The 60,948-nt window shown below is 43.3% G+C and overlaps 1 protein-coding gene across 1 annotated transcript; it reads right to left on the bottom strand.

The window, feature by feature from the left end:
• Positions 1-8,288: 8,288 nt before the first annotated feature.
• On the bottom strand, positions 8,289-54,809 carry LOC116979068 (E3 ubiquitin-protein ligase Siah2-like). The gene is made up of 2 exons (XM_033030512.1): positions 54,047-54,809; positions 8,289-10,285 (listed from the first exon to the last, which is right to left on the bottom strand). Exons 1-2 carry the CDS (start codon positions 54,467-54,469, stop codon positions 9,734-9,736), a joined length of 975 nt encoding a protein of 324 aa, XP_032886403.1. The 5' UTR covers positions 54,470-54,809; the 3' UTR covers positions 8,289-9,733.
• Positions 54,810-60,948: the final 6,139 nt, after the last annotated feature.

Genomic DNA, 60,948 nt, shown 5'->3' with positions numbered 1-60,948 from the left:
GTTCAGGTAGGTTATTGCGGACTGAGCGGAGGTGTTCGGCGAAACGATCGCCCAACCTACGCTTAGTCTCCCCGATGTAACTCAGCTGACATCTAGAGCAGCGGATGCAGTAGATGAGGTTGGAGGAGATACAGGTGAACCTTTGTCGCACCTGGAACGACTGCTTGGGTCCTTGAATGGAGTCGAGGGGGGGAGGGTGAGGGACAGGTGTTGCATTTCTTGCGGTTGCAACGGAAGTGCCCGGGGAGGGGGTGGTGCGGGAGGGAAGGGAAGAATTGACGAGGGAGTTGCGGAGGGAGCGGTCTTTGCGGAAGGCAGACATGGGGTGAGATGGGAAGATGTGGCGAGTGCTGGGGTCACGTTGGAGGTGGCGGAGGATTATGTGTTGTATTTGCCGGCTGGTGGGGTGAAAGGTGAGGACCAGAGGGACTCTGCCCTTGTTGCGAGTGCGGGGATGGGGAGAGAGAGCAGTGTTACGGGGTATGGATGAGACCCTGGTGTGTGTCTCATCTATGGTGGCGGAGGGGAATCCCCGTTCCCTGAAGAACGAGGACATTTCCGATGCCCTGGTATGGAAATGTCTCATCCTGGGAACAGATGCGGTGTAGGCGGAGGAATTGGGAGTAGGGGATGGAGTCTTTACAGGGGGAAGGGTGGGAAGACGTGTAGTCCAGATAGCCATGTGAGTCAGTGGGTTTGTAATGTATGTCGGTCAGGAGTCTGTCCCCTGCGATGGAGATGGTGAGGTCAAGGAATGGTAGGGAAGTGTCGGAAATCGTCCAGGTGTATTGGAGTGCCGGATGGAAGTTGGTGGTGAAGTGGATGAAGTCAGTCAGTTGTGTGTAGGTGCAGGAGGTGGCCCCAAAGCAGTCGTCAATGTAACGGAGGTAGAGGTCAGGGATGGGGCCCTGGTACGTCTCGAACAAGGATTGTTCAACGTACCCGACAAAGAGGCAGGCGTAGCTGGGGCCCATGCGTGTGCCCATAGCTACGCCTTGTGTTTGGAGGAAATGGGAGGAGTCAAATGTAAAGTTGTTGAGGGTGAGGACCAACTCCGCTAAGCGGAGGAGAGTGTCAGTGGCTGGGTATAGGTTGCTCCTCTGGTCGAGGAAGAACCGGAGGGCTCCGAGGCCATCCTGGTGGGGGATGGAGGTGTAGAGTGACCGGACATCCATGGTGAAGATGAGGGGGTGAGGGCCCAGAGAGTGGAATGCATGGAGGTGGCGGAGAGTGTCTGAGGTGTCTAGAACATAGGTGGGAAGGGATTTGACCAAGGGGGATAGGACGGAGTCAAGGTATGTGGAGATGAGTTCGGTGGGGCACGAACACGCAGAGACAATGGGTCTGCTGGGAGAGCCGGGTTTGTGGATTTGGGGAGAAGGTAAAAACGGGCCGTGCGGGGCAGGGGAACGATGAGGTTGGAAGCTTGGTCGGGCAGGGCGTGGGAATTGATGAAGTCGGTGATGGTGCTAGAAATGGTGGCCTGGTGATCGTCAGTGGGGTCATGGTCCAATGGTAAGGTGAAGGGAGGTGATTGGCAGATGGGCAGAGATAGTGACTAAGACCAGAGATGAAAAGGGTGTCAGATAATGAAGAGGAGTGTAAAGCTGAAAAGGTGGGAGATATAGGTGGATGGGGTTGGAGGAACTCTGAGATGCGAGGTGAGGAATTATTACGTCTTTTTTAGTCTATGTGCAGTAGGGAACGGCTATTAGGATAGTGGTATGCTCCTCCTGCACGAAATCAAAGAAACCTCCAGTGCCTTTGAGGACGACACTGTAGGAAGTGCACCCAACTGCACCCCATAAGGGAAATGGACGCAGCTGAATAACCTCCAGATCATCTGGGAGCATGGGGCCACTGTAAATTATCCCTCATGCAGGTGAGCAGTGGAATCTGACAGAAATCGATAGTAATACATAAACAGCAAAAAATGCGATCAAAATAGCATTAGTTAAATGGGTCTCGACCCGAAACGTCGCCTATTCCTTCGCTCCATAGATGCTATCTCACCTGCTGTGTTTCTCCAACATTTTTGTCTGCCTTTTAGTTAAATGTTTGGTTCATTGTGGACTCAGTAGGCTGAAGAGCCCAATTCCATGCTTCAACTTTCTATGACTATTGAAAAGCATGTCCACAATTGACACTTGGGATTCAAGGTTAATTCTAAGAGCAGCCAAAGTCCTTATGCATTCAAGGGCTGCCAAGATTTAACAGAAAATGAGTATCAGCCATTGACTTGGGAGATTTCTCAAGCATAATAGTCAAATACTTTTGGTCGCACGAAAACTTGTTATTATTTATTTATTTATTTGTTTATTAATCCTGGAGGTCTTATCTTATATTTTAATATTAAAAACCCTGCTTCCCTTAGATGTGGGATAACCTAGAACTATGTGTGTGGATGATCGAAGGTCAGCATACACTTGGTGGGCCAAAAAGCCAGTTTCCATATTGCATTGCTAAAACTAAATAGAAGCTAAATAGCAGTTTTCTTTTGCTTTGTGTGGTGTTGCAATAGTTACTGTTGCCTCACAGCACGACCTAGATTTATCCTAACCGCGAGTACTGAGTCATTAAAATGTTTGCATTTTGCTTCAGTGACGAGATAGGTTGTTCTTGCATGCCAAATATATGCTGGTGGGGAGGTTTCATTAAATGCATTATAGCAAGGAAAATTAAGTTTTACAGGATGCAGGAAGAGTTGGCATGGATGGATACTTCAAGGTTGGCATGGGTATTTTGGTCCTAAAGACCTTGATCGACGCTGAGTCACAAATAGACTAACAAGTAATTCAGGAAGCATTCATTTATACAGATAGATCTTAAAACATGGAAGTTTCAATCAATATGAAAACATGAGAAATTTCAATAACCGAGATATGTGCAAGAGAGAAATAGGTTTTGCAGAGTAGGGACAACAAAGCTGGTAGCAGGGGGCTTATTTGGAGCTTGCCTTTTGCCATGTTTGCCACTGTGTTGTAAATTCTATGTGCCATTATCATCTTCTGTAGTAGAAATGTGCCACAAACATTTGATTGCCAATTCACAGTAGAATATAGAAATATTACAAAGAATGCACCAGGAACATAAACAATGAAATAATTAAATAGTGTACTCTGCCCTGAAATTACAAGGTCCAATAAAAAGCTTTCAGAAAGAAATGACAAATAAAAAGGTATTTACATTCATATTTTCAACACCCAATATTGAGGACAAAGTGCAGCTGGATGTTTTGAGATCCCATGCAACAGTAATAGCTCATCAAAATCTATTTGCGATAATGTCCATTGACTGGAACATTGCGTATTAAGTGGCATACACATGTATCTTCAAACAAGCCGGTAAGTTCTCTCCTGTGTACTCAAATGCACGAGACCCAAAACCTGGAGCTCTGAATTTGCCATTTGAATGCACGTGTCCAGATAGTGGGTGCTCCCAGATTAAATGCCAAACATCAGCTTTGACTCAACAAATTGTTTTTGAATGAATCACATGGTTGTGTTCAACCCCACTCAAGAACCGAGATAAATCAAATGAATATTTGAAGGAGTCCTGCTGTTAAAGCTTCTTCCTTGTTTTTATAAAAACATTTACCTACTTGTGAATGCAAACAAAACCAAAAAAATCCTGGTTACATCAAAAAGTTATATATTTTCTCCAGTGCTGTTTGGGCATACTTAGACATTTGATCACAGGGTATTTAAACGGCGAGCAAATAAGTGAAAAACCAAACCTTTGTGTCACAAGATTTTTTTAGCAGTAACAGAACAGAATCACAAAACTCAGTTGCTCAGGAATAAAACAATATTCTGCTCTTATGCACTCCCCAAATGGAGATAGAGTAAATTTTGCCCAACCCAGAGTATCCCTATTAGGGATAACTAATTAATATAAAACAATTTATAATCTTGTTCACATTAGATATGCTCGTGGAGAATGGAAAGAGATGTGTTTGGACGGTTATACTGGAGATTATAATGACCAATAGATTTTTAGATGTACTTGATTCCAATATTTGAAAATATAAAGGAATAGGAATTTTATTACATCTTGTCTTTCCATGCTGCCTGCTGCACCTTTGCTGAAACTGGTGACAAATGTTTCAGACTGTTATTAGTAAGTGGCTGGAACTCAAAACGGTAAGAACAACTTCAAACGGTAGGTTTGAGGTACAAAGGGCCAGGAAACAATGGTTTCAACGTGCCAATAGCTCCTGTGCAAGACCGGATTGTAGAGCTCACCCTTCTCCCCGACTTTCAACATGAACCTTCAATTTTGTGAGACTGTTTACAGGTTGGCAATCCTAAACTGCATCTGTTAAAAGCATAACACAAACACAATATATTTCCTAAACAGATGCTACCGAACCTGCTGAATATCTTGACCAAAAAAGGAGAGAAAAATTGCTTGGGTCCTTACAGATTCATACATAAATTGTGAAAACGTGCATGCCCTTTCCTCTGAACAAACTGATAAAAACGTAAGCAATTCTGATTTTAGAATAACCAGGTTCTGCGGTATTTATCCTATCTTTTAAATTAGTTAGCCCCAGTTATTGAATTCCCTTTGCCAGAAATTCTGTGGTGGATCCACCTGTTCCAGCAAAAAAAGTGATTGCTGAGTAAGTTGCTGTTCAGAGAATTTATGTATGAATATTTAAAGAAAGTTGGGTACTTCACTATCACTAGATTCCTGACCTTGCTCTCTATTAATAAATGCAATAAACAAGTACAAACAAACCAAATAATTGTTTTTCCTTTATTCAGGAACCTTGAAATCCTCAATGCTCCCCCCCAATGAGCATCTCTGCAGAGACAAAGATGGCGGATTCAACCTGGAATAATTCTGGCTTTGTGGCTCAGCTATTCCTTGAAGAAACCTGGGCTCAATTCTACAAAACATTATCACCACAACATACAAATAGGATGAGTGAATATCTTTAGTGAGCACTGGTCACGGTGACAAAAATGTTATTAGTGTGAACAAAAACTATTCATGGATAACATACATTTAAATTGTTTTAATTACTTCATTGCAATTTGGATACAGAGCAAATAAAGAAATAGGTTATTTTATACTAGTACAGAACAGTATTCCTGACTAAAGAGTGGTCACTTCAAAACTAAAAGTTTTACTGTGTTTTAACAGTTTGATAAAGATTAAACAATTTTCTTTTAAACAGAACTAATTGTTCCTTTAGTACAACAAAAATATACATAGAAAGGAAAAGTAGCAATAGAAACAAATATAAAACAAAACAAAACTTTGTATAATACAAATGTTAACACCTGCTCAACAGGAAATCCACAGTATCCAAATTTGAATTCAAAAATGCACATTAGCATAATTACCAAAAGTAATTCTTTTAAAAAACATACAGTATAAACTACCATGTTTGACAAAATTCAAAGCAAAAGTCATCCTGCTGAGTTTTTATTTTGACTTGATGTACTACTGTTGAATAAACCATGACTGGACTCATTTCTATAATTTCACTCTGTTTAGGTTCACCTTTAATTTTTTTAAATTGCAGATTGTCCAGAAGTCTCAAAATGAAATCACCACATCAAGATTGAGCACTGAGTTACAAACTGTTTTCATAGACCAACCAATAGATAGCATTTACATTTGGGTAGATGTTAAGGGCCTGTTCCACTTAAGCTATTTTTTCGGCGACTTGCTGGCACCCGTCATAGTCGCAGCAGGTCGCCGAAAACGCCTGTCTGGTCGTGAGTAGTCGCCCAAAGAGTCGTACCTTTTTCTGGTTGCTGCTGGATTTTCAACATTTTGAAGATTTTTGGTGAACTGCTGCGACTATCACGGATACCGGCAAGTCGCCGAAAAAAATCGAGTAAGTGGGACAGGCCCTTTACGGTCTGCTTTAATGAGGAAAATCAGGTATAATTAATTCACTCATATCTCAGCTGTATTCTTCATGATCAGTGCCCAGATGGTTAGGTTAGATTTATTTAAGTTTAGAGGACACCATTCTTTAAATGGTGCTTTTCAAGTATTGACTCAAGCTAAACCATACAACCGGTAGTGGCCAGGATGAGTGGGGCAAATAAAATGCAGGGGAGAAAAAGAGTGTCCTGTATGAAAGACTTTATTGCCTGAAAATACACTTTTCTCGTCTTAGGATGCCTACTGAATCATAGTGCCCTCCATAATGTTTGGGACAAAAACCCATCAGTTATTTGCCTCTGTAATCCACAATTTGAGATTTGCAATAGCAAAAATCACATGTGGTTAAAGTGCACATTGTCAGATTTGATTAAAGGCCATTTTATACATTTGGGTTTCACCATGTAGAACTTACAGCTGATACAACTGCTGATGGTAGTAGCATAATGAATTCTGAAGTGTAGACACATGCTATCTGCTCAAGTTCAAACAAATGCCTCAAAACACATTGGCCGGCGGTTTATTTTACAGCAGGACAATGATCCCAAACATACTGCTACAGCAACAAAGGGGTTTTTCTAAGCTAAAAAATGGTCAATTCTTGAGTGGCCAAGTCAATCACCCGATCTGAACCCAATTGAGCATGCCTTTTATATGCTGAAGAGAAAACTGAAGGGGACTAGCCCCCAAAACAAGCATAAGCTAAAGATGGCTGCAATACAGGCCTGGCAGAGCATCACCAGAGAAGACACCCAGCAACTGGTGATGCCCATGAAACAAACTCCAAACAGTTGCATGCAATATGCAACAAAATACTAAACATGACTACTTTCATTTACATGACATTGCTGTGTCCAAAACATTATGGTGCCCTGAAATGGGGAGGGGGGGGGGGGGGGGGGGCTATGTATAAGCACTGCTGTAATTTCTACATGGTGAAACCAAAATGTATAAAGATGGCCTTTAAAATCTGACAATGCGCACATCAACCACATGTTATTTTTTTCTATTACAAATCTCAAATTGTAGAGTACAAAGGCTAATAAATAAATGATGGGTCTTTGTCCCAAACATTATGGAGGGTACTGTAAGTGGCTATTAAAACTGACACCTTGTTCGTTGAAACTAGAGACATACTGAAGTGTAAAAGGATATGGTAAAGATCTGTCTGGTTGGATTGCAAAGCAATGTGCAGACCAGCAAGAAACTGCATTAAATTTTTTTAACTGAATTTGAAATAGCATTAAAAAAAGCATTTAAAAATGTGAATAAAAGCAGTTCATTGAAACCTCTGAAAAATAGCCATTAAAAACATAACTATCCCTCTTCTGGATTAACATCCTGCAAAACTGCACAGAGAAATCTATCCTGAAAGTAAAACATTTGATGGGATGAGACTAGGAGAAGTGGTGAAGGGGAAATTCTCACAATATACAGCGAGTGTAAGAAATAGACAAGCATTCCATCTTAAAATCACATTATGTGCAACATATTTCCATGATGCAGGGTGTGGTTTAGCAGATGTAATTAGGGCAAACTATTGCTGGTTGCAGCCCTGGATATTTCTTAGAGATTCAACTATCTTAAACTAAGCCTAGCTGCAAATACGATATAGACTGGTCTTTGTCAGATCACACTAATTAAAAGTTCTTGCACCCATTAAAAACTCAGACCTGTGTTATAAAGTGACTTCACGTTCTTTAACACAGGATTATCTCAATATATCCAACCTGGCCTTAACAATGCACTTGCATATAAACTCTTGCCTTCACACATAAAAACTGCCAAAACATTGTTCAAATATTGAACTAAACAAATCAAAAAATGTTACAAAGCTGCACAGCTTTAGATTTTCTTAGTGTGCGTTTAACTTGAATAACCATCAAGGTTATATGTTTATGTGCATGAGAAATGACCCAACAGCTATGGGGAGAAAAGGTACTTATGATATTGCTTAGACGTTTATGGTCTCAAACGATACATCAATATTTCAAGCTTGCACATAAGATGGCAAATTGTCAGTTCATTTTGCATCGATGAAGTTGCAGGAGTTTCATACCACATGTTCAGACCAATGTGCCTTATTTTTCATATTTTAAATACATTTTATTTTTCGTTATATACTTCATGTTAAAGAATTCAAAAGATCCAATTGTTCAAAACTAACTGACTGGCAATGTCGTAACCTGCTACTAAAAAGTTCTCTACCCGATAGTAGACAAGGAATAATCTAAATTTCCTTTCATGGGAGTTAACAAGTTCATCATTCGTTTAAATAGTTCTTTACAAAGCTCGAAATTTTGAACGCAATCCTCAAGCCCAATACTATCACATTAACAAGTAAAACAACTTAAGGACTTACACTTAAATCAGAATTTAAAAAAATCAGTGATAAGAGGTGATTCATATGGAGAGAGAAGTAACTGAACCAACAATGAAAGCTGGCTAGGTACATATTCTTTTAATAAACCAGAAGTGTTAAAGACAATGTTTGTGAGGAAAGAGAGGGATCAAAAGTAAAAGAACAAAGTTCTAAGAGCTGGTAGAACAGTGTGAGGTAATTGTGTACCAGATTTAACGTCTCAAAGGGATGTGTGTTGTTTTTTCCTCTCCCCTCCAAGGAGGTTGGTGGAGGAGGTGTGGGAATGAAAGGAGGCAAGAGGAAGAGGACAGAACATTTCATACACCATCACCATTTTAACATTTACAAAATTAATTGACTAATTAAATAAATCAAGCACGATTCCAAGAAATTCTTGGAATTTTTAGTGTTCTACTAGCACGTTGGTTAAACTCAATTTTTAATTTCAACTCAAACAATATTTAGCTCAATATTATTTAAAAGTCAGAAAACATAGCTAACATCTCTAATTCATTAATAAATACTGGCTGGCTCTATGCAATTTTTCCAGCATTTCAATCTTTTAAAAATTAAAATATGATTAAATTGGTGATGCAAAGTGGCTGTGCAATTCAGCCACGAAGCTGGGCAATATGCTCATTACATGTTGTAGGGTCATTACACCAACAGTTTAGGCTACAAATAATAAGCATTATTCAAAATGTGAAACTGCAGTCACCGTTTACATATTTGACAATTTCATAAAAAATGATTTGAATCGAATCCAATCTGACACAAGTGATACAACAGGAATTAAAGATTAAAAAAAATAAAACAACAGTGGACAATGCTGAAGCTTAATTTATCATTGACTGCTTTACTTAAAGGGAATCCTCATTGCTGCTCTTTACAACTTTGTTCCTGCCTTTTTGCCCAAAAGAAAATTGCAACAAAATCCAGTTTCCATGGCAAAGAACAGAGAATAAATTCATTCCATGACTTTTCATTTCAACATTATTGATTTTCATAAATAACTATTACGATACTGTTGTCCTGAAGCATATTTAAGATAGGCACAAGCATCTACTGGCTTTGCATTTAAGTACTGATGTGGCATATAATGTAGTTCTATACACTGGACCCGTAATATAAATACATCTTGAATAACTTGCCTCAAGTAAATTTAAAGAAACACAAAGCAGGGAAAGATGTCTTTTTTTTAAAACAACCATTTATAAAACGGCTTCATCAACTTGGATTGGTTTTGCTGTTTTGTTTCCATCTTCTCTTAGTCAGATCTGGAACCACGTGCTGAGCATTACATTCCACAACATGCACTCATGAAGCAGTCAAATGGGCGAGCACCAATTACACAAGCACGGTGCTTAGAAGTATATAGAACTGCATTCTTTTGCCTACTGCATCCTCCGAATCAAACAAACATTCTATTGGTTACATGTAAACAGCTGTATTATAACAATGCAATTAGCACATTGAGATAGTAACATTAATACCCAGGTTCCCATGATCTGCAAAAAGATGAGCAATTGAAGTATCAAAAACTAAACAATCACTGTTCATGATTGCTGCTGCAACTCCATCGTGGATCGACCTTGGAGTGGCCTCCCATGTGAGGCGTCTACGGTTACCATTTAATTCCAGTCTGTAGGCAAAGTTTTCTGCTTGCTTTCGCGTGCCTATCAGAAGAACAATAGCAAAAAATTGTTGGTGGCCTTCATACTTCTCTTGTTTCTCTAACACCAGCATGAAGTGGTGACCAAAGCAGGATTGCATCATAACCCAATCCACAGCACCAGGAAGGTTGATGTCAGTTGCCAGAAATACTATGTCCTCCCCTTGAAGCGTTGTAATGCTTTTATGCGCATGCATGAGATGAGGCATGACTGCCTCCAATGATCCTTGCCACTTGCAGGAGGCTCCTGGGCACGGGCACATGTATGGGCGAAATTCACACACCTCTTCATGCTCTGGCTTTTCCGTGTGGTGCAACGACAAGAGACAACCAGCCGAGGCGTACTACATTGGAGGAGGCGTTGCCGTTTGATAGCAGAAATTATTGGGAGGAAAAAAAAAAAATCAATTAGTAAAATAATACAATCAATATTTAAAAAATGCATTCCAAACAAACAAGATGGGTACAAAATGTCATTTTAAAGTCCTGCTTAAAATACAACTTTTAAATGAAAAGAGCGGTCAGTTAAATAGTACACTGAAAATGGACAAGGTTAGCCGACTACGTAGGCAAACCACCCATAAAGACAGAGTCAAACTAAAATTCAAATATCTGCCATCTAAAAATATGGATGGCAATAAAGATTTTACCCATCCCGATGAATCCAACTTTACAAGACCGTAAAAATATATTCAGGGACTTATTCTGTAACAAATCTTAATTGTAACAGCAACCAAGAGCAGGAAAGACTCAACAAGAAACTAAGTAAAAAAAGCTCCCAACATTTATTTGGCAAAATCAAGGCTCCAGAGAGTGTAAGTAAAGAAAGAGATGCAGGCAGAAGTCACACCATGTTTAAAAAAAAAAAAAAAATCGAAACCATAATTATAATCTAATATCTCCATCTGTTCGATTTAACGTTATTTGTTAAAAGTTCATGCACAAATGAAAACATTTGTAGAGCATAAGAAAATGCAATTCTTTAAAACCTTATTTCTACAAAAAGATACAATTCCCAGATTATAATACAACCTAACACCAGACCTGTACAACAGACTATGGTTTGTTAAAGCAACAATTTCTATTTCTGCAAATAAATCGGGAAATATTATGGAAATAACTGCACCCATGCGAAGTAAAGACTAATTGTGACCCAAAGTAAACTAACTATTAATGAAGATGGAGCTTCTCACATAAGTTGGTATCTCATGCCCATCTGTTATGTATGAACCTGAAAGAGTTCGAATGCCACTCAACCAAAGGGAACAAATCCTAATGAAGCCCCCACCCGATTCATACAGATTTTTTGTAATCAATTTACACACAGCATGTTCCTACAGGCAGTTTGAGGGACTGGATAACCCATTTTAGAAAGGTTAATGGACAAGTACATACCCCAAGGATGAATTTCTACTTTCTACCAGAGAGGCACGCTGGGCTGTAATCAGCAGTTTAAAAAGGAACCACCTCTATTCAGCCATTCCGCGAGTCCCAAATGTATAGAAACACTCAAGTGCAGAATGTGTCAAATCATCTACTCCATGGTGTTAAATATATTTAAAGATTGCCATAAAAGCCTTTACAACATTGGGAGAAGGATCCACTCTCACCTTATCCCCTGCAAGTAAACTGCCATTGAGAGATATAAATCACCACTGGGACCTGCTACAGGAAGGGAAATTAGCTCAATGGTCTGCTACATCCAGATTAGGTGATTGCAGACAGACCAGGATTATGGGTGGTAGGCTGAATAGAGTTCAGTTTGACCTATTACACCGTTTTATCCTATTTAAAAAATGGTAACACCAACCGTACAATATTTCCTTAGCAATGCACAGGAATGCAAGACTTGATCCTGTGATCAAATAGTTTAGTTCAGTTAGTTTTTTTTTAAAGTAGTGTTACAGTAGTCACGTTTAAAAAAATCAAAGCAGAAAATGTCCTCTTAATTGATTAAGTTAAGCACATTATATTCAGATGGCTTATGAATAAAATCAATTTTAACTGCAATACAATTGATTGTAAAATTATGAATCTTTCAGACACGGAACATCAAATAAATTTGGTTAAGATAATTTTGGGAGCGAGGGTATATGCCACTGATTTTCCTACTGGCGAGATTCAGTGCAAAAATTTAAAGATGGTTGAAAATATTTGCTCATCTGTTTTAAGATGTTGGAAGATCAAGCTCATATCTGGAGATGGTGCTCAAGTACAATAATAAGGCAGGACAGGGGACAGGGGACAGCGGACAGGGGACAGACTTCTGACCGACATACACTACAAACCAACTGACTCACATGGCTATCTGGACTACACGTCTTCCCACCCTGCCCCCTGTAAAGACTCCATCCCCTACTCCCAATTCCTCCGCCTACGCCGCATCTGCTCCCAGGATGAGACGTTCCACACCAGGGCATCGGAAATGTCCTCGTTCTTCAGGGAACGGGGATTCCCCTCCGCCACCATAGATGAGGCTCGCACCAGGGTCTCATCCATTCCCCGCAACACTGCTCTCTCTCCCCATCCCCGCACTCGCAACAAGGGCAGAGTTCCCCCTAGTCCTCACCTTTCACCCCACCAGCCGGCAAATACAACAAATAATCCTCCGCCATTTCCGCCACCTCCAACGTGACCCCACCACTCGCCACATCTTCCCATCTCCCCCTATGTCTGCCTTCCGCAAAGACCGCTCCCTCCGCAACTCCCTTGTCAATTCTTCCCTTCCCTCCCGTACCACCCCCTCCCCGGGCACTTTCCGTTGCAACCGCAAGAAATGCAACACCTGTCCCTTCACCTCCCCCCTCGACTCCATTCAAGGACCCAAGCAGTCGTTCCAGGTGCGACAAAGGTTCACCTGCATCTCCTCCAACCTCATCTACTGCATCCGCTGCTCTAGATGTCAGCTGATTTACATCGGGGAGACTAAGCGGAGGTTGGCCGATCGTTTCGCCGAACACCTCCGCTCAGTCCGCAATAACCTACCTGAACTCCCGGTGGCTCAGCACTTCAACTCCCCCTCCCATTCCCAATCCGACCTCTCTGTCCTGGGTCTCCTCCATTGCCAGGGTGAGCAACACCGGAAATTGGAGGAACAGCACCTCATATTCCGCCTGGGTTGCTTGCGTCCGGATTCTCCCAGTTTTGCTAGCCCTTGCTGTCTCCTCCCCTTCCTTAACCCTCGAGCTGTCTCCTCCCATCCCCCCGCCCTCGGGCTCCTCCTCCTCCCTTTTTCCTTCCTTCTCCCCCCCCACCCCCCATCAGTCTGAAGAAGGGTTTCGGCCCGAAACGTCGCCTATTTCCTTCGCTCCATAGACGCTGCTGCACCCGCTGAGTTTCTCCAGCATTTTTGTGTACCTTCGATCTTCCAGCATCTGCAGTTCCTTCTTGAACACAATAATAAGGCAAATGTCCAACATTCATAAACCCATCAGTGCTAATGTACATTTTACAGATGTGCTCATAATCAATCCCACGAAAGACTAGCTTGAGCAGAGGGGAGGATGGAGAATCTGGCAAGGCACATTACTTTGCACTTGCACAAGATCCCGACCAGAAGTCACTGAGAATACTACTTTGTTTTGGCCTCATCACATGGTTCATAGGATGGTTGAGGATTTGAGACAAGTGTAGAGAAGACCCTCCAGAGTAATTCCTAGGATAAGGCATCAGAGTTTAAAATAAATAGACGCGAGACTGAGGGTTACAATACGGAGGAATAACTCAGATTTTTTTGTTTTAATTAAATAGGTTAAATCACAATTTCAAGTTCATCCAGGCTAGACACAAGGTGGTTCTATTGCCTGAGATGAATGAACTTTTGAAACAGATTACTATCGTGCATGGTGGATGCTGGCTCAGTAAATTCCTTCAAGCAGAGCTGGCAAAGTTCATATTTTCTTATCTCTTTATGACAAAGGAGACCAGTTATTAAATCTCAGTGACTTAGAGCAAGCCGACTCCCCCACTTATTTCCTAATAACCTATTTTTCACAAGCACTTCCCAGCCATCTACATTACGGGTAATTTATAACAGCTAATTGTAAACCATGGTGGAAAGTGGTAGAAAATTGGAGAACTCAGGAAGAACAGGCAAACCCAATACAGACAGCAGGGATCAGATCTTAACATGAAACAAAAATTAAAAAAGCTGACGGATTTAGCTGGTTGAGCAGCATCTGTGGAGGGAAAGGAATTGTTGATATTTCAGATAAAGTTTCGGTTTGTAGACTGAGTAGAGAGGGCTGGTATAAAGATGAACGGGGCGAGATAAGGGCCGGCAGATAGATGGATCAAGAAGGGGTGATTTTATAGATAGTTCCCTTAAACCTCACCTGTCACCCTACGTTTCCACATCCAGCATACCCTTTCACTTTTCTACCAGCTTTAAAGGGATACAACAATTCATCATATGTTCTCCTCGCCACCCTTTCCAGCCTAATGCAGGGACAATTTTCTCCATGTCTCCATGGTCCACTCATTCCTCCCCACCCGCTCCTCATTGATACTTTCCCTAGCAATTGGAAATCCAACATAAAGTGCTGGAGTGACTCAGCGGGTCAGGCAGCATTTTGAGTACATGAACAGATGACGTATTGGGTAGAGCTTCTTCTTCAGACTATGACTTCTGAAGAGAGGTCCTAACCAAAAATGTCACCTGTCGTGGGTGGGTTTTCTCCGGGTGCTCCGGTTTTCTCCCACACTCCAAAGATGTACAGGTTTGTAAGTTAATTGGCTTGGTAAAAATTGTAAATTATCCCTAGTGTGTGTAGGATAGTGCTAGTGTGGTGGGATCGCTGGTCGGCGCAGACTCGGTGGGTCAAAGGGCCAGTTTCCGCATTGTATCTCTAAACTAAACCATCCATGTTCTCCAGAAATGCTGTTGACCCACTGTGTTACTCTAGCACTTTGTCTTTTTTTGTAAACCAGCATCTGAAGTTCCACATCTCTACTCTCTAAAGTAAAACACTTATTCCTACATCTCTCTCAGCATCATCCAGGAAACTTAACAATCCTACTAAATGAGGCAAAGATTCATGAACACTCCTCAAATATCATCCACTGCTCTCGGTGTGGCCTCTTCTATATCGGCGAGTCAAAGTGCAGACCAGGCAACCGGTTTACAGAGCCCACAATGGCAACCCAAGCTCCCAGTTACATGCTATCTCAACTCAGCTTCTCATTCCCACCCTGACTTATCCATCCTCAGCGTTCTCTACTGCCCAGGTGAGGTAAAGCACAAACTAGGAGAATACCACCTCATTTTCCTCCTGTGAATCTACAACCAAAACGATATGAACATTGTATTTGCCAATTTCAGGTAACCCCTACACCGTGTTCCCTCCTCTCTTTTTATCATCCACAATGGTCCTTCCATTTTTATGCCCATCCCCTTCCTGGTCCAACCAACATACTTCACCTACATGATCTGCCAGATTCCAGTGAATTAACAAGGGGAATTTCCACATAGTATTTTCTCTCAAACTAGCCAGATTTTAAAAATCTACATTTGTCTCTTTACGTGGCCACACTTGTGTTAGATTCTTCTCTTCAGCATGCAGGTTTAAAATGTAATAATCTGTTTTAAGACCCAATTAATACCGTAATAATATAATTGTTCTCAAAATTTGTCAAATGTGCACGTTGAAGCATTCTCACAGCTCTGTAAGAAAATGCATTTCAAGTGAAGTTTGTATAGCGATAAAGAATAAAGTGTGTAGAAAAATATCAAAACATCAATGCAGAAAATTTATAAAAAGCTACGGTACAAAGACTTGATTTAACATTACCAAAATTGACAAATGGCGAGCGACAAACACTTATTTCAAGATGTGCAAGTTCTAAGTAGCGATCTAGATTCCTATTAATTTCTTCACTAAGAAACAAAGCCTGATCATCAAAAGTAAAACTTTTAAACAATTTGCTGCATACAAGTTAATCATACTTTTCTGATGTGCACTAAAAGCATATTTTTACCATCATCAGAAAAATGTCTATTCCAAATCTAAATATGTTTTTCGTCCCAATACCCTGACAACTACTATCTGTAATTGTTGTTTTAGACAAAGAGCACAATATAAATGGAAACTATGAATTCCATCAAACCAAATAGTTCAAAAAATATCTTCATTATTTATTTCTGAAAAGCAGACAATATTTGGTAGTGTGTTCAATCTTCTATCTATCCTCTATACATTGTAGCAATAAAACATTTGCAGTTTCAAAGTACTGTCAAGCTAGGTAACCATACTAAATCAGTCATTTCTTTCAAGAGGACCAGCACTGTTCAAATTCTAAACAGCAATAATGCACATTAAGGCAGCAAGCACTATCCCCAAACTATCTGTGCGTATGTCACTAAGAAATTAGTTAGAGCAGGGCAGCAAGAGTGCATTAAAAGAGTTACCTGGTAAGATACTAACTAATAATGTTGCTCAAAAATCTCCATAGTACTAGGAAATGATTGTAAATGCTAACCAGAAAGTGTTTTGCATGCAAGACAAAACAATTAGGCAGTCAAATAATCAAGGAATAAAGAAATTTCAAATGAAACAATAGTACATTAAAAACAGTATGTTAATCAATGCATCAAGGTTACAAAATTGGGTTGGAGTTGTGGGAACAGAAACTATTCCATGCAAAGTCTTCCATAGCCCCATCACAACTGAGTTGCCTCCAACTTTCCCAGCCACATCATTTTGGAAGCACAGGAATATAGTCAAATCTAATCTGACCTTGACCTGGCAATGTCTAGGACTATAGGAAACACACTTCCCTTTTAGCTGGTGCTGAAGTGAGCAAAATTAGTTAAATGGAAGGTGGGGAGGGGGTGAAGGAAAGAAGGGAATTGGAAAAGCAGGTCTCCTCGTAAGAGTCCACTCAATGCTGTTTGATCTACTACCACTCGACAACTTGTCCTCCACCTCCTCCTGTGCTTTCATTCCCCATATCCCACTAATTTTCGAATGCAAAGCTTTTTTCTTTGATGCATCCAAAAATATTGGTATTATATTATATTAAGCACCATTTTTAATTAAGTGCCTTTTAAACAAAAAAACTACTTGATAAGATTACAGATACCTTAAATTCCTGTAATTCTATCATTAGAATTGTTCTTGATGTTCTTGTACGGACCAGTGTAAAGGCACTTAAAATCCACTAAATGTCTTCATTCAACAGCGACTTAACATGAGGGATGCAAGTTTGCTCCGAAAATGGTGACACAGGTAGACAGGGTAGTGAAGGCAGTATTTGGCACACTTCATCAACGTGCAGAAAAGATTTACAAGGATATTGCTGGGACAATAGACAATAGGTGCAGGAGTAGGCCATTTGGCCCTTCGAGCCAGCACCGCCATTCAATGTGATAATTGCTGATCCCCACTCAGTACCCCGTTCCTGCCTTGTCCCCTAAAGAGCTTGAGTTATAAGGAGAGAATCAATAGGCTGGGACTATTTTTTCCTGGAATACAGGAGGTTGAGTGTGACTTTAAACAGTAAAACAGAAAATCAAGAGGTGTAGCTGAAATGGATGGTCACCCCATTCTTCCCTGGATAGGAGAGTCTAAAACTACAGGGCATAAATTTAAGGTTGGAGGGGAAAAGATTTTAAGAGTCCCAAGGGACAACTTTTTTATTTTACAGAGAGGGAGGTGGATATATGGAACGAGCTGCCAGAGGAAGCTGCAGAGAGAATACAATTACAACTTTTTAAAATACATCTGCACTGATACATGGGTAGGTAAAATGAGAGGGATATAGGCCAAACATAAGCAAATAAGACTAGCTCAGATTGATGTTTGCTTTACACATACAAGTTAGGCCTAAATGCCTGTTTATGTGCTGTATAACTGACTCCCCATGACTCCCGTGTCTGACTAGATCGAGGGAATTAGAATAAAAACTGCTAGAACTCAGCGGGTTGAGCTGCATCCGCAGGGGTGGGTGAGGAAAGGAATTGTCGACACTGAGTCGAGACCTTGCATTGAGATAGAGTGGAGAGGGTCAGTATAAAGAGCGAGGGGAAGGATGAGAAAAGATCAGTAAGTGATAAGCAGATGAAGGAGGGTTGAGTGTGAGCAGATGGGGAAAGGTGGGTTGGACATAGGAGGCAGGGGCAGGTGGGTGATCGGTAGAAGGAACAAGGAAATCGCATGTCTGTTTATCATATTACAACCTTTTTGAAGACATCAGGACACGTATTCACATTTAAGAAAGTTATATCCGTGAGTCAAAGTGACAGATACATTCGATGAAAGATCAAAAGCAGTTTAAAATGCAGCCACTTATTATTTGTTTTGTACAAAATTGTCCCGCAAAGACAATGGTACCTTTAGGTTCATTACCAGTGTCAACATCTTAAGTTTAATCTTGATATATAAGTGATACATAAGTTAACTTGCCTCATATCTTCAATGTTTTCAAAAAAGTTAAATATAAAGTGCCAAAAAATATTACTAAACACATTAGAAACGGGGTCGTTACAGAACAATAATTTTTATAGTGATTATAGCAGATGCAACACCTTCGACTTCACTGCTGAACAGCAAAAATATGCGCTCTGTTCAATATCTTCCCAAATTCAAGACATAAAATGCAGAAAGTGTAACAATTTGTCAATAATTAAATAAAAGCTTTATTAGATACAAAATGCAGTCAAGGATCATTATAGAAAGGTAGCTACAAACGGTACGTACTTTTTTTAAAGTGCAGCCGCTGAAACCTCTACTATGTTATCTACTATCTATAATGATTTATTATTTTATTTGTTTGCAACACCCTGCTATATCTAAAAACTGCTTTAAAATTCAGAACACTATCAAGACATAGGCAAGGCATAACACAACATTCAGATTACAAGCTTTATTTTGCTCAAGAGTTATACAACAATGAACATAAATAATCTTCTCCAAATGAGGTGTCAATCCACAAAGTTTACTGCTTACCAAGAACACTGGTGAAAAAATGCTTCTGACCACACTTAATTTGTTAAACATTTGGTGTTCGGAATAGTTTAGATGAAAACTGCACTTCATTGCCAATTGTACGATAAGTGTACATTATTCAGAATATACTATAAAAATACAACGTATTTCTTCAAATTTCACCAATTTATTATTTCACGAAAAGTCTCCTCAATTTTAAACAGGTCCAACATTTGAACTACAATACAGAGTGTCTATTTTTCCTGTTTGCTGGTGTAATAGATTACATAAAAATTCCTTAGAAACATACTCCCATGCGATATTCTATATAAATTGGTCTCTGGGGAGAAAGCAATGCTTTTTTTAAACATGGTGTTTACTCCCAATTTACAAGACATTTTTTTCAATAAGACAACTAAATTAGTCCAATTCAACCACCGTTTCAACTAGATAATTTAAACAACGGCACTACTATATAAAAAATGAAACTGCCAATTATAATTCTTTCAAAGCTTGCCAATTAGACTTTCTTTCACTGCTAATCACCATTAGCGAAGAACGATTACCCCAGTGTCTCCCTCAAACAGTGATCAGAAGCACACAAAAGGTTATCTTGTTAATATATATTAGTCATTACCCTTTAATGACATTTCGTTAATAATGAAGATATTTCAGAGCAAAAATAATGTATTTTGTCCTCTAAAGCATCCAACAAGTAAAGCTTACTAATGTAACAATAGGAAAAAAAAACAACTGATTTTCTGGTTGACTCAAGGACTTACCAGATGCCTGTGCTCTGGATGCACTTTACAAACATGTCGTGCTGAGGATGACAGTGATCGCCTTGTTTTGTTGAACTGACATTGTAAATGCATAAGATCCAGCAATAGATTGAAACACTGAGCAAAGCAAAACATCACAACCATTTAAGTATCAAGACTTCTAAAAACACTGACCGCTAAAGAATCACTACACTAAAATATTCACAATTCTTTCCCCAATGGCATTACTGTACTTTTGCTTTCTCTCCCCGTATTAAACTACGGATTGGAATATATCTGCAGCGGCAAGGCAACCAATTGAGAATAGAATATGACGCAGTCATGTGATCCTTCAAGGGAAAAACCACTTAATTAGTCCTCCCATCTTAAGTGATGTTTAGAATACCCTGGAGAATTCACTGTTGAATCCTGACTTCGGAGATTAATCACACGTGAACTCGTTCCAATTCAAGTGGATTTCTACTGATATACTGTTAGTGGTACAAAGAACAACTTTGACTAGCTACAACCACAAAATAACATTCCACCTGTTAATTGTGCACACCTGTAGGTGCTTGTATACAATGCTTTGAAAAAACGCAGATCAGTTGCAAAATTAAAGTGGAATGGCAACATTCTGAAATGCTGCAAGGATTCTGCACAAAGCATATTACACAAGATTGGTAAACTGCAGGTGCAATTGAACAGGAGAATAAGAGAGATCAGGCAAAAAAGTGAAAGGACTGGCTCCAAATAATACAAGGTGTTCAGAAAAGACAGGAAAGGGGTGGGAGCACAGGAAACACTTAATTAAGGAAATATTGCAGGTCCATAAAGGAAGATGGCCATAATCTATTTGATTAGTGTTATTAAACAGAGAAGCCGTGGGAGCATTTTGTGGATCACCGACCAGCGAGTAGGATACTGAAGGGCAAATGTGCTGGAAAGTTACAGAGATGAGTAAATGCCATGTAGTAGTGATAATGGTTACCGTTAACTATTGAAGTACCGTACAGACCAGTGTTTCTCAACCTTTTTACCCTTGCGGAACCCTTGAAACCATTTTCATGTCTCAGGGAACCCCTGAGTTGGAGGTTGCTGGGCCCGCCACCATTTTGAGATCGCCATTTTGACTCTCATCACAACGCCGATCGCTGGTGTCACAATGGGGACAAGAGACGGAAATTAGCTACTGATTGGCCACAATCTCGCATATTTACATGCAAATGTTCATTAATATGCACTGTCCCTATAAACAAATTATTATTATTATTATTATTATCAGCCGCGCCTGCGCAGTTGGGGGAGGATTGCCGGGCCGGGATCGCCATTTTAACACCCAGCGTCGTATATAGGCGAGTGCTACTGGGGGAATATTGCGTTGGGGGAGGGGGACCCAACGGGTCCACGTTTGGTTTAGTATATTATCACTACTTCTCTCGGAACCCCTAGCGATCTCGGGTGAAACCCTAGCATTCCGGGGAACCCGGGTTGTGAAACACTGGTACCTGTATAGACTGTGGTTAAAATAGTGTTAAGAGCAAAGAGGGAGAGATTTCTTAAGTACATTCAGGGGAATTTATTTTTAATCAGTATGTTTCTAGGACATTGGTGGACTTGTTCCTGACCACGAGGTATGCCAAGTGGGGAAAAGAATCATAGCTTCATATTTAGAAAAGCTAAGGAAAAGGTTTTTGATCATTTCAAGTAAATAATAGCCAACCAGACAAAAGCAAATATCTGGCAATTTCTTGCAGCTTTCCAAACAGCTATTTGGCCCATCATATCCATTCTGGTTCTCAGCCCATCAGTCCCATTCTCACACATTTGTCTGCATTCTGTTCTCTTGTATTACCATTAACCCACCCCAAATTCCCAGCCACGGGCACCAATGGTAATTTTACAAAAGCCAATTAAGCAACTGGTATGGAATGTGGGAGGAGACTGCAACACCAGGGTAAAATCATGTAGTAAAAGTAAGTTCAATGGTACCGAGGATCAAACCTAGGTTGCTGGAGCTGTGGGTCAGCTGCACTAACTGCTGCACTGTATTGTTATGTGCCACTGTGCAGCCCCCAATTTGGCACAGGTTAATTTACAATCAAAGTTTGGCAGAACTGTAACAGAACAACGCAAGGCCGAATATGGAAATGATTCACATACTGTATCGTCAAAGTACATTCCTCAGGTTAAAGGATAGTGAAATTAAGTCAGTACTTCCCCAAATGACTAAAACAATGAAGAGTAAAATACAAGAGAAAACAAGAACAAATGAAAAATGTCTACATGAGAAAGTGAGAACCAGACGGACCTTTAAATGTTTAGAGGGGAAAATAAAACAAAAGGAAATGAAAGAACCAGGAACAGGACAAGACCAACAGTATAAAAGATAATCTAAAAAAATGTAAGCAGTTAAAAGATTACAAGACCATAGGTCAATCAAACATCAAAAAGGAAATCTATTCTTGGATGCAGAAGGCAAGGCGTACCACGTAATAATACCACGTAAATATTTTATCAAGGTTGAGCTGGAGTTTCAAAGGAAGATGTGGTTGATGCAGGGGAAGTACAAGGAAGACTGGCTGCACTTAATTTGCATTGGTCACCTGGTTGAGATGAATACATCTTCTATATTTGAGGGAAAGGAGGAAGAAATTGCCATTGGCCCACCCATAATACTTCCAATAACCTGATAACTGCAAAAATTACAACTTTGCCTACAGTAGGGTTTAGGCGCTTCATGCCAGTCATTTTAACCGCGACATTAGGTAAAAATGTTAAGGAATAGAGTTAGTAGCAATTTCGACAAGTTAGAATAATTAAGACAAATCAGCAAATATTTGATGAAGGTAGACAAAAGTGCTGGAGAAACTCAGCAGGTGCAGCAGCATCTATGGAGCGAAGGAAATAGACAATCAGGCCGAAACCCTTCTTCAGACCCTTTTGTCTACCTTCGATTTTCCAGCATCTGCAGTTCCTTCTTAAAAACATTAAGTATTTGATGAAGCCAAGCTGTTTTTCATGATTCAATGTTTTGATGAACACAAGGAACGCTGATAAGGTGCCACACATTAGGATCGTCATCAAAAGTGAAGCTCATCAAATTAAAGAGGCAGTAGTAGCGTGAATTGAACAAGTCAAGTGACATGAGGCACTGAAAGTGAAAGATTGTTTTCTTAACTGAGCGACACAGGAGTTCCATCACTTTTTTGAACAATAGATTTGAATGCATGGGTCATAATTTCCAAATTTTATCTGTCACATACAGTGCTCTCCATAATGTTTGGGACAAAGATCCATCATTTATTTATTTGCCTTTGTACTCCACAATTTGAGATTTGTAATAGAAAAAATCATGTGGTTAAAGTGCACATTGTCAGATTTTATTAAAGGGTATTTTTTATACATTTTGGTTTCACCATGTAGAAATTACAGCTGTGTTTACATTTCGTCCTCCCATTTCAGGGCACCATAATGTTTGGGACACATGGCTTCACAGGTGTTTGTAATACCTCAGATGTGTTTAAATGCCTCCTTAATGCAGGTATTAGAGAGCTCTCAGCACCTAGTCTTTCCTCCAGTCTTTCCATCACCTTTGGAAACTTTTATTGCTATTTATCAACTTGTGGACCAATGTTGTGTCAATGAAAGTCAAAGAAGCCATTAAGAGACTGAGAAACAAGAATAAAACTGTTAGAGACATCAGCCAAACCTTAGGCTTACCAAAATCAATTGTTTGGAACACGAGTAAGAAGGAAAAGAGCACTGGTGAGCTTACTAATCGCAAAGGGACTGGCAAGCCAAGGAAGACCTCCACAGCTCAAGACAGAAGTATTCTCTCTATAATAAACTAAAATCCCCAGACACCTGTCCGACAGATCAGAAACACTCTTCAGGAGTCAGGTGTGGATTTGTCAATGACCACTGTCTGCAGAAGACTTCATGAACAGAAATACAGAGGCTACACTGCAAGGTGCAAACCGCAGGTCAGCTGCAAAAATCTGATGGCTAGGTTACACTTTGCTAAGAAGTGCTCAAAAGAGCAACCATAGTTCTGGAAAAAGGTCTTGTGGACAGATGCGACAAAGATTAACATATCAGAGCGAAGGCAAGAGCAAAGTATGGAGGGGAGAAGGAACTGCCCAAGATTCAAAGCATACCATATCATCTGTGAAACACGGTGGTGGGGGTGTTATGGCCTGGGCATGTATGGCTGCTGAAGTTACTGGCTCACTTACCTTCATTGATGATACAACTGGTGATGGTAGTAGCATAATGAAATCTGAAGTGTATAGACAGATCATATCTGCTCATGTTCAAACAAATGCCTCAAAACTAATTGGCCAACAGTTCATTCTGCAGCAAGACAATGATCCCAAACATACTGCTAAAGCAACAAAGGAGTTTTAGCAAAAAAATGGTCAATTCTTGAGTGGCCAAGTCAATCACCCAATCTGAACCCAATTGAGCATGCCTTTTATATACTGAAGAGAAAGCTGGGGGACTAGCCCCCAAAACAAGCATAAGCTAAAGATGGCTGCAATACACGCCTGGCAGGACGTGGCGCCGACGGACGAGAAGCCGAAGCAAAGAAGTATAACCCAAATAACCGAATGGAAACAAAGCCGAAACGCCAAATAACCGAATGGAAGCTAAGCCGAAACGCCAACTAACCGAAAGGGTAGGACTCCTAAATACAAACTAACCGAAAGGGCGAGACGCCGAAAAGCCAACTAACCGAAAGGCTGCGTCGCCTAAAAGCAAACTCACCGAATGGCCGCTCTGCCAAAATGCCACCTACCCGAAAGGCGGCGTCGCCTACAGCCAACGGACCGAATGCCGCTCAACAGAAAAGTCCAATAACGGACATGACGTTGTCAGGGGGCGGGACTTGTCAGTGATTGGTCCAGACCCCCTGGTCCATCATAATAATAATAATGGATGGGATTTATATAGCGCCTTTCTAATACTCAAGGCGCTTTACATCACATTATTAATTCACTCCTCAGTCACACTCGGTGGTGGTAAGCTACTTCTGTAGCCACAGCTGCCCTGGGGCTGACTGACGGAAGCGTGGCTGCCAATCTGCGCCTACGGCTCCTCCGACCACCACCAATCACTCACACATTCACACACAGGCAAAGGTGGGTGAAGTGTCTTGCCCAAGGAAACAACGACAGTATGCACTCCAAGCGGGATTCGAACCGGCTACCTTCCGGTTGCCAGCCGAACACTTAGCCCATTGTGCCATCTGTCGTCCCAATCATATTCACTGTGAAGGCATGAACATTGTCCCACGCCTCCGCTCCACCCGACCCGCAGCCTGCGGTGGGAGAGTGGGGGCAGTCCCGAGGGATGAGTACCTTCGGACGCTTACAAGTTGGTGCTTGGGTTCAGGTTGCCCAGTCACCTATGGCTTGTGTGGGAAATGAAAATGGAGGAGAGAGGGGAGAGGAAAGAAGAAGGGGATCATTTTCCCACAAAAGCCATAGGTGACTGGGCAATCTGAACCTAAGCACCAAGTTGTAAGCAGCCGAAGGTGCGCATCCCTCGGGACAGCCCCCACTATCCCATGGCCACCCTCCGTGGGCTGTGGGTCGGAGATGTGGGATAATGTTCATCCCTCCAGTGAGGTGATGGATGCGGGGGTCTGGACCAATCGCTGACAAGACCCCCCCCCCCCCCCCTCCCCCCCGCAACGTCATGTCCGTTATTTGACTTTTCTGTTGAGCGGCATTCGGTCCGTTGGCTTGTAGGCGACGCTGCCTTTCGGGTAGGTGGCTTTTCGACAGCGGCCATTCGGTGAGTTTGCTTTTAGGCGACGCAGCCTTTCGGTTATTTGGCTTTTAAGCTTCCCGCCCTTTCGGATAGTTTGCATTTAGGCGTCCCACCCTTTCGGTTAATTGGCGTTTTGGCGTTGTTTCCATTCGGTTATATGGCTTTCACTTCTTTGCTTCGGCTTCTCGTCCGTCGGCGCCACGTCCGGGTACCGGCAGAGCATCACCAGAGTAGACACCCAGCAACTGGTGATGTCCATGAATCGCAGACTTCAAGCAATATAAACACTGCTGTAATTTCTACATGGTGAAACCAAAATGTATAAAAATGGCCTTTGTTAAAATCTGACAATGTGCATTTTCACCACAGGTGATTTTTTTTTCTATTACTAATCTCAAATTGTGGACTATAGAGGCAAATAAATAAATGATGGGTCTTTGTCCCAAACATTATGGAGGGCACTGTATCTGACTTTTCCACAGGCTATATTTAGAAACTGCTAGGATAGTAATGGATGGACAGTACTTCAGATTGGGACCCTTTATCAGATACTGTCTGACCCACTGAGTTCCCCCAGGACCTTGTGTTTTTTTTAAACAAACACACAGGATCCACTAATGGTGACAATCCACATCCCAATAATTTACATTTTGACAATGGCTAAATACTTGTGCACCTAAGTAAAGGGTCTAAGTAAAGCCAAGATGGATGTTAGCATTAACAAAAAGTAATGCTAGGTTATATACAAGAAACTTCATTGGGCTCACATTTAGCATGCTTACCAGTTAATTATCACCTATATTTTTCACCCCAGAATCTCCAAAATGTTTTCTAATATAATTTTGCATAACACTAGATGTTTTTACAGCCTAGGTCCAAGCAGGGACAAATGTTAAATTTCGGATACAAAAGAATAATTGTGATCAATCTCAGGGCATTATTTGATCGCAAGACCTACAAAATAAAGCCAAGGGGAAAATCAGAATGAAAATCTCAGCAACAATAGTCATATATATCCCAAAAAGAAGATGTTATGGTTGCTCAGAGTCACGAGCCACTGCTGTTAGCATTTCAGGGAATTGCCTTTGGCCCACACATTTTCAGCTGCTTCACCAATGACTTTCCCTCCATTACAAGGTCAAAGTGTCATAGATTTCAAAGTTTAATCTGTAACAATGATGATGGTTAACCTTAAACAAACATTGCAAACTCACCCCTGAAACGCCTTTCCAGTTGCAGCATGCAGACGTATAACTGTTAATATACTATGCACTCTTGGAGCAGTATTGTAAACTATATGCCAAAATAGTTGATAGCATATGCTAACTCCTTTGAAAAATCCTCCATGTTGTCAATACTAATGGCATTTCAGAGTTAATTTTACATTAAACCCCAGTGAGGAAGACGTACTGTCTTGCAATGATGCTGAGCATTAGTATCACCTTTCGCTGTTGTGATAGATTATAAATTCCATTATCTTATGAATTTTGCATTGCCATCTTCCAAAAGCCTTTTAGCATTAATGCATCAACTGCAGGTCATACATTACACCGTTGCCAAGCACGAGAAAAAAGGCTAGCTGTCACAATGTTTTACTGAAACTTAGCACTTTGCTTTTATGCCACTCATAACGGTATGGACCATTAAATAAATTTATTACTCTGTTGTCACTTGCATTATTTATTCCATATGGGAATTGGGAGTACTTCACTACAGTGCACTCAATCCACTACCACCTCTATTTCGATACCCTGAAATGGGAATGTTTTTTAAAATCATCAGTTCTGGTTTAAATTTGATATTAAAAAAACATTGCCTATTTATTTGACACATTAAATGTGAGAATTATTAATTAAAGTCTGCTTCTTTTAAAAAATGCATGAACTGAGACAATTTCTTCAGATTGACAATGATATTGAAATTAATACTGAAATTTAGAGATATTACATGGAAACAGGTGTGTCAGCCCACCAATTTCATGCCATCAATCACCAGTTCATACTAGCTGTGTGGAATTCTCTGCATCATAGGGCGGTGGAGGCAGGTTCACTGAATGCTTTCAAGAGAGAGCTAGATATGGCTCTTAAAAATAGCGGAGTCAAGGGATATGGGGAGAAGGCAGGAACGGGGTACTGATTGAGGATGATCAGTCATGATCACATTGAATGGTGGTGCTGGCTCAAAGGGCCAAATGGCCTGCTCCTGCACCTATTGTCTGTTATCAATCTTTCTCATCCACTACGTACTCATTAGGGGCAATTTTAGAGGCAAAAAATCCCACAGGTCTTTGGGATGTGGGAGGAAATTGTAGCACCTGGAGCAAACCTTCAATCGAGAAAATGCAATCAGAACCCCCTCGTTTCGACCGTGCTGGAGATTTCCACGTGCGCAAGGAACAAATGACCTAAAATTTGCCTTGACTGAACTGAGTGTTCTTAACGTCCTCCCCGTACACCAGCGTTTGTGAGAGCGGTTGGATCCCATCTTCAGCTCAGTCAACGTCGGTCACATTATCTGCACAGGCAGCGGGGGATCAGGAGCTGATGTGAAGCATCGGCGATGCTCTGGAATCCTAGTCGGCCGCCGATGAGCAGCGGGATTGAAGAGGCCGTGCCTGACAGTTGAGCAGCCCACGGTAGCTGGTGCCTCTCCGCACGCCGCTGGAAGAACTGACACCTCTATTCCCCGGGTCGGGTGCTGCCTCCTCGGCCCTGCTGCTCGGCGGTGGCCGGCTAGGATTCCAGAGCATAGCCAATGCCTCACAACAGTTCCTGATCCCCCGTTCAAAGGACAATAGTCCTAGGTATTCTCCACTCCATTGCACCCACCCCGCTATCTCCAAGGATATTACCAATACACAGAAAGTGAACAACCAAAAACTCAAGCACTTGTAAAACATTAGCAAATATCAGGTAGCACATCTAGCAAGAACATATTAAACGTGACTGAAACTTAAAGTAACCCATGTAGCGAGCTTCCAAATTAAATGTAAATATTCCCACTTAGAACCAAGCTCAATATCATAAACTGCCAAAATTAGGACAAATCATTACTGAACAATAAGCATGGAATATTTACAATTGCACTCCACCCTTGGAATCAAACAAAGCCAATTACATTACAAATAAAAACTGATTCCAATACTTAATATTAATAACCAAACGTAATATTTTATTATTGAGCCTCGTTAGGAATTCCATTTTAATTGTGCAATTGTGAACAAATAATATTTCAGATTTCTTCCAATATATTTGGAGCACAAATATCTAGCTGCTCTTCAAATGACACAAATTGAGTGGACCGTTCAGCTAAAAGCACAATAAACCAAGGGATTAACTTATTTCTGACCAAAGGCAATTATTAATCAAATTACAATAACGTCTACATAAATTTAATCTTAATATACGCTTCATTTTTTTTAGTATCTCCCCAAATAAAGTCCAATCCCAAAACGTCTCCAATAACATTAAATAATTGTCTCTAGTCAAAATATAGACCAGGCATGATTTGAGTTAATTAATTAAATGGCCTATTCCTATATCTCTAAACTCTTAAGAACCCCCATGTAACATCTATTGACTGTTGATAGACAGTCAGAATTGGGTTTCAGCAACTTGTGATTTCTCCTCCAATCTACACCCTACAACTTAGCAATCAATTTGACAATCAAAATTGGCAGTTCTAGAGAATTCCACATTTAGATTTTGTCCACTGCAATAGGTATCATATCTAGGATTTTTAGATGATTTTTCGAAAGAACATATTTGGGAAATTAGCTGATGTAGTAATGCTGTTATTTCATTTCTTTCTTGGAAAGACAAGGCAGATAGTACACTAGCAAGATAACTTTTTTATAATTTCCTTTCAGAGGTCAATTCAAAGTTCAAATTTACATATTACTATCAATTTGTGACTACTATTGATCTTCACTTGCTATCAAGCGACTCTTCTTCCAGAGGCCCAAGATGGACCATCTAAGGAAACTGCAGAGAGATCAGATGATCGATATGATAGTAAGCTTGAAGAATTACTAAACATTTTACAATAAATGAATGGTATTAGTTGTCCATTTTGTTTTAAACAAGCTTTAACAACATTGCTTATCGTTAGACTAAGAGACAAAGCACACATTGATGGTGTGCAGCAAATATCTTCATAATTACACCATAATACCAACCCATGCATTTCCATGTATAGTTCAAGTATATAATTCTATAACAATTTTCAAATTTTACTTCCTCACATTGAGACATCCCAACCCTGATTTCATTCTTTGTTAAATAATGTCAACTTAAAAAAAAAAAATATGCACACATTTCTCTCAAAGTGATTGGTGAATGAACTTAATGAAATCACTATTTTGAAATACCAACAATCCCCTAAAGCTGTTACCATGAAGCGGAGTTCTACTCTGGGGCAGCTTTTTTCTAGCAAGCCTTGTCACTTGGCTGAACTGGCACAGATTCTTCAATCAATTCAACACAATACAATCACCGAACTAGGATTTACGCCAAGTGCCAGTGATTAAACAAATGTACACTATTTCAGTTCACCGAATTTGTCCAAATGGTCCTTGATTTTTGGTGTTGTGGTATCAAATGAGCCAGAAACCACCATATATTAAAAACAATTCTAGAATGCAGTATTGACTATGCTTTTCCTCACAGCACAATTCAAAATCCTGCTTGGCTTTGGGAAAACATCAGAACAGCCAGTGATAGGAAAGTTAGCTAAACAAGATAATGCCATTACTAATTATCACCAGCCAAGAACTATCGAGTGTCCGCCTCATCTATTTCATTTCACATTGGCAAAAATACCCGTGTTTTCTACAATGAGGAAGTCGAGGATCCAATTGCAGAGTGATGCGCAGAGACCCAGTTCTGCGAGTTTGGTAACCAGCTTGGAGGGGATGATTGTATTAAATGCTGAGCTGTAATCAATGAATAACAGCCTGACATGTGAGTTTTTGTTGTCCAAGTGGTCCAGAGCGGAGTGGAGAGCCAGCGAGATCGCATCCACCGTTGATCTGGTGTGGCGGTAGGCGAACTGCAGAGGATCCAGGTTTTTGTCGAGGTAGGAGTTGATTTGCGCCATGATCAACCTCTCAAAGCACTTCATCACCACAGACATTAGTGCCACTGGTCGATAGTCATTGAGGCACGTCACCTTGCTCTTCTTGGGCATAATTGACGCCTTTTTAAAGCAGGTGGGAACCTCAGACCTCTGAAGTGAGAGGTTGAAAAGGTCCGTAAAAACTCCAGCCAGTTGGTCCGCACAGGTTTTTAAGAACACGACTGGGTATACCATCAGGTCCAGGCGCTTTTCGAGGGTTCACCCCTCTGAAGGATTTCCTGACGTCGGTCTCTGTGACTGTGACTGAAATACCATCACCGCGAATGGGGGATCGGGAAGGCACATCAGTATTCTCCCTATCAAAGCTTGCGTAAAACGCATTGAGCTCGTCAGGGAGTGATGTTTCGCCAACATTCGAGCTGCCTCCTGATTTCGCCTTGTGGGAGGTGATTGCATTCAGACCCCGCCACAGCTGCCGAACATCTGTCTCATCCTCCAGTATGGGGCAGAAGTCCCTTTTGGCATTTTAGATGGCCTTACCAAGGTCGTATATGGACTTCTTGTAGACCACTGTATCATCAGACATGAATGCCCGGTGTCTGGTCTTCAGAAGAGTGCGGATCCACTCGGAAGGTTTTTATGGGGATGCAACCCTCCACACATTTCTTTATGAAGTCTGTAACAACTGTTGCATTTTCGTTCAGGTCCGTTGCCAAGTCCATGAACATTGCCCAATCTACAGACTCCAAACAGTCCTGGAGTTGTTCCTCTGCCGCCGCCACCCCCCCCCCCCCCCCCCCCCCCCCCCCCGACCAGCTCTGTGCTGTCCTGACCTCTGGGGGTGCGCTCTTTAATTGCTGCTAGGAAGAAGTAGCACCGCGGTATTGTTGGGTTTACCGAAGTGAGGGCGAGGGATAGAGCGGTAGGCATTCTTGATGGTGGTGTAGCAGTGGTCGAGGGTGCTTGGTCCTCTGGTGCAGCAGGAGACATGTTGGTGGAAGTTAGGGAGCGATTTCTTGAGGTTTGCCTTATAGAAGTCCACAGCAATGGTGGTAAATGCCTCGGGGTAAGACGTCTGGTCTTTGTTGACCACGGCGTGCAGCTCCTCCAGTGCTCGATGAACGTCTGCTTGGGGTGGGATGTATACCGCGGTCAGGATGATGGAGATGAATTCCCTCGGAAGGTAGAAGGGACGGCACTTCACCGCCAGATGTTCGAGGTGTGGAGAGCAGGAGTTGGACAGGACTGCCACGTCTGAGCACCAAGCAGAGTTGACCACGAGGCAGACGCCACCTCTCCCTTTCCCAGATGCCAGTGTACGGTCCATACAGTGGATGGAGAACCCTTCAGGCTGGACCGCTGAGTCTGGGGGTGAGCCATGTCTCTGTAAAACAGAACAGAGAGCATTCCCTCAGCTCCCTTTGATAAAGCAGCCTTGCCTCCTCCACTTTATTTTCAAGGGACTCTACATTGACCAGTAGGATAGTAGGGTGAGGGGGCCAAGGTCCTGCCCGTTGGCACATTTCCGGACACAATGGAGGCCTCTTTGTTTCCAGGTACTGTGTTTACTGTACCTGCTGTTTCTCCGAACCTACGCTGGAATGGGGATTCCTTCACAGACGGCAGCTCCAGCTCCGTAACGAACTGGGGTACCTTCAAAGTCGGCAGCTCCAGCTCCGTAGTTCCTGGAAGATCCAGCTCGTCGGCTCTAGAGGTCATCCCGGAGTTTCCAGGTACAGTACCTGCGTTCCTCCGACGGGTCAGGAGTTTTACAGCGTGGGAATGTTTAATGTCCTGGGCTCCCGCAGCTGCAGGAGATCGCGAAATCGCAAGAGCCTTCAGGTGCCCAAGCAACGTGTCCAAAACGGCACCGATTTCTGCTGTTTCCCTGATGCGAGTGAGTTGTTGGAAGTTATAGGTAAACCTTTTATGTTCTGGTACTTCGCAAAAGTCGCCTCAGGCGGGCGCCATCTTAGATTGTACTCTTCATGAAAACGGGAATTACTATGCAACAATTTATGAAAAGTAGTGTAGTTTTCCTTATTTTCATTTTTAATTGGGTTCAGCAGCTACAAGCAATTTGTTGAAATACATTTACATTGAATTCACACTAACTAACAATGTCCCCCCCTCCTCCCTCCCCCCCAATTTGTGATAATGGTAAAGAAACTAATGTTTCAATTGAATAAAAATGATTAAAATTTTAAAAAAGTCACTTTGTACTTCATGCACAAATGATTTATGCATTTTTGAACTAACACATTTGTTTAATACCAAAGCCTAATTTACACACTTGTATTTTTGAAATAATTTGCTCAAATTTACACCTTGCAGCATGATGCTTGGCAAGGTAGTGTTAGACAATAGACAATAGGTGCAGGAGCAGGCCATTTGGCCCTTCGAGCCAGCACCGCCATTCAATGTAATCATGGCTGATCATCCCCAATCAGTACCCCATTCCTGCCTTCTCCCCATATCCCCTGACTCCGCTATGTTTAAGAGTCCTATCTAGCTCTCTCTTGAAAGCATCCAGAGAACCTGCCTCCACCGCACTCTGAGGCAGAGAATTCCACAGACTCACCACTCTGTGAGAAAAAGTGTTTCCTTGTCTCCGTTCTAAATGGCTTACTCCTTATTCTTAAACTGTGGCCCCTGGTTCTGGACTCCCCCAACATCGGGAACATGTTTCCTGCCTCTAGTGTGTCCAAGCCCTTAACAATCTTATTTGTTTCAATGAGATCCCTTGTCATCCTTCTAAACTCCAGAGTGTACAAGCCCAGCTGCTCCATTCTCTCATCATATGACAGTCCCGCCATCCTGGTAATTAAGCTTGTAAACCTACGCTGCACTCCCTCAATAGCAAGAATGTCCTTCCTCAAATTAGGGGACCAAAACTGCACACAATACTCCAGGTGTGGTCTCACTAGGGCTCTGTACAACTGCAGAAGGACCTCTTTGCTCCTATATTCGATTCCTCTTGATTTAAAGGCCAACATGCCATTCGCTTTCTTCACTGCCTGCTGTACCTGCATGCTTACTTTCATAGACTGATGCACAAGGACCCCCAGATCCCGGTGTACTTCTCCTTTTCCCAACTTGACGCCATTTAGATAATCTGTTATGTACGTTATGTACAACAGTGACGGCTTTCACAAACAAGAAGTTGCCAGAGGAATGCCAGAGTTGGCATTTACATTCGAAAAGATATGTTAAATAAACAATGTATATTTAAGATATCTTTAGTTAATTTTTCTTTAACTTTTTTCTTTATTAATGAGTAAGATAAAAGAATAATGGCAGTCATATCACTTTTATCTTGTCTATTTTTACAGTTTCTAATCTTTATACTTGCTTTTAAGATCTATACACACTGTGTGTGCTCGCAGAAATCTGTGTTGTATGACTGCTTATCAGTACATTGTCCTGGTTGTATGTTGAGCCACGTCAAAGAAGATTTGTTACGACAGACAATAAAGTTTTCTGAATCTGAATCTGAATAATGGAACATTTCATAATGTGATAGCCAATTATGATTTGTGCAGTAACCTGTACCATCTACATACATTCTTATGCTAAAATGTTTAATTTACACGTTTGAGATACACGCATCTTTTCAAGAATGTAACCAACGAGTAAAATGAGAGGTGACTAGATCTTCGCTCCATTTTGTTGCTTTAACTTTAGAAAATTTACAATTATATTGCATTTTCATTTGACGATTGATTAGATGGCAATGTTTTTTGTTTACACATTTAAAATTTGCCTAAGGCACAAAATTCAATCTTTTTTTGCTGCAGAGAAACAGAAATACTGAAATTGTCAGTTAATGCATGCTCAAAAACATATTCTGATTGTTGCCACAAGAATACTAGACTTCCATAATCTATTAAAAGACTACAAATATGATCCTTCAAATGTGTGCCTGACAAATCACTAAACAGCTATGATACTACATTGAAAAACAAATTTGTAAAATTATATTAATTCTTTGCAAACTTCTCAAAAAATGCATTGGTAATAAAAAATGAAATATAGCTGCACAGATACTGTTGCAATCATGCCCTAGGGAGATTTGTGAAAGAATGTTATGAGGTGACCTTTACACATCAATCTACGAAAGCATAAATTTCAATCTCATTGTTCAGAATACAATTATAGATGCTAAGTAATTAAATTCAGTATAAACATCAGGTCTTTTTTGATGCAATCCGCAGATCACAATGCAAGCTTAGATGGAAATAAGACAATAATGGAATACAATGCTCCAGCTCAAAGTATTATCTTTGAATACAATACTTTGCACGTTTATGGGGATCTTTCAATTAATTATATAGCATAAAGAATGCCCTGAATTTTGACTGAAATAACATAAAGACCATCAAAATCATTGAAACAACAGTGTTCATGTGCAAATATACAAAATTGAACATTTCTTGTCAATGCTATCCTGCTAATTAGTCATTATGGTTGCTCACAACAATTAATAACTTCAGACATTAGCACAAGGAACTGCAGGTGCAGGGTTACAAAAAAAAATACAATGTGCTGGTGTAACTCAGGTTAGGCAGCATCTGTGGAGTTATTTATTATTATTATTATAATTATATTACTAAAACTCTAATCTTGTTTCTATATTTCTATATTTGTGTGTCGGTTTGTATGTACCAATGTTTGCGCAAAAGCAGTACACGACAGCGCTACAATTTCTGGCTAACATTGTTCTGTGATGTAAATTAAACAAGTTTTGTTCACATTGATAGTATATTTTACAAGTTATTGACATTTTAAACTTTAAAACAATTAAAAACAGACCCCCACTTGCCATCTTTACTTGACTGGTGTCACAAAGGGCACCCAATGGTCCTCAACGTGGCCTTTGCACAATTTCAGACCATCATCTTTTTTTCCTTTTGCCTGCCTCGCCTCACAACAGGGACGCAATGGCTCCACGAGTAAGTTTCCTTCCATTTTACTGCTGCTCCAGGCCCATGTGGAGGGAGAGGAGCGGCATCTGGGGCAAGGATTAGAGGAGAGGGAGAGTGAGGGAGAGGTGAGGGTGGGGAGAGGGGAAAGAGAGAGGATGAACAGGAGGGGAAAGGAGTGCTGGGGGATGTGGGGGAAATAGAGAATAGGGGTAGGAAGAGGGATGCCTGTCTGCCAACCGTGCACAATTGGGGGCAATGGGTCAGTGGTGGAATATTGCGTTGGGGGCCAGACCTCCTGTGTGACAGGGACCCAACGGGTCCCAGTTGGTCTAGTTATTTTCTAAAAGTGTTCTTCTAATTGATCTCCCTAAATCCAAATGGTTCAGTGTTTGCTAGTTTGGAATATATGTGAAAAGTTGCATTCTTAAAGGGTTTATACAAATCTATTTAAAAAATATTAGAATAAAACATCTCTCCGTCCAGGAAACCGAAACCAGTCTCACGGTGCGAGTCGACCCATGAGTGACCCCGAGTTTAAAACAAATTAAACGTAGCGGGAAAGTCGGAACTCGTGGACGCAACTTAGCTACTCGTGGCGCTGACGGCAGGAACCCAGGAAACTTGTAAACTCTTGAAAAACTTTAAACATGATTAAAGATTTGCACAAGTCAAATTTACTCTTGAAGTTAAAATTTGAAACATTTAAACTCATTGTAAGAACGTAGTAGCCCGTGAGTTTACCGTAGTGATTCGTGAGTCTATCGTGGGCACTCTAACTCAGTGGGCAGGCAGCATCTCTGGAGAGAAGGAATAGGTGACGGGATGACGTTTCCAAATTTCTGCTGCATCTTTGTGTTACTCCTGCACCGTGTGTTCACTTTTTGTCAACCAGCATCTGCCCTTTCTTGTGTATGATATTATTTGTAACCATGGCAGTTGATTGTCGCTCCCTTCAGTTTCCCAGGGGGTCGGGACGGGACTGGAGTTGGGATGGAAATGTGGGGGGGGGGGGGGGGGGGGGGGGGGGGGGGGGGGTTGGGGTGACTTAGTACGGGAGACAAGTGTACTGACTGTGTGGGCAGACACTTTGGTAGTGATTGCCCATGGGGTTCACTGTCGAGGACTTCATAATGCAGAGAGCATTATAAACAGTGGAGCGATTAACCCTGGAAATGGGGGAGACTTCTCTCTGAGTTGGACCCAGGAAACTGAAGCAGGAATTTTCTTGAGGTTATTAATGACAGATAAATGGATGGGAAGGGTTTAGAGGGCTATGGGCCACATGCAGGCAAATAGGACTACCCCGAGACGCCAACTTAGACGGCACGGCCAAGCTGGGCTGAAGGACCTGTTTCCGTGTTGTACAGCACCATGACTAAGGCCTATCCAGTAGGATTGACATGTTTTGCATTTTTCCTTTCTAAAGATGCAGTATATTTTGGTGACTATTGCACACCTCAGACCAGAAGTTCCTTCAATACCCAGAGAGAAGGGATGGGCGGATTAGGTGAGCAGGAGTGGGGTTGTTTGTCTTCATTAGATTGTTGCATAAATCTTTAGTGTATCTCCTGCAAATTACTTAGTCTAATGATTTCCTAATGGTTTCAAATAACATTTGCAATTTTCAATATTTTGGTTGTGATTAAGGTTCATTTTCTTGCTCAGACAGAAGCTGTAGAGTTGAGTAAATGATCGAACTAAATGTGTTGGATGAGCCATATTTGCCAAAACACTGGTGCTATAAATACTGTTATTGTATTTGCCTACGTATCTTGTACAACTATGCATTAAAACCAAATATTTTATAAGAAAGCATCTTTGTGTGTTGATTTCCCATGAGATACTGGTGGGCACACAAGTTAGTTTTCCTCCAAGACGATTCTAATTTTGTGAAATAGTATTTTGAATTGCATGGATGTGAAATGTAATTCTCTTCAACCCATTGATTCACAATTGCAGGTAATGGTCCTGTCTCACGGTGCGAATCCACCCACGACTGATCCCGAGTGAAAGTAAAAATCACACTTGTGGTTGTCTACGAGATTCCAAGTTTATGTTCACGAGTTTAAACGAGCTCCCACGTGTATGTCTAAGTTTGCCGTTTACTTCTCATTTCTGCGATGTACCAAGTTCCTCTCCCGAATTACCAAGTTCCTCTCCCGAGTTACTCTTGAGCCAACCGTAAATGAAGGCTTGTTTTAAGTATCAAATAGAGGAGCTGGACAGCATCTCATACAATAAGTATATTCTGATTCGGTATTGAAAATTATTCTATTTCAGAACTTAAAACTAGGCAGGATCTGGGCCCCCACTCGCTGCCATTGTGCAGCAAGGAGGCGGTGGCGGCGAAGCAACAATGTTAAAGAAGACAGCTCCATCCTGCGGCTTTGAGTTAAAGATAGAATTCAGCGCGGCCGCATCTATTGATATGACGTACAAAGGGAAAATGCGCACCGTCCAGTGCCAGAGCGTTTCTCTCTGCTTCATATAGGTGGGAATTCCCTCAGTATGCTCACTCAGCTGGTTAGGCAGCATCGCTGGAGGGTGGGGAGGGGAGTGGTGGGGTTGGGGTGACTTAGTATGGGATCGAAGTGTAGGAGAGGTGTACTGACTGTGGGCAGACACTTTGGTAGCGATTGCCCACCAGTCTCAAAAGCCGCTGTGTCTCCCTGTCTCTGGGATAGCAGGGGGTGATCAAACAGCACAATACCCCCCTCCACCTCCACGCCAACACGAAGGGCAACAATCCCAAGGCTTTAGGGTCAGAAACAGCGGGCAGGCGACAATCACCCGCCATAACGCGAGAGAGATCATGCACTATTGTAGGTCTCCTTTGCACGTCGGTGTTTCGGTCTTACTCCATCTCATTGTTGGCCCTGTATGTCGCCACCCCCCACCCCTCTGCTTCCCGGCCATGTGTGTGACCCCTTCCCTCCCCACTCCAGCTCCCCACCTATTGCACCGGGCGCGGGGGCTTCGCACCGTCTTCATGTCGGCGACGCCAGCAGGTCTGTGCCAGTCGCCCCGGAGCAGGTGCTCGGGGGCTCTCTCCCAGTGTGGCCCCGGACGGACGGGGGTGGGGGGGGGGGGAGAAAGGAGTCAGCGGGCACGCCGGCTCTGCCACACCATGGGCCGCCGCCAACCAAGCCACATGTCCACACACTCGGTAGAACAGGAGCTGAGACTAGGAACTGTACCGCCCTTGCCCCTCCCTCTGCGATTTATGCAACAATCTAATGAAGACAAATATACCAGATGGCACAGCGGTAGAGTTGCTGCCTTATAGCACCAGAGATCCTGGTTCGATGCTGACTATGGGTACTTGACTGTATGAAGTTCGTACATTCGCCTCATACAATCTCTGGTTTCCTCCCATACTCCAAAGACTTCCAGATTTGTAGGCTAAATGGCTTGGTATCATTGTAAATTGGCCCAAGTGTGTGTAGGATAGTGTTAGCATGCGGGGATTGCTGGTTGACTCAGACTCTGTGGGCCGAAAAGGCTGTTAACAAGCTATATCTCTAAAATGAACTAATTTATACTTGTCTGAAGAAGGGTTTCGGCCCGAAACGTTGCCTATTTCCTTCGCTCCATAGATGCTGCTGCACCCGCTGGGTTTCTCCAGCTTTTTTGTGTACCTTAAATTATACTTGTGTTCAGTTGCTGTAAGTCAGCCCAATATAGAAATGAATTCTGTCTAATAATGTGCAACATAATTGTAGTATATAGTAAAACTCTGGTACTCTGCCATTCAACCATTCAGAAATCCCGATGGTTCAGCATTTAGTTCAGATCATGTTTGCAATGCTCCCTATCTACTCACCAGATCCCTGGTGCTAGCACTCCCAATGTATTTGTTGGGGTTCCCATTCTCACACTCTTGTTTCCATTAGCTGGGACCCTTTATAATCATCTGGTTTGGTTAGCCACGTCCTCACAAAATTTATCAAGTTTACTGGAATATTACTGCTTAACATCTTAATGAATTATGAGTGCATTTCAACATTAGTTGTTGCGTAAAGCATACAGCATCTACGAGTCCAGAAAAGCTGCTAGAACACACCAGACACTTCAATGAAACAACTTGGTTAAAATATAATTAAGTTGAACTTAAAACATTAATCCACTCACAGAACTGTCAACCACATAAAAAGAAAGATACGAAGAGCTGGAGTCAGATATTGTCCAAGTGAATTTGAGGGCAGGGTGGAGGCTAGTGGTAAAGTTAATAAAATTAACAAGTTCTGCATGGGTGCATGAGGCAGCCCCAAAGCAGTCGTCAATGTATCCCAGCAAGAGTTGGGAGATGGTGCCAGAGTACATTTGGAACAAGGACTATGCAATGTAACCGACAAATAGGCAGACATAGCTGGGTCCCACAGTGATCATGGCTACACAACAAGTGAAAGGAGTCAAAGGAGAAGTTGAAGATGAGGCCAAGTTCCACCAGTTGGAGGATTGTTAATAGAGGGAAATTGATTGGGTTTCTGTTCGAGGATTACATCGAACAGTGCTTGTTCCAAACGTACACCGGCTCCATCCCCCAACTCTTTCTCCGCTACATCGACTATTATATTGTGGCCGCTTACTGCACCCACACAGAACTCGTTGATGTCATTAACGTTATCCTAACTTTCACCCTGCCTTCAAATTCACTTGGATCATCTCCCACACCTCTCTTCCATTTGTTGATCTCTCGGTCTCCATCACACGAGACAGAATATCAACGGATGTCTACTACAAACGTACTGATTCCTACAGTTATCTGGACTAAACTTTGTACCACCCTGCCACTTGCAAAGACGCTAAGTTACAGCAGCACGTTATGTTTATTTTGTAAACCAGCATGGGCAGTCACAGTGGCACAGCGGTAGAGTTGCTGCCTTACAGCAAAAATGCAGCGCTAGAGATCCGGGTTCGATCCCGACTATGGGTGCTGTCTGTATGGAGTTTGTACGTTCTCCCCGTGGGTTTTCTCCGAGATCTTTGGTTTCCTCCCGCACTCCAAAGACGTACAGTTTGTAGGTTAATTGGATTGATTAATTGGCTTGATAAAAATGTTTAAATTGTCCAAGTTGGCGATATGCAAAGTACTGCCCTGCCGACTATAAAATTCAGAAGGTTCAGAAGGCATGTGCAGTTCCTTGTATCCATGAAAAGCAATACTTCCCTAAACAATAATACTCGTGTTCAACAGCCCATTCACCACAAGTAGCGAAGAGGAGACATGCTGATATTACACTCCAATATCTGGTCAATATTGCTAATAGCGTGGCTATTTAAAGCCTCAACTATTTTGTGATGAACATTTTGAAATAATATAGTCCAGCCATAAACTTATAAAGTGGTGCAGTGGCAATGCCTGTAATGTTTTTTGTTCTACTGGGACCAGCAGATTTTAAAAGACAAAAATATCCTAAGCCAAAGCACTGCTGTTGCTGGAAAATAAATTAAAAAAGAGAAATAACATTTTGCACTGGTGATGGCAGGAACCGAAGGTTAACGTATAAATATGTTAGTATCAGGCACGTGCCGCGAGTAATTGCTCAAGGTAGGCAGTCAGTCGGCTTTTAAAAAAAATCTTAAATCGCGCATGCGCAGATTGTTCTCGCCGTAAAAAATAAAAATTAGTAACAATTCAATTTTCCCAAGGCTTCGAAATCTCCTTCATTTTTTAATTACTGAACCATATAACAATTACAGCACGGAAACAGGCCATCTCGGCCCTACAAGTCCATGCCGAACAATTATTTTCCCTTAGCCCCACCTGCCTGCACTCATACCATAACCCTCCATTCCCTTCTCATCCATATGCCTATCCAATTTATTTTTAAATGATACCAACGAACCTGCCTCCACCACTTCCACTGGAAGCTCATTCCACACCGCTACCACTCTCTGAGTAAAGAAGTTCCCCCTCATGTTACCCCTAAACTTCTGTCCCTTAATTCTGAAGTCATGTCCTCTTGTTTGAATCTTCCCCATTCTCAAAGGGAAAAGCTTGTCCACATCAACTCTGTCTATCCCTCTCATCATTTTAAAGACCTCTATCAAGTCCCCCCTTAACCTTCTGCGCTCCAGAGAATAAAGACCTAACATTCAACCTTTCTCTGTAACTTAGTTGTTGAAACCCAAACAACATTCTAGTAAATCTCTTCTGTACTCTCTCTATTTTGTTGACATCCTTCCTATAATTGGGCGACCAATGGATGGGGGACGGAGGATGAAGGCAGGTGGAGAGATGGTGGGAAAATCAGGAGCACACTGAGATGAACCAGTTGTCATCTTATTGAATGACAATACTAATTCAAGGGACCAATTGGAGGGAGAGTTCCTTTCACAGCTTGTGGAAAATGTGCCTGGGGTTAAAGATGCGGGGAGGGCAGGAGTGTTAAGAAGGAGGGGGTCGGAGATCATGTGAGACTCACTCACCGCTGCCGCAGCTCTCCGGGAACAGACAGCAGAAGTGGCCGCCACTTTCGGGGACGGAAGCAGCTCGGGTGACTGCAAGCGGCCGCCGGGACCCGACAGCAGAACCGGCTGCCACTTCAGCGCCTTCTGCCGGCCCGCTCACCTCTGGCAGTGCTCTCCGTCTGAACACCTCTCACCAGACGCTCGCCGGCTTCGCTCATGTCAGCCGCTTCCCGCAAATCCTTAATTTCCGACAGCCGAGTAACCTCAATTGGTCCCTTGAGAGCGCTGTCGGGATTTAAGGATTTGCGGAAGTGGCTGACACGAGTGAGGCTGGCGAGTGGCAGGAGAGAGGTTTTCAGACGGAGAGCACTGCCAGAGGTGAGCGGGGACCAGCAGAAGGGGCTGTCCGGTCCCGGCAGCCACTCACAGCCACCCGAGCTAATTCACTCCCTGGCCACAATGCGGTGGCTCCGTGCCCGGAGCGTCGCAAGTGGGTTACTGGACTCGATCCTCTCCTTCACAACGTCCTCCGTCTGAACACCTCTCACCTGCCCGCCCCGCAACTTTACCCCGGGCCAGACTCCCCAAACACTGTGAAAGGAGCTCCTCCGCCCCCCCCAACCCCGGGAAATAAGGTATTTAAAAACATAAAGCACCAAGAAATGTACTTACCACATTATTGGTACACAAACTCCATACTGCAAAGGCAGAATTTCAGCTGCCTTCAGCCCCGCTTGTCATTGACGGCTTGAAGCAGCGTCGACGGCACGTGAGCTGCACAGATCTTCAGGTGTTACAAGTGCTGCGGATGAAAGGCACGGAGAATTATGCCTACCTAAGAGATCGATCTCTTAGATGGGCATAATTCTACCATGCCTTTACTATTTATATTTAATAATTGCCATTTCATAATTTTTGTCAGGGTAGGCAGTGCCTACCTTGCCTCCCCTGACGGCACGTGCCTGGTTAGAATGTAGGGAGGAACTGCGGATTCTGGGTTAAACCGAGAATAGACATAAAAACTGGAGTAACTCAGCGGGACAGACAGCATCTCTGGAGAGAAGGATTGGGTGACGTTTTGGGTCTAGACCGTCGACCCGAAACGTTACCCATTCCTTCTCTCCAGAGATGCTGCCTGTCCCGCTGAGTTACTCCAGCTTTTTGTGTCTATGTTAAGGGCCTGTCCCACTTGGATGACCTAATTTAGAAGACCCTAGACGAGTTGAAAAAAATGTCACGGTCGTGTTGACTCGCCAAAGTAAAAGACCTCCTACGACTGTGTCTATGACCTCCTACGACTATGTCTACGACCTCCTACGACCCCCCTCGACCTTAGTCTTCCACACCCAAGACCAACTACGACTAGCTACGAGTGGAAATGATCACATGATAAAATGTCATGTTTGCATTTTTTTTCTCGGGCCAGTTACCGACCTACAACTACCATCACGACCTACTACGACCTACCTACGAGTGAAAAGTATCCATTTTTTCCATGCCAACCTTTTTTTTTTAACTCGTGGACATTTTTTATCAGGCTGGAAAATACGTCGCGACCTACTTGAGGCCACGAGTACGCGGAGACCACTCACGAGCATGAGGAAGAGTTACGAAGACCTCCTACGACCTCGTGGCGACCATGCTGCGAGTATGAGTCAAGGGCAAACTCAGCAGAGGTCGCCAATTACATCCACAAAGTTCCAGTAATGCACGTTGTGGACTTCCTTTGTTTCCGTGTCTGTCAGTAACAGAAAGGGTTCCCGAGCAGCCAAAAATAACAATGTCAAACTGGCTGTACGGTCCTTCACACTGAAGAAGTTTCAAAAACCAAACCAGGAAACAAAAACTAACTATACTAGGATTTTACATAATACAAAATAACAGATTTGACAGAAATTATATAAAAAAAGCAAATTTGTAGTAAAATAGATTAATTACAGCAAGGGTCGGCCTTGTTCTGCATAGGGGCCAGGACCCACGTCTGTGAGCGATGGCGGGCCACATCTATCGCCATAGTTAATAAATGGAGATAATACATATTAACTAAATTAGTAATAGTACATACTAATAATACATAAATTAGTAATAATACACACTAATAATACATATTAACCAGTGTGACACTTGGTGGTATTTTTCGCATTAGTTTTCACGTGTTTTTCAATTAGTTTTCTGCAGTTCCCAGATCCCTCGCCTGCCCCGGGACTGGCTGGAGTTCCCAGGTTGGCTCACATCCCCGGGACTTGTTGCAGTTCCCAGGTCGGCTCGCCATGCACCGGGACTAGCTGCACTTCCCAGATCCCTCGCGTCCCCGGGACTGACTGAAGTTCCCAGGTCGCCCGCTTGCGTGCCCCTGGACTGGCTGCAGTTCCCAGATCCCTTGCGTCCCTGGGACTAACAGCTGTTCTCAAGTCGGCTCGCGTCCCCGGGACTGGCTGCAGTTCCCAGGTCGGCTGCGTGCCCGGGACTGGCTACAGTTCCCAGGTCGGCTCGCCATGCACAGGGACTAGCTGCACTTCCCAGATCCCTCGCGTCACCGGGACAGCCTGAAGTTCCCAGGTTGGCGCACGTCCCCGGAACAGGCTGCAGTTGCCAGGTCGCCTGCGTGCCCCAGGATTGGCTGCAGTTCCCAGGTCAGCTCGCGTCCCTGGGACTGGCTGCAGTTCCCAGGTCGGCTCGCCTGCCCCGGGATGAGCTGCAATTGCCACCTAGCCTGCATGCCCCGGGGCAGGCTGCAGTTCCCAGGTCGCGAAAATTAATTGAAAAAAAAAAACGCCTGTGGGCCGGTTGATTTCGGGTTACGGGCCGTATGTTGCCAACCACTGCATTACTGTGTTAAATCTTTGACAGAATTCCATACACAAACATTTGGAATCATAAAGTTTGCTAAGCATTAATGATGATTTAATTCACCATTAAAATTACTTAACACCTCATCCAGAAAGTGTATACTTCAACTTTCCAAAAAAGTGCAACTCTTTCAAAAAGTATGAAATCACCAACAATGTAATTTTCTAAATTTTTCTTTACATTTTTTACTGACATTACAATTACAAATTCAAGCCAATATTATACAAGAATAAGCACTTTATCCGATGAGTACAGGTACCGGAAAAATAATAAATTAGGTCTAGAAGGAGGCCAAACATAGGATAACAAAAAAAGACTAAGTGCTGGAGTAAATCAGCAGATCAGGCAGCATCTCTGGAGAACATATATAGATAAAGTTTCGGGTTGGGAGTCTTCTTGTGACCTATTGTGGTAGGGTGAATGGGGGAAAAAAACTGGAAGCAAACAAAACACATCAGGGCTAGCAACAGGCAAGGCAGTTACCTGAAAGACCAATTTTTGGATAGAGACAGGTGCGAGCTCAAGAGGGATACATAGTTGCAAAATGTAAAGCTGGTTAACAGACTTTTAGTGGAGGAAGTGGGGGGAGGGTGTTCATAGAATGCTCCAATTTTAGTTAACTTCTATGTTCATACCAATGGGGTTGTAAGCTACCCAAGCAGAATACAAGGTGCTGTTCTTCCAGTTTGCGGGTGGCCTCACTCGGGCAATGAAGTCGACCCAGAACAGAATGGTTAGTACGGGAATGGGAAGGGGAGTTAAAGGATTAGCAACTGGGATATCCAGTAGGCCTTGGCAATCCAAGTGCAAGTGTTCAGAAAAACAGTCGTAAGGTCTAAACATTTTGCCAATGTACAGGGGCCCACATCTGGAATACCAGATGCAGTAGATGAGGTTAGAGGAGGTTCATATGAACCCGTCTCACCTGGAATGACTGCTGGGGAACCTGGATGGAGCCTAGGGAGGAGGTACAAGGACAGGTTATACATCTCCTGCGGTTGCAGGGGAAAGTACCTGGGGTTGGTGGTTTGGGGAGAAAGGATAAGTGAACCAAAGAATTGCGGAGGGTGCAGTCTCTGCGGTAGGGGTGGAGATGGGAGGATGTGATTAGTGGTGGGATCACATTGGAGCTGATGGAAATGTTGGAGGATGATGTGTTGGATATGGATGCCAGGAGGAGAGGATCAGGGGAACTCTGTCTTTGTTGCTTCCGGAGGGAGTACAGAACTCCGGGACAGAGAAGAGACGCGGTATCCATCTGTGTTTTCTGGTAAGTGATAAGGTGGATACAGAATAGGGTAGAGTTTGTTTGGCAGACGGGTGGACAGAGCCCTGAGATGAGTAGAAAAAAGGCAGTGAGATAAAGAGTTAAGGAGATAAAGGGCACACAATGTGAAGCCATAAAGCCACGTCACCTATTTGCTTCTTCAGAGATGCTGCCTGACCTGCTCAGGTACTTTGTGTCTGTTATGTAAACCAGCATATGTAGTTTCTTGTATTAGCATGGGAATAAAGTTTGCTTACTTCTCAGACAGTGTTAATGAGCAATCGTTCTCTTTCTTTCTTTTAAAATCTTTTTATTTGTTTTTTTCCAAAAAACAAAAACAAAACAAAAAACAAAACAAAAACAAAAAGAATAATGATAAACATAACAATGATATTGATACATAGGGATCAGGATTACATTAATAACAGGTATAACCTAAATATGAGCAGTATCAAAATACACATTGAATGTAGACCTCCCGGTCTCTATGTAAATATAGTGAAATGTTTAAAAGAAAACTTAGAAAAAAAAAAGGGGAAAAAAAAGAAAAAAATGAGGACACCCTAAACTAGAAAAAAAAAAGCAAAACAGATTCTGAGCTGAGAATTTCAACAATTTAAGTCCCTGTTTGTCGTCAAATCCGTTCCACCATATAAAGGTAAAATAATTTTTATAACGGTTGGAGAGGGAGCAATTTATGTTGTGTGAAAGTGTTAAATACATTTCCCCCAAGTCTTATCAAATTTAACCAAGGGTTCAACAATGTAACTCCTGATTTTTTCAAAATTTAAACATATCGTTTCAGAGTACCAATGGAGTGTGGTCTGAGGGTTAGAGTCTTTCCATTTAAATAAAATAGATCTTCAGGCGATTAATGTGGTAAAAGCAATCAGCTGATGGGCGGAACGGGACAATTGAACAGAATCTAACATTGGTAGCCCAAAAATTGCAGTAATAGGATGAGGTTGTAAATCAATACCTAAAACTACAGAAATAGTATCAAAAATGTATTTCCAATATTTTTGCAAAAGAGGGCAGGACCAAAACATATGGGTGAATGAGGCAATTTCAGTAACTAATTGAAGAATCCTCTCCCATCTCTCTATAGAGACATTGTTAGTTCTCTTTCCCAGTCATTCTTAATTTAATCAAATATATCTATTTGTCATGTCAAATTCAACTCAAAAATAGTTGTTATTAATCCTTTCTGACAAGGCTTCAAATGACACACACACACACAAAAAAAAGAAGACTTCTTCTTCCCACCCCCCCCCCCCCCCCACATCAGTCTGATGAAACGTTGCCCGTTTCCTTCGCTCCATAGATGCTGCCGCACCCGCTGAGTTTCTCCAGCACTTTTGTTTACCTACGGTTTTCCAGCATAGAAACATAGAAAATAGGTGCAGGAGTAGGCCATTCGGCCCTTCGAGCCTGCACCGCCATTCATTATGATCATGGCTGATCATCTAACTTAGTATCCTGTACCTGCCTTCTCTCCATACCCCCGACCCCTTTAGCCACAAGGGCCACATCTAACTGCCTCATAAATATAGCCAATGAACAGGCCTCAACTACTTTCTGTGGCAGAGAATTCCACAGATTCACCACTCTCTGTGTGATTTTTTTTTCTCATCTCGGCCCTAAAAGACTTCCCCCTTATCCTTAAACTGTGACCCCTTGTTCTGAACTTCACCAACATTGGAAACAATCTTCTTGCATCTAGCCTGTCCAACCCCTTATGAATTTTGTAAGTTTCTATAAGATCCCCCCTCAATCTTCTAAATTCCAGTGAGTACAAGTCGAGTCTATCCAGTCTTTCTTCATATAAAAGTCCTGCCATCCCAGGAATCAGTCTGGTGAACCTTCTCTGTACTCCCTCTATGGCAAGAATGTCTTTCCTCAGATTAGGAGACCAAAACTGTACGCAATACTCCAGGTGTGGTCTCACCAAGGCCCTGTACAACTGCAGTAGAACCTCCCTGCTCCTATACTCAAATCCTTTTGCTATGAATGCTAACCTACCATTCGCTTCACCTGCATGCCTACTTTCAATGACTGGTGTACCATGACACCCAAGTCTCGTTGCATCTCCCCTTTTCCTAATCGGCCGCCATTTAAATAATAGTCTACTTTCCTGTTCTTGCCACCAAAGTGGATAACCTCACATTTATCCACGTTATACTGCATCTGCCATGCATTTGCCCACTCACCCAACCTATCCAAGTCACCTTGCAGCCTCCTAGCATCCTCCTCACAGCTAACACTGCCCCCCAGCTTCGTGTCATCTGCAAACTTGGAGATGTTGCATTCAATTCCCTCATCCAGATCATTAATATATATTGTAAATAGCTGGGGTCCCAGCACTGAGCCTTGCGGTACCCCACTAGTCACTGCCTGCCATTCTGAAAAGGACCCGTTTACTCCTACTCTTTGCTTCCTGTCTGAACCCCCAATACCGTGTGCTTTAAGTTTGCATACTAATCTCTTATGTGGGACCTTGTCGAAAGCCTTCTGAAAGGCCAGATATAACACATCCACTGGTTCTCCCTTATACACTCTACTAGTTACATCCTCGAAAAATTCTATAAGATTCGTCAGACATGATTTACCTTTCATAAATCCATGCTGACTTTGTCCAATGATTTCACCACTTTCCAAATGTGCTGCTATCCCATTTTTAATAACTGACTCTAGCATTTTCCCCAGTACCGATGTTAGACTAACATGTCTGTAATTCCCCGTTTTCTCTCTCCCTCCCTTTTTAATAAGTGGGGTTACATTAGCTATCCTCCATTCCTCAGGAACTACTCCAGAATCTAAAGAGTTTTGAAAAATTATCACTAATATATCCACTATTTATAGACAATAGGTGCAGGAGTAGGCCATTTGGCCCTTCGAGCCAGCACCGCCATTCAATGTGATCATGGCTGATCATCCCCAATCAGTACCCCGTTCCTGCCTTCTCCCCATATCCCCTGATGCCGCTATTTTTAAGAGCCCTGTCCAGCTCTCTCTTGAAAGCATCCAGAGAACCTGCCTCCACCGCCATCTGAGGCAGAGAATTCCACAGACTCACCACTCTCTGTGAGAAAAAGTTTCCTCGTCTCCGTTCTAAATGGCTTACTCCTCTTAAACTGTGGCCCCTGGTTCTGGACTCCCCCAACATCGGGAACATATTTCCTGCCTCTAGCGTGTCCAAGCCCTTAACAATCTTATATGTTTCAATGAGATCCCTCTCATTCTCCTAAACTCCAGAGTGTACAAGCCCAGCTGCTCCATTCTCTCAGCATATGACAGTCCCGCCATCCCGGGAATTAACCTTGTAAACCTACGCTGCACTCCCTCCATAGCAAGAATGTCCTTCCTCAAATTAGGATGTTCGCAATAACCAACCTGATCTCCCGGTGGCTCAGTACTTCAACTCCCCCTCCCATTCCGAATCCGACCTTTCTGTCCTGGGCCTCCTCCATGGTGAGGCCCACCGGAAATTGGAGGAACAGCATCGCATATTTTGCTTGGGTAGTTTACACCCCAGCGATATGAACATTGGCTTCTCCAATTTCATGTAGTCCTTGCTTTCTCCCTCCTTCCCCTCCTATTCCCAGCTCTCCCACAACCTACTGTCTCCGCCTCTTCCTTTCTTTTTCCCGCCCCCCCCACCTCTCCCGACATCAGTCTGAAGAAGGGTCTCGACCCGAAACGTCGCCTATTCCTTCGCTCCATAGATGCTGCCTCGCCCGCTGATTTTCTCCAGCTTTGTCCACCGACGGGATCCCACCACTGGCCACATCTTCCAATCTCCTCCCGTCGGTTTTCTGCAGAGACCGCCCCCTCCGTAACTCCCTGGTCAATTCGTCCCTTCCCACCAAACCACCCCCTCTCCTGGCACTTTCCCTTGCAGGAAAAAGAAATATAGAAGGATAGAAAATAGGTGCAGGAGAAGGCCATTTGGCCCTTCGAGCCTGCAACGCCATTCAATATGATCATGGCTGAAGTGCTACACTTGTCGCTTTACCTCCCCCTTGACTCCATTCAAGGACCCAAGCAGTCTTTCCAGGTGCGACAGAGGTTCACCTGCACCTCCTCCAACGTCATCTATTGCATCCGCTGCTCTAGGTGTCAGCTGCCCTACATCGGTGAGACCAAGCGTAGGCTTGGAGATCGCTTCACCCAACACCTCCGTTCAGTTTGCAATAATCAACCTGATCTCCCGGTGGCTCAGCACTTAAACTCCCCCTCGCATTCGGAAGCCAACCTTTCTGTCCTGGGCCTCCTCCATGGCCAGAGTGAGGCCCACCATAAATTGGAGGAGCAGCACCTCACATTTTGCTTGGGTAGTTTACACCCCAGCTGTATGAACATTGGCCTCCACTTTCAGGTAGTCCCTGCTTTCTCATCCGCTTCCCAGGTCTCCCTCAGCCCACTGTCGCTGCCTCTTCCTTTTTTCTTCTATGTTTATATATTCTGTTGTGCTGCTGCAAGTAAGGATTTCATTGTTCTAACTTGGAAGTGAGAGAATAACACACTCTTGACTCTTGACTTACTTCGCTAATGTGTGGAATAGAACTAGTGTACGGGTGATCGGTGGTCGGCGTGGACTCGGTGGGCCGAATGGCCTGTTTCCACGCTGAATCTTTAAATTAAACTAAAACCACTAAAACCAGAGGAAATCTAAAGAAGGGTCTCTACCCGAACGTCACCCAATTTCTTCTATCCAGAGATGCTGGCTGCTCCATGGAGTTCCCCCACACAATTAAAGCATGGTATAGTCTTCACCCTACCATAGGTACCCAACCAGACGCAACTAAATTGAAGGTGGCTCTTTTTTCTCCAAGAACCCTTTTTTGTTTAAGTCCAAGTCAAGAGTCAAGAGAGTTTTATTGTCATGTGTCCCAGATAGGACAATGAATTTCTTGCTTGCTGCAGCACAACATAATACCTCATGTAAACATAATACAGAACAGGAGATAAAAGTTCAGTGTGTCTATATACCATAGACCATATATATATATATATACACAATAAATAAACAGATAAAATGCAATAGGCTGTTATTTTTCAGAGTTTGGAGTTTGGTGGTGGTGGGTCCACCAGTTTAAATTCAATTTGGAATATATTTGGAGGGCCAGGAAACCAAGAAGCAAGAGTTACTCCAGGGAGTTACTCCAGCTCCAGGCAGTGATTCTGCATTGGTTTTCAGCAGTCGCTGTGAGGTAGCAACCAGGGAGCAATGGCGGCCAGATCTCCCACAATGCAAAGGGAGGGAGAAAGTGGCCGACACCAACCAGCTGCCATGGCAGTGCGCATGTGCAGGGCGGCACGTTGTTGCGCGCATGTGTAGGGGGTGGATGTGCAGGCCGTGGCAGTGCGCATGTGTAAGGTGGCCTGCCGTGCCGAGCGGAGACCAGAGAGCCGAGACCCGGATGGCGGGCAGAGACGGAGAGTGCACACCGCTCTCTCTCATCTTGACAGCCAGAAGGGGGGGCTACGTGAGGATGCTGTTCATAGACTTCAGTCCAGCCTTCAACACGATAGTCCCCACCAGACTGGCTGAGGAGCTACTGGAATTAGGGCTCAACACCCCCATGTGCCTGGGCCCTGGACTTTCTCACCGCCAGGCCCCAGGTAGTCAAGATGGGAGGGAATACATCAAAGTCCCTCACCCTGATCACAGGATCGCCCCAGGGTTGCGTCCTCAGCCCCCTATTGTACTCCCTGTACACACATGACTGTGTGGCTAGGTTCAGCTCCAACTCAATAATCACGTTTGCTGATGACACTGTGGTGGTGGGCCTGATCTCAGACAACGATGAGAAGGCCTACCGGGAGGAGGTGGCTGATCTAGCACTCTGGTGTCAGGACAACAGCCTCCTCTTGAACATCAAAAAGACTAAGGAGCTGATCATGGACTTTAGGAGGGCACTTCATCCGAGGACGTACACACCGTTGAGGATAAATGGGGATACTGTGGATAGGGTGAGCAGTTTTAAATATCTGGGAGTCCACATCTCTGAGGATATGACATGGACATCACACGCCGCAGCACTCATGAGTAAGGCAAGGCAGCGCCTTTACCACCTCAGGCAATTGAGGAAATTCAGAGTGTCTCCGAGGATCCTCCTGTGCTTCTACTCAGCGGCTGTGGAAAGCATCTTGTCCGGAAATATTACCATCTGGTTTGGTAATTGCTCTGCCCAGAACAAGAAGGCTCTGCAGAGAGTAGTGCGTTCGGCCGAACGCACTATGGGAACTATACATCAGGAGGTGCAACTCCAGAGCCAATAAAATCATGGGAGACCCCTTCCATCCCTGCAACGGACTATTCCAGCTGCTACGGTCAGGCAAACGCCTCCATTGCCATGCTGTGAGAACGGAGAGGTTGAGAAGGAGTTTCTTCCCAGAGGCCATTAGGACTGTAAACTCCTATCTCACCAGGGACTAACTTTTACTGTACCACTCTACTGCTTTTTTTAAAAGTGCTGTTTTTTTCCCTTTTTCCTTCCGCCCACAATATTTAATATGTAAAATATGTGATTCCGTTCCATTCTGTTTGCAGTTTGTTTGGTTGTTTGTTTGTTTGTATCTTTTTGCACAAAGTCCGCGAGCATTGCCACTTTTCATTTCACTGCACATCTCGTATGTGTATGTGACGAATAAACTTGACTTGATTTGAGAGTGACACAGAGAGAGAGAGAGAGAGAGAGAGAGATAGAGATAGAGAGGGGGCCCGCTCAGAATTAAATGATAGGCGTCCCAGGTGCTTGCCAAGCCAGGCAAAATGGCATGGCTTTTAGGTTGCCCGGCGGGACTGTAAATTGCCATTGGCACCCGGGCAACCGCTAATTTCGAGCCCTGGTATACTGACATGTTAACTCCCATTTTTAACCGTAGAAGAGCCCAATGGAGCACAAGCTTGAGTACTCTTACCTTCCGGCATAATTATTACAGTAAACTTTCACCCCAGACTTTATTTTCATTTCACTACCCTAATATTTTCCAATCTGGCTACAAATATTTCTTATAGTATATAGTTTGCATACATCCTCATCCATCATTGGGAAAGACTGCATGGACAGATGAAGAATGCACTTTGCTCTACTCTTCATTAATTCTTTGCATAATGTCACTGATCTATATTTCCTGTGCTAACGTATCTGGTTTCCATCCTTCCAAACTATTGAAACAACATTATTTGCGACAGCACAACGTATTAGCTTCATTCATAAGGCCTCAAATGCCACTCCAACTCTTCAACCCACCCTCCCCTGCGTTTTTACACAATATACTTTTACAAACACCATGCTGACCAGTTCATGGTAAATGAACTTATAGATTGTGACAAGTTTTTTAAATAATGGAGGGGAACAGTGGTGCATAAATAGAAGGCAGGGGGGGGGGGGGGGGTGCTCAGATCCATTGCATTTACCAATTCAAGATCATAAGCAGAAACAATGGATCACTAACAGATGAAAATATATTTACTCTAGCATCTAAAGGTCCAACTATCAAATCAAAAGGTAAGCACTCATCACCAAACATTAGATTCGTGTTAGACACAAAAAGCTGGAGTAACTCAGCGGGACAGGCAGCATCTCTGGAGAGAAGGAATGGGTGACGTTTCGGGTCAAGACCCCTCTTCAGACTCGTGTTATGCGTTTATGTCAAACTACATATCATCTCAGTACAAACAAGTCATTTACTTATACATTCCTACAGTTTTAACGGGAACTAACATTAGTTTTAAAAACATCAATTTGAGAACAAGGTCTTAATTATTCATATCAACTTTTTTCTATACCTCTTTTGACAGGTGCACTACGAAATTTGGTTATACCGCACGAATCAATAAATCAAGACTACAAGACCCACTACAACTATGAACATGGCCCACTACAACTATGAACATTCCAGAATAGTCCCTGGTGGATTCCTCGGGAGTGATGACCACAAGGTACTATTTGCAGCTAGTTTGAAGACAGTTGACACTTCTATTTCCCTATAAAGCCGAGGACCCGGAAACACACCTGATGCAGCACGTATGTACCGCCAGGGTTTAGCATGACTACCTCTAAAAGTTCCTGGTCTGCCCACCGCACCTGCAGGGACTCACCTTACATGGGAAAGGGATGGTAGAAGCCACCTTCTCCATGGCCAGGTTTCTGATACTGGGGGTGAGCGGGCCCCTGCATGTCGGACAGCAAGAAAGTTTTTGCCGGCATTGGTTGCACACCAAGTGGCCGGCCTGGCATTGTAGGATGGGGGGAAGAACATAATCAAAGCAGACTGGACACTCGAAGAGGGAAGTGAGCTCGGGCTGAGGCGGGGTGGAACCTCCGGCAGCCGTCGTCGCCGTCGCCGCCGCAGCCGCTGCCGCCGCCGCCGCTGCTGCTATAGTTGAACTACCGCCGGCGCCGCCGCCACCTCCTCCACCGCCTCCTCCTCCAGCAGCAGCACCGCCACCACCCGTTGCCGCCACGGCCGCCGCCGTGTGTTTCCCTGTTTTCCCGCCGCCGGCTGACGAAGGTCGGCTCATGGCGATAGACGCGCCAGCCCTCCGCGCATTCGGTATCTTCCCGTTACTCTCTCGGTGTAAAAATAAATGCTAGCAACTCTCCTCACGTATAAATAAAAAATCCTCCGGCTATTTGGCACGGCCACCTTCGCGGCCTCGTCCTTTCCTTCTTATTAACGCCATTATTATTATTATTATTATTTCTGAAGCCGACGTCCCTTCTCACGGCCGTGCGTAAACATGGCGGCGGCGTTTCATCCGGCAACCGACTACAGGGGAGGGGGGGGGGGGAGGGTCTATTTCCTTGGTTACTGCCACCAATCAGAAACGGCCCTGTCGGTCAACCGCCGTCCGGCCGAACGAGCGGCTCCGAGCGCAACCAGAGTCACGCGGAGTGGAGATGTCAGTCACGACGGCGCGCAATGCTTCTCGGGAAACATAGTTTCACTCAGCCGCTCTGCACTCATCCAGTTCCGGGACCGGGATTGTGCGGACTACAAATCCCAGTGTTCGCAGAGGCTATGCCCATGCTTGGGCAGCCTGCAACCAACCCAGTGGTATGAGTCTGAAGAAGGGTCTCGACCCGAAACGTCACCTATTCCTTTACATATTCTGTTGTGCTGCAGCAAGCAAGAATTTCATTGTCCTATCTGGGACATATGGCAATAAAACACTTGACTATCCAGAGATGCTGGGTGTCCCGCTGAGATACTCCAGCATTTTGTGTCTATCTTCGAGGCCATGCCGTGGCCGTTTGGTATTTGGATCAGATCCATTGTTGTCATGTGCTTTTTCTTGACCTGTGTGTGATTGGGAGTAATTCCATTGGAAGTTGTCATTTTGTGGAATGTTATCTCTCGTTATAACAAATATAATTAACCAGTAAAGGAATGGTTTGATATTTGAGATGGTCATTGTTAAAAATGCAGGAGTCTAGAGAATTGTTGTCATCGTATTTACTTAAACAAAATGTGAATTTACATCAGCCAAAAACTCGTGAAGACGAACCATAGAAACAAATAATATATCGATTGTTGACAAAAATGCTGGAGAAATTCAGTGGGTGAGGCAGCATCTATGGAGCGAAGGAAATAGACCACGTTTCGGGTCGAGACCCTTCTTCAGACCCGAAAAGTTGCCTATTTCCTTCGCTCTATAGATGCTGCCTTACCTGATGAGTTTCTCCAGCATTTTTGTCTACCTTCGATTTTCCAGCATCCGCAGTTCCTTCTTAAACATGAATCGATTGTGGATCATTTCTAAGAACCATTATTCATTGGTTGAGGGATGGGGAAACAGCCACTACTTGTCATGCAGATGTCACTTCTCCATTTGATGGTTATAGGGAGGTTTCACGGGAGTCGGGTCACGACCCATGTACTGTTGCTACGCTACTCCAAATGGAGTACACGCGATGAACTGCAGGTAGGCACTTACCATTGTTTCCAGCGTAGCGGGCCCGTTAAAACCCGCCGAAAATTTCAATTTTTGCCTGTAAATAATTATGGAAATCGGGATAAGCATGTGAGACATTTAGCCTACTTCAGAATACCAAAAGTGAGGAGAATGATGGTAGATAGAAGTGAGAGCTGAAGGGACAACAACAGCCAGAGTGCTTGGCGGACATTGACCGTTTGCTCACTGCATTTCATCAACTAAGGCATTATTTGTGTTTTTTCTTGATTACTTTGGCATCTAAAAAGTTTCAGAAGTGATAAATCTGGCTGTAAATTTTTTAAATCGCCCATGGTTCTCAAGTGGGTTTTTACATACAAAATGAAAACGCATCTGAAGAAAAATTTACAGCCAGATTTATCACTTCTGAGACTTTTTAGATACCAAAGGAATCAAGAAATAACACAAATAATGCCTTACTTGATGAAATACAGTGAGCAAACGCGATAATTCCCAATATTTTCAATTCCGATATCTGCACAGCCAATGTTTACCAAGCACTTTAGCTGCTGTTGTCCCTTCAGCTCTCGCTTCTCTTTAGCTTCATTTCGCTTCACTTTTGGAATTCTAAAGTTGGGTACATGTCTCTCACACTTACCCCGACTTCCACAATTTTTTTCAGCGCAACAATTCAACATTTTGGCGGTTTTTAACAGGTAGGAATGTATGCGTTTCTTGCATTAATAACATATACCGGAAGTTACGGATGTCCTCCAGATGGATTGAGCGGTTCTGTGCGTCAAGCCCTATGACCCAGTGACCTTACGTGCAAACCCCCCCTATAATTAAAGCAGAGAGTCCGAATCAATTTATTCTGTCGTCAAATAAATCACACGTAACATATTAGCTTTAAAATAGTTTTCCTTGGAGGATTTTGGTTGCTAGAACTTTGCCTTATGTGAACATTTAGGATTGAAAATTATCTTGCAGATTTTGATGAGTAATGCCTGCTTATATTCTGCAACTTTGAAAACAGTTTTGAATTTTATATACACGTTGAAGGTCTCCATGTTATTGTGGAGTAGCCGGAAGAAACTCTGCAACATTCATATCAGAGCAGTCAAAATGTTTTGGGAAATGAAAGATGTTATATTAATAACCACGGTGCCCAATATATTATTTTACTAAATTGCAGTTACGTTTCTAAAAAAAATCCCAACATCGAATAAATGTTGATTGTACTCTTTGCAGTCACAGTCCTCTTTGGATAGAGTGTTCCAAAGATTCCCTAGCTCTGAGTGACAACATTTCTTCTCAATTTTGTCCTTAATGATCGATCTCTTAATTTGGGACCGTCACATCTGTTTCCAAATAACCCAGCCAGTGGAAACGTCACCTACAAACGTCACCTGCTGCGACCGGACCCCCGGAGATTCGGAGGCTTACCGCAGGTCTGGTGGACGGTGATACCGGGAGCCCGCGGGTCCCTGCTGGGAGACCGCTTTTCGGGGCTTCCGCGGCGGCGACTTCTCCCGCCCGAGTTGCGGGGTTGAGGATGACCTGGAGCGGGGCCTTGCATCACCGCCCGGCGCGGCTTGGAATGGCTGCGGGACTTTGCTGGCACCCGCCGGGGGCTCCGACGACAGGACCCGGAGTGCGGCCTTGCACCACCCGGCGCGGCGTTAATGGCCGCGGGACAATTGCCATCGCCCGCCGGGGGCTTTGACTCTGACATCGGGAGGGGAATGGGGAGTGCAGGGGAGGGATGGGTATTTGCCTTCCATCATGGCGAGGAGGAGGGGAGCTGTGATGGATGTCTGTGTAAATTGTGTTGTGTCTTGTGTGTATGACTGCAGAAACAACATTTCATTTGAACCTCAATGAGGTTCAAATGACAAATAAAATTGTATTGTATTATTGTACACGTATATCCCATCAAGCTCATTTCAATGAGATCAATTCTCATTCTTCTGAAAGCTAAACAGTGTAGATCCAGATTGCTAAATCTCTCATACAATCTCTCGTATCTTTCATCTGCCATTCCAGGAATCAACTTGGCAAGTCTTCACCACACTCCTCTTTTACTGATACATCCTCCCTGTGGTAAGGAGACTGGACTTCACACCGTATCCCACATGCAATCTTACTGGGGCTCTGTATAACTGGAGTGATCCTGTTGTAATTATAGTCCAACAAACCTTTAGCTTCCTAATTGCTTTTCAAATTTGCATGTAAACTTACATTGATTATTCAGATTTTATTTTTGTTTGAAGTTCAATAAAATTAATTGATATTAAAATTTGTTTACTAATTTTACTCGATCTCACCCAAACACTATCTTTAAAAGTTTCATAAACATTGGTATCCTCAATAGACACAAAATGCTGGAGTAACACAGCAGGCAGCATCTCTGGAGAGAAGGAATGGGTGACATTTCAGGTCGAGACCCTTCTTCGGATTGTGGCAAGGGAGAGGGAATCTAGAGATAGGGAAGGGTTTCAAAGATAATGTAAGGTGTGAAAACAGTATATCAAAGCAGACGATGATCAAGGAAATGTAGAATAGTTTATGTTGGCTGAGGGGAAGGTAACAGGCATATCCATTGCATTTAGCAGGAGTGGTCCATCTTGCTCCGCTATAGGATCTTTGCTGGGGTGAGGGGGGAGGGGGCGGAGCAAGAGGGAGTGCAAGGGTTACTTGAAGTTAGAGAAATCAATATTCATACCGCTGGGTTGTAGGCTACCCAAGCAAAATATGTGCTGTTCCTCCAATATGCGTTTGCGATAGAACTAGTGTATGGGTGATTGTTGGTTGGCGTGGACTTGGTGCGTTGAAGGGACTGTCGACAGTGTATCTCAAAATTAAATAATTATAATAATAATAATACATTTTATTTATGGGCGCCTTTCAAGAGTCTCAAGGACACCTTACAAAAAATTTAGCAAGTAGAGGAAAAACATGTAAGGGGAATGAAATAAATAGTAGAGACATGACTAGTACACAAATTAAAGACAGAATTCAATTCAAAACACAATATGAGCCAATTCATGCACAGATGAAAAGGGAGGGGGACGTGGGGCTAAGGATAGGCAGAGGTGATGAGATGGGTCTTGAGGCGGGACTGGAAGATGATGAGGGACACGGAATTGCGGATCAATTGGGGGAGTTCCAGAGCTTGGGAGCTGCCCTGGAGAAGGCTCTGTTCCCAAAACTGCGGAGGTTGGACTAGTGGATGGAGAGGAGACCGGCTGATGTGGATCTGAGGGACCGTGAGGGTTGGTAGGGGGAGAGGAGGTCAGTGAGATATGGGGGGGGGGGGGGGGGGCAGATGGTGGAGGGCTTTGTAGGTGAGGACCAGGATTTTGTAGGTGATCCGGTGGTAGATGGGAAGCCAGTGAAGTTGTTTGAGGACTGGAGTGATGTGATGCCAGGATTTGGTGTGGGTGATGAGTCTGGCGGCTGCGTTCTGGACCAGTTGGAGTCGGTTGATGTAGGTGGAGCTGATGTCAAGGAGAAGTGAGTTGCAATAGTCCAGTCGGGAGGAGATGAAGGCATGGATGAGTCTTTCAGCAGCGGGAGGTGTGAGAGAGGGTCTGAGTTTGGCGATGTTGCGGAGATGAAAGAAGGAGGTTTTAATGACATGGCGGATGTGAGGCTCAAGGGAGAGGGTGGAATCAAAGATCACGCCAAGGTTGCGGGCCTGGGGAGATGGGGAGACAGTGGTGCAGTCGATAGTGAGAGTGGGGTTATTGATTTTGCTGAGTGTGGATTTGGAGCCTATGAGGAGGAATTCTGTCATATCGCTGTTGAGTTTGAGGAAGTTATGTTGCATCCAGGTTTTTATAGCTGACAAACAGGAGTTGATATGGTAGGGGGGGGGGGGGGGGTTTTGGGGGGATTTGGTGCTGAGGTAGATCTGGGTGTCATCAGCGTAACAGTGGAAGTCCAGGTTGAAGTGGCGGAGTATCTGACCAAGGGGGAGGATGTAGATGATGAAGAGGAGGGGGCCGAGTACGGAGCCTTGGGGAACGCCTTGAGTGACTGTGGCTGTAGCAGAGGTGTGGTTATGGAGAGAGATTAAGTGGGATCTGTTGGAAAGGTAGGAACAGAGCCAGCTGAGTGCAGAGCCTTCAATGCCGAGGTTTTTGAGTCTGGTGAGCAGGATGTTATGGTTCATTGTATCGAAGGCTGCGCTCAGGTCGAGGAGGATGAGGATGTTGAGGGAACCAGTGTCAGCAGAGGTGAGGAGGTCATTGAGGACTTTGAGGAGAGCAGTTTCTGTGCTATGGAGGGGGCGAAAGCCAGATTGGAGGGGTTCAAGTAGGTTATATGCAAGGAGGTGGGAATGAAGTTGTGACGCAACGATACGCTCCAGGGTTTTTGAAAGAAAGGGAAGGTTTGAGATTGGGCGGTAGTTAATGAGAGAGGAGGGATCAAGTCCAGGTTTCTTTAAGATTGGTGTGACAGCAGCAGTTTTGAAAGCTGAGGGGTCAATTCCTTGGGACAATGAGGAGTTGAAGAGATTAGTGAGGTAGGGGCAGAGAACGGGGAGGCAGGACTTCAGCAGGGGAGTGGGGAGAGGGTCGAGGGAGCAGGTAGTGGGTTTGGAAGAGCTGATGAGTTTGGAGATTTCAGTAGGGGTGACCAGGTCAAACTGGGAGAGGAAGCAGTGTGGAGGAGGGGTAAGGAGGTCAGTGGAGATTTTGAAAAGAGGGGCCTTGGTAGGTGGTGGAGTAGATGCTGGGGAGTCGGGTACAGGGGATAAAGATTGATAGATGGTGCTGATTTTATCAGCGAAAAAGTGGAGGAATGAGTTGCAGAGAACCGGAGTAGAGGTAGGGAGAGTGTTGGCTCGAGGCTTGAGGAGGTTGCCCACTGTGGAGAAGAGGGTTCTGTGGTTTAGGCAGGGGTCGGTGAATATGGAGGAGAGGTAGGCAGATTTTGCAGCAATGAGGGCATCTTTGTAGTCAGTGAGGTGGAGTTTGTAAGCTTCATGGTGGACTGTGAGAGATGATTTCTTTGTGAGTCGTTCAAGTCGGCAACCAGTCTGTTTCAGCTTACGAAGTGCAGGTGTGTACCAGGGTGAAGATGTGTTGAAAGTGACG

Source organism: Amblyraja radiata, chromosome 12 (genome assembly GCF_010909765.2).
Source record: "Amblyraja radiata isolate CabotCenter1 chromosome 12, sAmbRad1.1.pri, whole genome shotgun sequence".
Taxonomy (NCBI): Eukaryota; Metazoa; Chordata; class Chondrichthyes; order Rajiformes; family Rajidae; genus Amblyraja; species Amblyraja radiata.
Note: the sequence above shows the minus strand (reverse complement) of the source record. Positions and strands in the feature narration are given on the sequence as shown.

Coding starts and splice junctions, on each gene's coding strand:
- LOC116979068 (XM_033030512.1), bottom strand. CDS start 54,469: ATGAGCCGACCTTCGTCAGCCGGCGGCGGGAAAACAGGGAAACACACG. Junction 10,286..54,046: donor CCATCCCTTTCCCATGTAAG/GTGAGTCCCTGC, acceptor CCTCCAATGTAG/TACGCCTCGGCTGGTTGTCT.